The 72,089-nt window shown below is 38.5% G+C and overlaps 2 protein-coding genes across 2 annotated transcripts; both read right to left on the bottom strand.

Moving 5' to 3' along the window:
- Nucleotides 1–11,903: 11,903 nt before the first annotated feature.
- On the bottom strand, nt 11,904–12,539 carry LOC131997974 (tigger transposable element-derived protein 6-like). The gene has a single exon (XM_059369917.1). It carries the CDS (start codon nt 12,537–12,539, stop codon nt 11,904–11,906), a length of 636 nt encoding a protein of 211 aa, XP_059225900.1.
- A 19,013-nt stretch (nt 12,540–31,552) lies between these two features.
- Nucleotides 31,553–50,181, bottom strand: LOC106092350 (uncharacterized). Its single transcript, XM_013259184.2, has 2 exons — nt 49,901–50,181; nt 31,553–32,418 (listed from the first exon to the last, which is right to left on the bottom strand). Exons 1-2 carry the CDS (start codon nt 49,922–49,924, stop codon nt 31,762–31,764), a joined length of 681 nt encoding a protein of 226 aa, XP_013114638.2. The 5' UTR covers nt 49,925–50,181; the 3' UTR covers nt 31,553–31,761.
- Between the last annotated feature and the right edge of the window lie 21,908 nt (nt 50,182–72,089).

Below are 72,089 nucleotides of genomic sequence, written 5' to 3'. Positions count from 1 at the left end.
TAAAATAAAATAAAATAAAATAAAATAAAATAAAATAAAATAAAATAAAATAAAATAAAATAAAATAAAATAAAATAAAATAAAATAAAATAAAATAAAATGAAATGAAATGAAATGAAATAAAATAAAATATAATAAAATAAAACAAAAAAAAATAAAATATATAAAGACCACTTGCACACATTTTTGTAATTTGATTAAAAAAATTTTTATTATAAAATATATAGTAATTTTAATTTTTTTTTCACTTCGTGTCATTACGTGTCGTATCGGATCGATATACCCATGTTTTCCGAACTTAATCCTATAGCTGTGAATACAAGAAATTTCCATATTAAAGCTTCATCCTACTTGCGGCCCTTATTCAAATTCTTGCGGAATACTTCAATGTGAATGGTTTCAGACACCGGAAACAGCCTTTAATGCGTTCGCAACCATTTCCTTCACTTTTTAGTTCCTTTAGTTTTTTATGTTCGATTAGCCCTATTGTGACTTTTTCCGAAAAAGCCATAATTAGTGCCTTGGACACGTGTTAAGTTGTTGAAAGTCTAATGAATACCAACAGAATTTTTTGATAATAGAAATTCACTAGCCCTTTTTTCGCTAACGAATAATTCGCCCATAAAGGTAGGGCGAAAATTCGGGTTGGTTTGTGTTTTATGATAAAGCTTATCACTTCAGAAATTTTGATAAGAATTAGCCAATTGTGATAAGATAAAAAAGTTAGAGAAAGAGCGAGCGATACACAGTTGGGCAAGAAATTTTGGCTAATTGCATCCATGTCTTATGTACTGAAAATTTCGCTAGAATTGCGTTCCGTACTACTAGCTGAAAAATTTTAATTGTTGAACTACCCTAGGACATTAACTTAGAAACGCACATCTAAATTTAGAGCCGGGACCACTAACATTGTGGCATTGTATGCAAATCAACAATTTAACATTGCAGAGTTTCTGAAAACATGTACATATTCTTAAAGATATGGCTTTGGTATTAAATGCAGTCTTCACAAATTGTGTGGTATCCAATACGAACAAATTTTTTTGTCGGTCAAATGTTCATGCGGTATTGAATGTATGCTGGTCCCCCAAATGCCTAAGGTTGTCTCAGTCTCACGATAGGTCACATGACGATCTTGCTGTATCAGATGGTTGGAACAACAAGTGATTTAGGACGACTTTCACGAAATTTGAGTGAACTACGACCTCGGTTGAATTCACCATACCATCGATAAACACTGGTCCTTGATGGAGCTTCGTCGCCAAAAATTGAATTTAATTCATCGATGCACTGTTGTTGAGTTAATCCACGTCGTAAGTTGTAAAAATTAATCTCTCAAAAATGTTAACGGTTTAATTTAATTTTTTGGGCGAGATGAATCTTAGGTTAGTTGCTGTAAACAACACAATTAGCGCTCGTGTGTCAACACGTCCTCAGTACGTATAACCTCAAAAATGTCAAGCTTTACGTTAGAGCTGTCAGTTGGCAGATTGCATCACAAAGGTTGTCCAATCCCGAAATTCCCACAAATTTTGTAATTGAGGCTAAGAGGAATTTTCGTTTTCGTTGGTTCTACAGGTTATCTTTGCAAGGATTGTGAATTTTGTCTTCATTCGTTTAATGAAAATCAATGATTTCATCATTTGTTTCAACACAAATGCGTGTTGCATGTTTTTGCCTATAACAATGTCTAATTTCAATAATTGTATAATTGTTTGTCATTTCCTAAGCGAAATTTTCGTGTTTCAGTTTGTCGACAAATACAGTTTCACTATAAAGCACTTTTATTATAAACCTTATCACTTCAGAAATTTTGATAAGAAATAAAGTAACGAAATGTTCATTGCCATAAGAAATGCATGGGTATTTCATAAACGTCATTTCAGCTATGCTTGGTTAATTTTTATCATTTTTATACCCTCCACCATAGGATGGGGGTATACTAATTTCGTCATTCTGTTTGTAACTACTCGAAATATTCGTCTGAGACCCCATAAAGTATATATTCTTAATGGTCGCGACATTTTATGTCTATCTAACCATAGCCGTCCGTCTGTCCGTCCGTCCGTCTGTCTGTCGAAAGCACCCTAATTTCCGAAGGGGTAAAGCTAGCCGCTTGAAATTTTGCACAAATACGTCTTACTGGTCTAGGTCGGTTGGTATTGTAAATGGGCCATATCGCTCCATGTTTTCATATAGATGCCATATAAATTTTGCACGACGTGTTTTGTTACGATATCCAACAACTGTGCCAAGTATGGTTCAAATCGGTCCATAACCTGATGTAGCTGTCATATAAACCGATCTTGGGTCTTGACTTCTTGAGCCTCTAGAGGGCGCAATTCTTATCCGATTTGAATGCATTTTTGCACGAAGTATTTTGTTATGATATCCTACAACTGTGCCAAGTATGGTTCAAATCGGTTCATAACCTGATATAGCTGTCATATAAACAGATCTGGGGACTTGACTTCTTGAGCTTCTAAAGGGCGCAATTCCTATCCGATTTGGCTGAAATTCTGCATGACGTATTTCATTCTTACTTTCAACAACAGTGTCAAATAAGGTTCAAATCGGTGCATAACCTGACATAGCTGTCATATAAACCGATCTGGGATCTTGACTTCTTGAGCCTCTAGAGGTCTCAATTATTATCCGATTTGCCTGAAATTTTGTACGACGGATCCTCTCATGACCATCAATATACGTGTTAAGTATGGTCTGACTCGGTCTATAGCCCCATACAGCTCCCATATAAATCGATCTCTCTATTTTACTTCTTGAGCCCCCAAAGGGCGCAATTCTTATTCGAATTGGCTGGCATTTTACACAGGTCTCCAACATATAATTTAATTGTGGTCCAAAGCCGACCATATCGTGTTATCGCTCTAATAGCAGAGCAAATCTTTTCTTCTATCCTTTTTTGCCTAAGAAGAGATGCCGGGAAAAGAACTCGACAAATGCGATCCATGGTGAAGGGTATATAAGATTCGGCCCGGCCGAACTTAGCACGCTTTTACTTGTTAATACCCATATTGCCCAAAGAAGTGAAAGAAACCTGTTGGGGTTCTTCTCACATATCAATGAGTGCTTTCCTTACCCCAATTTTCAGAAACGCTCGGAGATGGGTGGTGCGATATAATCCAAATTTTGTATGCTCTCATATAGTACCTTAAAAATAAAAATTTGGTATACAAATTTCGGATGGGGTACCTAGGGGGGCTGCCCACCCTAAAACCTACCAAACATATATTTAGACCAATCACGGCAATATGGGACTCAAATGAAAGGTATTTAGGATAAGAAAACGTATCTGATATCCTGATAGGATAAGAAACGTATCTGATTGTCGGACCAAGTCCTAGGGGGGCCACCCCAAGCCCCAAAACACCCCTAAATCGGACATATCCACCCCATTCCCAAAACACCCCCCAAACAGGACTTTTTTACTGACCATGGGAATATGGGGCTTAAATAAAAGGTATTTGAATGTAGAATAAGAATATGATATCCAAATATGGGACAAAGGGGACAAATTTACGACCATAGCAATATGGGGCTCAAATGAAAAGTCTTTGGGAGTAAAGAACGAATTTGATATCAATATTCACGAAAAGTGTCTACCCCACCCCCACAATACCACCCAAATAGTAAATATTTTCTGACTATTGCAATATGAGGCTCAAATAAGAGGGTTTTTAAAGTGAAAAACGAATCCGACATATATTTTCAAGACCAACTCACTAAGTGGCCGCCCATCCCCCAAAACACCCCCCAAGCCGGTCATGTTTGCCGACTATGGAAATATGGGGCTCAAATTAATGGTATGTGGGAGTAGTATCAACATTAGGGGCCAACTGCCTAGAGGACGTCCCACCACCATTACAACCCCCAAATAGGACGTATTTGCTCAATTTGGGTCTTAAAGAGAGTCGAACTAAATATTCTAATATATAATTTTTTAACGTCGAATATATAATTTTAGAATATCTTGAATTTGATGCATATATTGTAACGATTGATCTATAAATCCGTTTGCCGGGTTTTGTGGGGAGCGGCCCTCGTAGGCACCCCACCTCAGATTCTTATACCAATTTTTGTTTTGGTGCTTTTGAAAATTATTGTTAAGGCCTGTCTTATAGTGGGAAAGTTAAAAAATAATACCACAAACAAACGCAACGAAATCATAACAAAGATAAATGCTGTATGATCAATTTTGACGACTCTGCCCCCTCTCTGTTCATTCTCCAAGTTAGAGAGGTTTAACCCCTATAACATTAAATCAAATCAAATTGCCATATTAAACGATTTCTGTGGTTAATAACTAATTTGTCAGTCTATATATTTGGTGCGGTTCCGATAGTTATTTCTATTAAACCAAAGTTTCGAAAAAAAAAGTGTTGCCCAGCAGCACGTAGCTTGGTCTTGTCTATCGATGAGCTAAAAATGGTTGCAATCTTAGCGTTAAGGTTTGCAACTTCTTCTATCACTCTGAACGTCATCACTTTTGGGGTATGGCGTCCTACATTTATTTGTGTCCACACACATTAATCAAATCACACTGTTAGGTCATTATGATTAATCGACTGTTTTGGGGTGAGGTGGTCCGCCAGATATATGAACAGAATGAAGATATCAGATTCGCAGTCCACAACCGTATACCTTTAATTTAACCCCATATTCTCATGATTGGTGTATACAGCTGTTTGGCGGATGGATCTGAATACCTTCCCATTTGAGTCCCATATTGTAACGATCGAACCACTTTTATTTTTGGACCGTACTTTTGGTGTAAGGGGGAGGGTTCACCCCCTTCCGATATCAACAAATTATAAAGCCTATACGTTTTTCCTGACCATATTCGTAATCTACTCCCTAACACCTTTCATTCGAGTCCCATATAGTCACTATTGTCCAATAAATGAATTTTTGGGAAGTTTTGGGATTGGGGCGGCCCCCCAATTACATGGACCCATTTTTGGTATAAAATTCGTATTCTACTTCTAACTACCTTTCATTTGAGTCCCATATTGTAACGATCAGTCCACTTTTGTTTTTGGGCCGTAATTTTTTTAGTAAGGGGGAGGTTCCGCCCCCCTTCCGATATCAACAAATTATAAAGCCTATATCTCCTTCCTGACCATATTCGTAATCTACTCCTGAACACCTTTCATTCGAGTCCCATATTGCCATTATTGTCTAATATATATAAATTTTTGGGGAGTTTTGGGGTCGGGGCGCCCCCCCCCCCCCCCCTTTCGTTGGATCCAACTTTTGATATCACATTTGTATTCTACTTGCGAATACCTTTCATTTGAGTTCCATACTGTCGCGATCGATCTACTTTTATTTTTGGATGGTACTTTTGGGATAAGGGGGAGGGTCCGACCCCCTTGCGATATCAAAAAATTATATGGCCTATTGCTATATAATAAATATATTTCATAATATTTAGAACAAGAAATTTTCATAAAGCGCAATTACATTTGTGTACCATTTTTGGGTAAATTTTTTACTACATTATACGATACGTTTTTTTTTTAGTGTATGGCCGTCCCAAAGGTTCCTTTATAGTGCAGAAAAGTGATGAAATAAGGAATAATTTGAGGTAAGTTTGAAAAAATCGTATGGGTCAAAAAGGTTAAAAGTTTGAAAAAATTTTTGTTTAATTTTTTTATGATTTTTTTTTTAAATTTTGTTAAATATACTTTTAAAATGTATTAAGTTCTGCAGAAAATCTCTTTGGGTGTTTCCAAATCCATTCATATGTTTAAAAGTTATAGCGGTTTAGAAATTATTCTTATAAAAAGTTTGAATTATGACACTGTGGCAACCCTGCATAGCACGGGCCTAAACTCATACTTTTACTTTTAATTTTTACATGTAGTCAAAATTATATGTAGTTGTGAACAAATACATGAACTTTTTTTAAGTGACTTTTTTTCAGAGAATGTCTCATATGTTGGTAGTATAAAATGCACTGCAGCCAAATAATTGAAATCAGGTTGGTGTCTTTTAGCAGAGTCTTGAAGAAATTCAGAAAGAATTTCTGAGTCGAACCCGTGACAGCATCAAACCCATAGTATTAGCACAGCGTAGAGCCCATGAATTTGCCCATGAACATTCAATCTCGGAACAGGGGCAAACTTCACACATATCAATGAGCGCTGTCCGATTCAAGTTTAAGCTCAATGGGCCCAATTGGAAATTTCGCAGACAAAAAGTCCATTTTTGAAGATATCAATCTTTATCAAGTGAAAACGGCCTTTTTTATTGTGTTCTCCTGTTTTGTTCTCCTATTCTTATGTTCAACGCTATCTTTTGTTAATGTCTAATTTGATGTAAAACCAATGTAATGCGTCTTTTTTGTTTTAGATGAAATGTTCAGTTGTAATGTTTTTATACCCTCCACCATTGGATGGGGGTATACTAATTTCGTCATTCTGTTTGTAATTCCTCGAAATATTCGTCTAAGACCCCCTAAAGTATATATATTCTTGATCGTCATGACATTTTAAGTCGATCCAGCCATGTCCGTCCGTCCGTCTGTTTGCCGAAAGCACGCAAACTTTCGAAGGAGTAAAGCTAGCCGCTTGAAATTTTGCCCTCATACTTCTTATCAGTGTTGGTTGGTTGGAATTGTAAATGAACCATATCGGCTAATGTTTTGATATAACCGCCATATAAACCGATCTTGGTTCTTGTCTTCTTGGGCCTCTAGAGGGCGCAATTCTTATTTGATTTGGCTGAAATTTTTGCACAGTGTGCTTTGGTATCACTTCCAACAACTTTGCTAAGTACGGTTTAAATCGGTTCATAACCTGATATAGCTGCGATATAAACCGATCTCCAGATAAGATTTCTTTAGCCTCTAGAGGGCGCATTTCTTATCCGATTTGGCTGAAATTTTGCCCACGTCGTTAAGGAATGACTTCCAACAACTGTGCTAAGTTTGATATAAATCAGTCCATAACCTGATATAGCCGCCATATAAACCGATCTCCCGATTAGATTTCTTGAACTTCTAGAGGGCGCAATTCTTATCCAATTTGGTTGAAATTTTGCATAGGTCATTTTGGTATGACTTTCAACAACTGTTCTAAGTGTGGTCTAAATCGGCTGCAATCCCGATTTAGCTGCCATATAAACGGATCTCCTAATTAGACTGTAATGTTTACTCGATTTGCCTGAAATTTTGGAGGTGTTATTTTTCTATTTTTCTATTCTTCTATTACTTCAAACAGCCATTACAAGTACGGTTCATATCGGTCAATAACGCGATGGCGCTCATGTATATATATGGAAAAAGTCATTACATTTTCCGGATTTTTTCCGCTTGAAACTATTGTCCCTAGTCCTCCCCGCCCCCCCAAAAAAAAAAAAAAAAAATAAAAAAACAAGAAATGTTGCATTGAAACATTATCATAAGGATAGCAGAAATTCCTTTGGACAGTTGCTATTCTCGCTCATTGATGTGGCATTAGAGAGAGATAGGGTGAGATAGAGAGAGCAGTCATTACAAACAAATACTTGATGTAAACGAGTTATTGTATTGATAACACAATTGATGTTGTACTTATTTCAAGTATTTGCCATAGGCAAAGATGGTAAAAATGGAAGAATGGAGCATACTATACGAACACTTTTTGTTGGCCCAAGACTCCAAATTGTGGGATGGGCTTATGCTCAAGCTAGTGATGTGCCGTGGTTTGTTCTGCCCTATTGTTTAGATAGCTACCTCGATTAAGCATTTCAAGTCACCACTCTCGTCTCAAGCGTGTGATGTTTTTAGTCGTTGATACAATAGCTATATAATTTTTTGATATCGGGAGGCAGACGGACCCTCCCCCTTAACCCAAAAATGAAAGTGGATCGATCGGGACAATATGGGATTCAAATGAAAGGTATTCAGGAGTAGAGTACGAATTTCACAATTAGGTCCAAGTAACTGGTCGCCCCAGCCATGATTTCTATGCATGGCTTGAGTCGAACAGGACTTATTGATATGTGAGAAGTCGGCCCCTGTTCTTTAATGCTCGACTGCCTTACTCTTCAATTCCTTTTATTTCATATTGTTCCGATCTGTCTACTTTTGATTTTGGGTGGTGTTTTTGGGGTAACTGAGAGGGTGTGCCCACCTTCCGAAATCGATAAATAATATAGCCTATGTTTCCTTCCAGACCAACCTACACAATATGCGAAAACTTCGGGAAAATCGTTTCTGCCGTTTTTGAGTCTATACGGAACAAACAAACAAAACGAGTCTCATATAGCCGGGATTGCCCAATGTGCCCATTTTGGACGTTTTTGGAGGGGTGGGGTGAACTCCTATACTTCGACCTGACTTTGTATGCCAAATTCGTTATCTCCTCACACACACTTATCATTTGACACCCATATTGTCCTTATCGGTCCACTTTTGATCTTGGGTGGCGTTTTTGGGGTAACGAGGAGGGTCCGCCCCCTACCGATATCAATAAATTATAAAGTATATTTCTCCTTCATGACCATATTCATAATCTACTTCTGAATAACTGAATAGTATATGTATATCGCTTGACTCACAGTATAACAATTTAAGTGCCTTTATCTAAATTCCATATGATCTTCATTGGACCACGAATTCGCTCGGAGGGTTTAATACCATTCCAAAAAAGTCTTTATTTCCGCCCGATATTCTCATGATGTCCGATTTGGAAGTATTTTCGGGGGTGAGGTGGTCCCCTAGACACTTGGGCCCGAAAAAATATCAGCATCGTGCTCTTGTCTCAAATATCATTTATTTAAACCCCATATTGCCATTGGTTTAAGTAGAGTTTTAGGATGAGGCGTCCCCAAACACTTGGCCCCATAATTGCTTATTAAATTAGTTTTCTTATCTCTAATACCTTTCATTTGAACAAAATACCTTTCATTTGAGCCACATTTGGATATTCGTATTCTTCTCCCAAATATCTTTATTTGACCCCTATACTGCGATGGTCAGTAAATAATTGTTGTTTGTTGTCGATTTTGAGAAAGGGCCCATACCCAGGCCCCAAAAACTATCAATATCGAGCTCCACTGTCTTAAAGACCTATTTGGTGGTTGTTATGATGGTGGGACGTCCCCTAGTCCACTCTCAAACACCTTTCATTTGAGCCCCATATTTCCATAGTCGGCAAACATGATCGATTTGGGGGTGTTTTGGGTGTTGGGGCGGCCACTCATTGCCTTGGCCTTGAAAGGCAATATTCTACTTTAAAATACCTCTTATTTGAGTTCCATATTACAATGATAAGCAAATACATCCTATATGGGTGGTGTTATAGGGGTGCGTTGGCCCCATAGACACTTTCCCGTATATTGATATCAAATTTGTGTTATACTCCCAAAGACCTTTCATTTGAGCCCCATATTGCTATGGTCGTGAGTTTGTCCTATTTGTTCTCTTTGGCGGGATGTTTTCGTGGAAATACTTGGTCCACCAAATACCAAAAACTTGGTCCCTCATTTGGATATCAGATTCGTATTCTACACTCAAATAGCTTTTATTTAAGCCCCATATTGCCATGGTCATGTTTTGGAGAAGGGGTGGACCCCCAGAAACTTGATCACACATTTGGATATCACATTCGTATTCTACTCGTAAATACCCTTCATTCGAGTCCCATATTGTCATGGTTGGTAAATATGTCCAATTTAGGGGTGGGGGCTTGGGGTGGTCCCCCTAGCACTTGGTCCGCCAATTGGATATCAGATACGTTTTCTTTTCGTAAATACCTTTCATTTGAGTCCCTTATTGTCGTGATTGGTCTAAAAATATGTTTGGTAGGTTTTAGGGTGGGGCAGTCCCCCAAGGTACCCCATCCGAAATTTGGATACCAATTTTTTTTTTAAGGATACTATATGAGAGGACACAAAATTTCGCTTTAATCGCACCACCCATCTCCGAGATCTGGCGTTTCTGAAAATTATGACAAGGGGGAGGGTCCGCCCTAACCCCCTTTTACTTTATATGAAACAAAAGTTTCCTTGGAGTATTTATTTTCGACAATTAAAGATCTTTTAGTGAAATACCATGCTAACTTGGCTAACAGTTTAACAAAATAAGTGCCTTTATCTGAATTCCTTACGATCTCTATTGGTCTACGAATTTAAATTTGGATGTACGGTGTATTCCATTCTTAAAATACAATACTTCATTTCAGCCCGATATTCTCATGATGTCTGATTTAGTGGTGTTTTCGGGAGAGAGGTGGTCCCCCAGATACTTGGCCCTGAAAAAATATCAGCATGGTGCTTGGTGCGTCCCCCAAACACATGGCCCCAAAATAGGTTATCAAATTCGTTTTCTAATCTCAAATATCTTTCATTTGAGCCACATATTGGCATGGTCGAAAAATTGTTTCCCTTTGGGGGTGTTTTGGGAATGCCCTAAATACATGGTCCTACATCTGGATATCAAATTTGTATTCTACTCCCAAATACCTTTAATTGAGCCTCATATTGCGATGGTCACAAAAAAATAGCTATTTGTGGGGTATTTTGGGAAAGGGATAGACCCCCAGAAATTTGGTCCCGAAAATGGGTATCAAAACCTTTTATTTAAACTTGACATCCACATGGTTGGTAAATATGCCCGATTTAGCGGGGCAGATATTGGTTTGCCCAAAAAGTAATTGCGGATTTTTCAAAAGAAAGTAAATGCATTTTTAATAAAACTTAGAATGAACTTTAGTCAAATATACTTTTTTACATTTTTTTCTAAAGCAAGATAAAAGTAACAGCTGATAACTAACAGAGGAAAGAATGCAATTACAGAGTCACAAGCTGTGAAAAAATTTTTCAACGCCGACTATATGAAAAATCCGCAATTACTTTTTGGGCAACCCAATATATCAGCAACGTGCTCTATTCTCATATACAGTAGACTCCGCTTTACTGGAACTAAAAATATCCATATTTTGTTTCAGTTATCCGATATTTTCTCTAAAACAAAGTTCGGATTATTGAAATTTATTTCAGTAAAGCAGTACATTACACCACAAAAAAAACTCTTAACTTTTTTCACATAAATTCCATATTTTTTTTAAGTATTTGTAGTTGAGTTAAAAAAAAATTATAAATAAAAGTATTTTATAAATGTAAAAATAAAAGTTTAAAACAGAAATTAAAAGAACTCTGTCCTCAAAAAAAAAAAATTATCATAAATTAACAATTCCGTCTCTCATTAATAAAAATAAAAAAAAAAATATATAAAAATTCAGTCTCACAATACAGGTTATATTAAAAATCAAACATTAGGTCCTTTAAAATAATCTTTAATTTGACTTTGAGTCATTTTTTTTTTTTTCATTTGCATGGGCTATTTTATTTACAAGCTCATTAAGCAAGTTGCGGGCTTCAAAATTATCGGAAAAAAAATCTTTCAATTGGCATATTAACTTATACGCCTCTGGAACAGTTGGTTTCGGAAAAGCCACATCCATTTCAATTTCTTCATTTTCTATAACAGCTTCACGACCAATTACTTGTTCAACTATTTCTTCTTCAGTCAAATCCTCGCAACACTCCAAATCGTTCTCTATTTCAATAAAGTTTTCCATTTCATTTCCGATTTCATTTTCTAATGTGTCAGAGCATTCAAGATGTAAAAGTTGCTTCGAAATAATAAGCTTTCTATAGATGCACTTGAATGACCTTATTATGCCTTGGTCCAATGGTTGAATAATTGACGTGGTGTTTGGAGGTAAATATTCAATTCTTATGTTTTTTTAATGTAACGTCATCGGATATTTTGTGACAGTCAGCATTGTCAATTAACAAAATAAAGTTTTTTTTCTGAAATTTTATGTCAATTTCTTTGATAATTTCTGTCCATAAAATACTTGTCATCCAAGCTTTCTTATTAGCGGAATAATTTACAGGCAAGTTCTTTCCTTTAAAGATTTACCAACACTGAAGACGTATTTATCACTTCTCGAAGAGTTTGTTATAAAAAGAAGTGTGATTCGGTATTTCGAAATTTTACTGCCTGATGGCTGATCGGACCTGTTTGCTAAACTTCCACCTGGTAGTGGTTTATATAAAAGAGCTGTTTCATCGGCATTATATATGTCATCTTCCGAGTAGTTTTTCAACAACTCGGGCAATATGTTTTTAATCCATTCACTTGCTGCAACAGTATTCGCTGAGTTTTTTTCTCCATGCAGCTTTTTAAAGTGAATGTTCTCTCTTTTCTTCCAACGCTCTAGCCACCCTATAGTTGGTACAAAATCTATATTCATAATATTAGCCAAGTCTTTTGCCTTTTGCATAATAATAGGCCCTGATATTGTTGCTTCCTTTGACCTCATATTTATAAACCAGAGATGTAAAGCTTCTTCCACTTGCTTATTTGAACCTCCTCTAATGCGTTTCAAAAGAATGTTCTTATTTTTTGTGGCAATGCTCGAAATTGAGCAAACCGTTGCTGCGCTACAATCAAACTGTTCGTAAATGATCTTTCTCGGCACTCCTGCTTTAATTTTCTCAATAATTTCAAGTTTCTTTTTCATAGTCAGGCACGTGTATTTTGAAGAATTTCTCTATTTAAAATGTACAATAATAATAAAATAAATAAATTTGTGGTAAATAATTAAACTTGTTTCCTATTTCTACCTTTGTTCCAGACATTTTATTTATTCCATTTTTATATCTGCAGTAAGCTTTATGCCAAAAAAATAGGACACACATACATTACGTCTGCTTCTGTTCGCATTTCAAAACCAACCAATATAACATAATATGTACAAACACACAATACAAAGGCATACACATTGTATACGTTTTGTTGTTAGAAGTTTATTCAGAATTTCTGTATATGTATTGTGTCAATTCATTTTTTAACGGATAAACATGCAAAATTTCTTCAGCCTGAAATTATGTATCGATTTCCAAAGAATGAAGTCTTTATTTGTTTTCACTAAAGCGAAGTAGGTTTTATGCAAAACGTAGATTTGAATGCACTTTTGTTTTTCAGTAATGCGATATTTTCAGTAAACAGATGTTTGACTAAAGCGAAGTAAATAAGACTAGATGAGGTGAAAATTAGTGCGGGGATTTGTGTCGTTTTCAGTAATCCGATATTTTTCAGTAAAGCGTGTTACGTCGACTGTATTTATGTATCATTTATTTGAACCCCATATTGCCATTGCCCTCAAAATTGGATATCAAATTCGTTTTCTAATCTCACTTAAACTCCTTATTGCAAAAGTCAGCAAATATGTCCGGTTTGGGGTATTGGCCCTAAAAACTATGAATATTTAGTTCCCCTCTCTTTAAGACCCAAATTGTCTTGGTGAGAAAATATGTCCTATTTGGGGGTTGTTATGGTGGTGGGACGTCCGCTAGACAGTTGGCCCCTAATGGTGATATCAGATACGTGGTCTACTCCCACATACCTTTAATTTGAGCCCCATATTTCCATAGGCGGCAAACATGACCGGCTTGGGGGGTGGTTTGGGGGATGGGCAGCTACTCAGTGAGTTGGCCTTGAAAATATACATCGGATTCGTGTTCCACTTTGAAAACCCTCTTATTTGAGCCTCATATTGCAATAGTCAGAAAATACTTACTATTTGGGTGGTGTTGTGGGGGTGCCGTGGCCCCGTAGACACTTTTCCCCAATATTAATATAAAATTCGTGCTTTACTCCCAGAGACCTTTAATTTGAGCCCCATATTGCTATGGTCGTAAAAAGGTCCCCTTTGGGGGATGTTTTTGGTGAGAGGCGGCCCCCAAACACTTGGTCCCATATTTGGATATCAGATTCGTATTCTACATTCAAATACCTTTTATTTAAGCCCCATATTCCCGTGGTCAGTCCTGTTTGGGTGGTGTTTTGGGAAAGGGGTGGACCCCGAGACACGTGGTCCCACATTTGGATATAAGATTCATATTATACTCGCAAATACCTTTCATTTGAGTCCCATGTTGCCATGGTCGGTAAATATGTCCGATTTAGGGGTGTTTTGGGGCTTGGGGTGGTGCCCCTAGCACTTGGTCCGCCAATTGGATATCAGATACGTTTTCTTATCGTAAATACCTTTCATTTCAATATGTTTGGTAGTTTTAGGGTGGGGCAGTCCTCCAAGGTACCCCATCCGAAATTTGGATACCAAATTTTTATTTTTAGGTTACTGTATGAAAGCACACAAAAATTTGGCTTAAATCGCACTACCCATCTCCGAGATTTGGCGTTTCTGAAAATTAGGGTAAGGGGGAGGGTCCGCCCCCTTCAGATACCGAAAAATTTAGTACCCTATTTTCACCACGGGGTCATTGTGCTCCATCTGTGAAATTTCAAGAAAATCGGTTCAGCCGTTTCTGACTCTATAAGGAACACATAAACATACAAACCTACAAACCTTCAAACAAACACAAATTCATTTTTATATATATATAGAAGATTGCGACTTTGGTCATTCATGCTTGTTTTGGGAGTTTTTGGGGTTGGAGAGGCCCCGTAGAAATCTTGGACCAAATTCTTATGACAAATTTGTACTCAACTTCCAAACACCTTTCATTTGATACCCATATTATCCCAATCGGTAAATATGTCCTGATGAGGAATTTTTGGGGGTGGGAGACGCCTCAGACACGAAGGAATAAATTTTTATATTATCTTTTCACTATAATCTTAAATACCTTTCATTTGATATCCAAATTGTCCCAATCAGTAAATATGTCTTGCTGGGCTGTTTTGGGGTGGGAAGGCCTCTCAGACACCAAAAATACCCACCACCATAGGATGAGGGTATACTAATCTAGTCTTTACGTTAATCACACCTCGAAATATTCGTAAGACCCCATTATATATATATATATATATATACTTGATCGTCTCGACGTTCTGAGTCGATCTAGCCATATCCGTCCGTCCGTCCGTCTGTCGAAATCACGATAGAGGTCGAACCCGTAAAGATAGCCGTTTGAAATTTTGCATAGAAATTTAATATCGGTGTGCGTCATTAGGGTCATATCGGTTCAGATTTAGATAAAGCTCCCATGTAAACCCATCTAACGATTACAATTCTTAAGCCCTTGGAAGCCGCAATTTTTGTCCGATTTGGCTGAAATTTTGCATGTGATGTTCCGTTATGTAGCTCCCATATAAATCGATCGCCCGATTTAACTTCTTGAGCCCTTACAAGCCGCAATTTGTGCCCGATTTGATTTCTTGAGCCCCTGGAAACCGCAATTTTTGTCCGATTTGGCTGAAATTTTGCATGCAGTGTTCTGTTATAACTTCCAATAACTTTGTCAAGTACGGTCCAAATAGGTGTATAACCTGATATAACTCCCATATAAACCGATCACCCGATTTGACTTCTTGAGCCCTTACAAGCCGCAATTTTTGTGTGATTTGGCTGAAATTTTGCATGTGGTGTTCTGTTATGACTTCCAATAACTTTGTCAAGTACGGTCCAAATAGGTGTATAACCTGATATAACTCCCATACAAACCGATAACCCGATTTGACTTCTTGAGCCCTTACAAGCCGCAATTCTGTTACGACTTCCAATAACTTTGTCAAGTACGTTTCAAATCGGTGTATAACCTGATATAGATCCCATATAAACCAATCGCCCGATTTGACTTCTTAGGCTTACATTTTTTGTCCGAATTGGCATAAATTTAGCATGTAGTCATTTGTTATGACTTCCAACAACTGTGCCAAATACGGCCAAAATCAGTCTGTTACCTGATATAGCTCCCATGTATGCCGGTCTCTCGATCATCTTTGTTCGGTTCCTAGAAGCTTTCATTTTTGCTGGTTTGACAGAAGTTTGGTATGTACCATAAAATTATGCCATGCCCTACAACTAAGTTTATTGTGTAAAAATTTTTAGCAGAATCCATGGTGGTGGCTTCCCAAGATTCGGCCCGGCCGAACTTAGCTCGATTTTACTTGTTTCAATATGACCTGCTTTCCCCACAATCTTTTCGCTTTGTGTACGGCTTAAATTCGATTAAGAACTTTTATCCTTCGTCTACTGTGTTTCTGATGTTTTCGCTTTCTTTTTTTTGCTGTTTCGTCCTTTTGAACTTATTATTGAAGTTATTTTCTTGTTATGCCATTTGCTACAACAACAATGACGGCAATAATAATAACTGAGGCAATAACAACAGAAGAATGTACCATTTATCTGCGAGTACCACCGCCACCACCGCCAATATCCTGTGAACATTGACAACATCTGTGGCCGAGAGCCCGAACTACCCACCGTCAAGGTAAGTGGTGGTGTAGCGGGTGAGGGCGACAAGCAACAAAAAGGACAAATAAAATCGTGGAAAATTGTCACAAACTCAATTTAGTTCCCATAATAAATAGAGTATAAAATGTATTTTGTTGTTAGCTTTTTTTCTTTCAATTTTTTCATAGAATGCGTTTTCTTTTTTGTTTTGTTGTTGTATGCTTTGTGGCCATTTTTCAGCTACGCTTCATCGTGTATCCCAAAAGTTTCGATTGGAAGTTTTCCGGCCAAAAATGGCAGTGGCAGTACACAATGGGATTGAAATGAAAACCAATGATCTTTTTAAGAAGTTTTCCTACGACTTTTGACTGTTGCAATTGTTTGTTTGTAATGACGTTAAGAAAGAAAAAAAAATGTTTGCATAATAGAATTAAATTCTTGACAACTTTTTTTTTATATAACCTCCACCATAGGGTGGGGGAATACTAATTTCGTCATTCCATTTGTAATACCTCAAAATATTCGCCTGAGACCCTTTTACATGGAGGTCAAGATGCGAAAATGCATTGCTGCATGCGCAAGGTCAAGTCATACCCTAGTCTATCAGTTGCCACCACCATGTGCTGGATCGCGTTATCATGGACGATGAGCTCCATGGGTCGAATAAATCACCTCAAGCTGTCTTTGAACACTCTTATAGTTCCCGATGTCTGGAAAATGGTAGGAGTGCTCCCGCTTCTGAAGCCTGGAAGGACCCGAGTTTGGGGGAGTCGTACAGACCGATCTGCCTTCTCTCACCAGTAGCAAAGACGCTCGAGGCATTACTCCTCCCGAGCCTCGTAGGAGAATTTCCATTCGCCGAGCATCAACATGGATTTCGAAGACTGCATAGCACAACAACAGCTTTGCATGCCATCAGCGCACACATTTGCCCTGGCTTTAATCAGCCCAGGCCATGTGATAGGACGGACCTCGTGGCACTGGATCTATCGAAGACATTCGACACGGTCAGCCATGCCAAATTATTTGAGGACATCGCCAATACGTCTCTCCAGCCAGGCCTGAAGCACTGGGTCGCGAATTATCTGTTTGGTCGCCAGTCATTTGTGAAATTTGGGGATAAGAAGTCGAAGCACTGTAGAGTGAAACAGCGAGTTCCCCAAGGTGGGGCGATATCTCCGGCACTGTTTAACCTCTACCTTTCCTGCATTCCACGCCCTTCAGACGGCATAGAGATCGTATCATATAAGGACAATTGTACGCTCATGGCATCAGGCCCCCCCACCCATTGTTGACATCTGCGATAGGTTGAACGTCTACCTCCACGAACTTGCCTCATATATCGCTGCCAGAAATCTGAAGATATCTGCCAACAAATCTTCAGCCACATTGTTCACTACAAATAAGCGTGAGGTGAATACTGAGCTGACTGTGATGGTCGATGGAGAAATGATTCCGACCCTCAAGTGTCCCAAAATGCTTGACGTCACATTTGACAGCTCTTACACATTCGCCCCACATGCCACAGCAATTTTCGATAAAGTCAAAAGTAGGTCCTCCGATCACTTGGAGTGCAGACAAAGAAACCTTGTTGACCACGTACAAAGCAATTGGCCGGTCTGTGGTAAGTTTGCAGCGCCAGTGTGTTCTCGTCAACTTTGTGACACGCAGTGGAATAATATTCAGATCTGTCAGAATGCCGCCCAGTTCTCATGTGGACCACCACCATCAGGATACAAGCTGTCTAAGCAATACCTTTTGGGCTATTATCGCAGAGACCATCCAAATCATCATCTTGTGGATAGATATCCACTGCCCAGAAGCCTTACGGTAGATCTAAAAAATTTAGAGCGTGAGGTTCAGTGCTACAAGAGAGAATCTCAAGATCAAGCGGCATATCAAGCAGGTCTAGACAACATTCATGCAGACACGGTAGCAGATGCGGTAAATGGCTACCGGGTGAATGTATTTCTTGGAGAACGACCGCCTCCCATTGCACCTTAAGAAGTTGACCTCCCCGGCAAACCAGAGTAGTTCTGGCTCAATTACGTTCCGGCAGATGCAGCCGCCTTAACTCCTACAGAGCAAGGATTGATGCCAACGTGCAAGATGTATGTCCCGATAGTAACAAGGCAACCTCACACTAAGATTCATCATCTCCAATGACAATGTGATTATTTAACTTCCTTGGAGTGTGTTTGACACCAACCACCTCGGGTATATAGGAAAATTCCATTTCGTCACAATCCGGTGAAAATTGGATAACTTAAGCACCCAAATTCGGCACGAACATTGAGTGGTCTGATATATATGTCACTATTCAATTTTTGGCAAATATATATCCAATTATAAACCGATCTGAACCATATTAAGGTCGGATATCGTGAGGTTCAGATAAACTCACTGTTTCAAATTTCAGCGAAATCTGGTAATAAATAAAGCTTTTATGGGCTTCAGTCCCCTTATCGGCAGATCGGTCTATATGACAGCTATATCTAAATATAGTCCGATCTGAACCATATTTAGGTCGGTTATCGAGGGCTTAAAATAACTCACTGTTTCAAATTTTAGCGCAATCGGTTAAAAAATAATGCCTTTATTGGCTTCAGACCCCTTATCGGCAGATCGGTCTATATGACAGCTATATCAAAATATAGCCCGATATGTGCCATATTTGGGTCGGATGTTGGGAGGCTTAAAACTGCGCACTATTCCAAATTTCAGCAAAATCGGATAAAAAATAAAACTTTTATGGCCTTTAGACCCTCTATCAGGAGATCGGTCTATATGGCAGCTATATCTAAATATAGTCTGATCTAATCCACATTTAGGTCAGATGTCGGGAGTCTTAAAATAACCCATTGTTTTAAATTTCAGCAAAATCGGGAAATAAATAAACCTTTTATGGCCTTCAGACCCTCTATCGGGAGATCGGTCTATATGGCAGCTATATCTAAATATGGACCAATCTAATCCACATTTAGGTCAGATGTCGGGAGTCTTAAAATACCCCATTGTTTTAAATTTCAGCAAAATCGGCTAATAAATAAACCTTTTATGGCCTTTAGACCCTCTATCGGGAGATCGGTCTATATGGCAGCTATATCTAAATATGGAACGATCTAATCCACATTTAGTTCAGATGTCGGGAGGCTTAAAATAATCCATTGTTGCAAATTTCAGCCAAATCGGGTAATAAAGAAAGCTTTTATGGTCTTCACACCCTTTATCGGGAGATCGGTCCATATGGTAGCTATATCTTATTATAGACCGATCTGAGCCATATTTGGGTCCGTTGTCGGGAAGCCTTAGTCTACTCACTGTTTTAAATTTCAGCAAAATCGGTTGAAATAAATAAAGTTTTTATGGGCATTAGACCCTTTATCGGAAATTCGGTCTATATAGCAGCTATATCCAAATATGGTCTGATTTGGCCCGTTCAAGAACTTAACCAGCGTGACGGACGGACAGACACACGGACATAAAATTTAATAAAATAAATAAATAAATAAATAAAATACATAAAATTTAGTTAAATCGTCTTAGAATTTTACCACGATCCGAAATATATATACCTTGTAGGGTCGGAAATTGATATTTCGATGTGTTGCAAACGGAATGACTAAATGAATATACCTAATATCCTACAGTAGTGGGTATAAAAAATCCTTTTTTTGGGTATTGGGCCTCCTATATCCATCATAAGTCAGTTCAGTTGGGTCGAGATTCAGGTCGCTATATGAGCAGAATTTTTGTTTCCCGGACCGCACATCAATATGGAATCCAGTCGAGTTCCAAGCTAATTTACCACTTTTCTTGTCGTGATGACTACGTCTCACAGTGGCGCAATTTGAGTTTTTTCGTGGCAAAAATATTGGGTTGCCCAAAAAGTAATTGCGGATTTTTCATATAGTCGGCGTTGACAAATTTTTTCACAGCTTGTGACTCTGTAATTGCATTCTTTCTTCTGTCAGTTATCAGCTGTTACTTTTAGCTTGCTTTAGAAAAAAGGGTAAAAAAAGTTTTATCTAAGTTTTATTAAAAATGCATTTACTTTCTTTTAAAAAATCCGCAATTACTTTTTGGGCAACCCAATAATATCTCCTGAACCAATTAAGATAACTGATCTAAAAGATAACTGTTCAGGCTAAGAATTGAATGATTGAAAAGGGTGCTACGACTTGTAGGTGCTTAGTTATAGCTCATCAAAGTCAGAATTTATGGAAAAATGCTAAATTAGTGGATTGAAAAAAAAATATTTTTGTAAAAAATCCGCAATTACTTTTTGGGCAACCCAATAATATCTCCTGAACCAATTAAGATAACTGATCTAAAAGATAACTATTCAGGCTATGAATTGAATGATTGAAAAGGGTGCTACGACTTGTAGGTGCTTAGTTATAGCTCATCAAAGTCAGAATTTATGGAAAAATGCTAATTTAGTGGATTGAAAAAAAAATATTTTTGTAAATATAATATTTTTCCCTTTTTTAAAGCTTCAATGTTTTAAAATTATTCACTAAAAAATAAAAATAAAAAATCAACTTTCCGTTAAATTTTTATCAGAATTCGTATATGAATGTATGGGTTGGCCAAAAAGTAATTGCGTATTTTTCATATAGTCGGCGTTGACAAATTTTTTCAACGGCTTGTGAATCTGTAATTGCATTCTTTCTTCTGTCAGTTATCAGCTGTTACTTTTAGCTTGCTTTAGAAAAAAAGTTTAAAAGTGCTAAATAGTAACATCATCTGTTATCTCTTCGTTCCCGAACTCGCAGACCAAAGTTGTCGCAGACCAAAGTTGTCGCAGACCAAAGTTCTGTCTCTAAGGAAGATTTTGACAAGTCCTAAAATATACCCTGGTATTTTAAACATACTTTGTAGGCCGTCTATCACGTCTTTACTACCTTAGGCTATAAAAAACGTTCTTCTCATCAAGGTATGTTTGGTCTGCTGTGTTGGGTTTTTCTTCGTGCACATAGAATCTCGTCGACAACATGATTTTCCTGGGCGGAAGCCGTGCTGTCTTGCGGGTAACCCTCCACACGGGTTTATAGCTTCTTTCAGTCAGGGTTTAATGCGTCTCTCGAGCAGTTTACCGGCTGTCCCAATCAGTCCATATAACAGCCATATAAACCGATCTCTCAATTTGACTTTCTGAGCCTGTGGAGGGCGTTATAATTACTCGATTAGCCTAAAATTTTGGAGGTGATATTTTTCTATGACTTCTAACAGCCATGAAAAGTACGGATGGGCCAATAATTTGATGTAGCTTCATGGTGAAGGTTACATAAGATTCAGCTCGGCCGAACTTAGCCCGCTTTTACTTTTTATACCCACCACCATAGCATGGGGGTATACTAATCTAGTCATTTCGTTTGTAACACCCCGAAATATTGATCTGCGACCCCATAAAGTATATATGGCCTGGAACGTCTTTACATTCTGTGTCGATCTAGCCATATTCGTCCGTCTGCGCGTGCGTCCGTCCGCCCGTCTCTCGAAATCACGATAGTGATCGAAGGCGTAAATCTAGCCACTTGAAATTTCGCACATATTCTTCTTATTGATGTAGGTCGTGTGTCGTGTGAAGGGTGTTTTGCTAAACAGGAAATTGAACTTCAAATCCAACATTTTGGAAAGGGAAAGAAAGGTCACTCTTGCCCATACACCTGCATGAGTGGCATTGTCAAAAGGTGGGGGCTTTGACAGCGCGTCATGCATTGGGTATATACTGCAGTTGTCATACCTATTATGCTACATGGTGTTGTAGTCTGGTGGACGGCGCTTAAAGAATCCACCTACTGCTCAATACTTAACCGGATCCAAAGGATGGCTTGTTTGTGCATCATAGCCGCACTGAGGACGACACCATCTGATGCACTGAATATAATGATGCATCTAATGCCTCTGAACATTGCGGCTACCCAAATTGCAGCGACCACTGCCGTGAGGTTAAGGGAGCTTACTCATTGGTCATGTGGAGGCTACGGACACTGTGCTATCCTTGATACAATATCCGATGTTCCAGTCAGTGTGGATTACATCCTACCTGAGCCGCTTTTTGATAAAAATTACTGTAACACTTTTTCTAAAAGAAGCGATTGGAACTACGATATCCCTTGTAACAGAAGTTACATAGATTTCTATATGGATGGTTCCAAACTAAACGACCAGGTGGGCTTTGGGGTGTACCCTAAAGGTCTAGAACTGGTCATATCGAAAAGGTTACCTTATCACTGCAGTGTATATCAAGCGGAGATCCTTGCTATTAAGGAAGTGGTGGAATGGCTAAGATATAATGTCATTACGACGATTGGCATAAATGTCTTTTCATCTTTCTGAACACAAAAACCGCCCTCGACTGTCGCAGATCTCTCAGGAAAGATGGCTGAACAGTTTAAGATTCACCTGTTCTGGGTGCCGGACCACAGAGATATCTCAGGGAATTCTAAAGCAGATGAGCTTGCGAGACTACGAACTACCTTACACACTCCAGAGACACTGGAATCTGTGGGTATGCCTCTAGTGACATGTAAGCTAAGTTTTCAAGACTAGTCCCGAAGGACAACAAATGATAGATGGTCCCAAAGAGGGGGCTGTAAGCAATGCAAAACTATGTAACCTAATCAAGACTTGAAGAGGTCTACCGCATTGCTGTCATTGGCTAGAACAGACGTCTCAGTCATTGTGTCCGTCATGACAGGTCACTGTTTAATTGGAAAACATCCTGACAGACTGAAGGTTGCCACCAACGACTTTTGCAGAAGCTGTAGGGACATCGAGGAAGAAGGGACTATAGAACACCTTCTGTGTGTGTGTCCCGCTCTAGCAGTTAGAAGGAGTTCCACTTAAGGTTCTCATTTCTTTGAGAACCTGTCTGATTTAGCGGATGTGAACATTCGCAAGTTATTGGGCTTTTTAAGTTATTGGGCTTTTCTTCTTTTCTTGTGGCATCACAATGGACGAAAACGTCTAAGTGAGTCTGATGGCAGACTGCCACTTAAACCTAACCTAGCGATATCCGTCCGTCTGTCCGTGCGTCCGTCTCTCGAAATCACGATAGCGGTCAAAGGCGTATAGCTGGCAGCTTGAAATTTTGCACAGATACTTCTTATTAAAGTAGGTCGTTGTAAATGGCCCATATCGGTTCAGATTTGCCAAATATGATCCTAATCGGTATTAAAACAGATATCGCCCCATATGAACCGATACCCAGATTTGACTTCTTGGGCCCCTAAAAGCTTCAACTTTCATCCAATTTGGCTGAAATTTTCGGCAAAGACTTGTGTTATGACTTCCAATATCCATGCCACGAATGATCCGAATCGTATATACCGATTTCGGATTTGCTTAACACAACTCAATGTACCAAATTTTGGCAAAATGGGACAATATATGCGCCTTTTATTGCCCCAAATCCTTAAATCGAGAGATCGGTCTATATGGCAGCTATATCCAAATCTAGACCAATCTGAGCCAAATTGCAGAAGGATGTCGAAGGCCCTAACAGAACTCACAGTCCCAAATTTCAGCAACATCGGATTATAAATGTGGCTTTTATGGGCCCAAGATCCTAAATCGGCGGATCGGTCTATATGGTGGCTATATCAAGATATAGTCCGATATAGTCCATCTTCGAACTTAACCTGCTTATGGTCAAGAAAAGAATCTGTGCAAAGTTTCAGCTCAATATCTCTATTTTTAAAGCCTGAAGCGTGATTTCACTAGACAGACAGACTGTCGGACATGGCTAGATCGTCTTAGATTTTTACTCTGATCAAGAATATATATACTTTATAGGGTCGGAAATGGATATTTCGATGTGTTGCAAACGGAATGACAAAATGAATATATCCTCATCCTTCGGTGGTGGGTATAAAAATAGAGATATTGAGCTGAAACTTTGCACAGATTCGATCCATGTCCATAGGCTGGTTAGGTTCGAAGATGGACTATATCTTGATATCTGACCGATTAAAGGTCTAACGCCCACAAGAGCCGCATCTATTATCCGATTGCTGAATTTTAAGACGGTTTGTTGTGTTACGCCCTTCGACATCCTATTTAAATTTGGCCCAGATCGGTCCAGAGTTGGACATAGCTGCCATATAAACCGATCTCTAGATTTAAGGTATAAAGCCCACAATCGCCTCATTTATTATCCGATTTTCCGAAAACTTGATACGATGAGTTAAGTTAGGTCCTTCGACATCCTTCTTCATTTGGGCCCACATCGGTCCAGATTTAGATATAGCTGCCACATAGATCGATCTCTCGATTTAAGGTTTTGGTCCCATAAATGGCAGATATATTATCCGATTTCGCTGAAATTTGACACAGTGACTTGAGTAAGGCTTTTCGACATCAGTGCCCTATATGGTTCAGATCGGTCCATATCTGAATATAGCTGCCAAAAAGATCAATATTTTGTTCTACAAAATTGAACAGTGTCTTGCATTTTTTGGACCACTTAATTTCCGTGCCGAAGTTGGTCCCAATTCGGACCACATTTCGATATAGCATGAATTATTCATTTTCTTCCGGACTATGAAGAATGGAGGTTTATATATTAACCCGAGGTGGTGGGTATGTAAAGTTTGGCCCGAACTTATTGCCTTTTTACTTGTTAAAAATTTTTTATTGGCTTGAAGTCATACAATCAACACATTTACGAATGAATCCCGGCATCGTTCATATGGATGCAGCGGGCGTGTAAGCATCGTAGGACCCGATTTTTGATGACTCGGCCACACATTTAAGCCGAAACGGTCGCTATTTTCCCTTCAACGTTCCCTCTGAGCTCTTCCAACATCGTCGGCTTGTTGGCGTAGACCAATGACTTGACGTAACTGCAAAAGTCTAGAGGTGACAAATCGCACCAAAGCGGCAACCAATCGACTGGTCTATTTCTTGAGATAGCACGCTCATCAAATTTACTCTTCAATAAATTCATTTAATGTGTGCTGTATGGCTTGTGGCCATTGAAATCACATGTCGTCCAGGTCCATATCTTGGAATTCTGGTCAATAATAATCTGTAGGCATGGTATTGGGTTGCCCAAGAAGTAATTGCGGATTTTTCATATAGTCGGCGTTGACAAATTTTTTCACAGCTTGTGACTCTGTAATTGCATTATTTCTTCTGTCAGTTATCAGCTGTTACTTTTAGCTTGCTTTAGAAAAAAAATGCATTGTCCATTCATGGTAACGTGTCGCCGGCAAGCAAACCAGGTCAAACAGTTATTTTTTGTAGATGAAGTGTTGATTCGTGAAGCACATGGGGATTTCCCCTTTACATATATTCTTGATCATCTTGACATTCCAAGTCGATTTAGGAAGGTTCATCCATCCGTCCGTTCGTTTGTGGAAATCGCGACAGAGGGTGCATGCGTACAGCTAGCCACTTAAAAGTTTGCACAAATACTTCTTATGAATGTAGATTAATGAGGATTGCATATGGGTCATATTGCTTTAGATTTAGATATATTGGGTTGCCCAAAAAGTAATTGCGGATTTTTTAAAAGAAAGTAAATGCATTTTTAAAAAAGCTTAGAATGAACTTTAATCAAATATACTTTTTCTACACTTGTTTTCTAAAGCAAAGTAACAACTGATAACTGACAGAAGAAAGAATGCAATTACAGAGTCACAAGCTGTGAAAAAATTTGTCAACGCCGACTATATGATAAATCCGCAATTACTTTTTGGGCAACCCAATAGTTTCCATGTAAAGTTGTCCTTCAACTTGACTTCTTGAGCCCTTTTTAGCTGTAATTACTATACGATTGCGATGAAATTTTGCATCGTTACAGCTTCCAATCGTTACATTTAGTATTGTCCAAATCCTTCAACAACCTAATTCAGCTTCCATATAAACCGATCTACCGATTTAACGCCTAGAAACCGCAATTGCTATCGAATTAAGCTAAAATTTTGCGCGTAGTTTTCTATTATAACTTCAAACAGTTGTAACAAGTATGGTCCGAATCGGCATATAACCTTCCATATAAAACAATCTCCAGATTTCACATCTTAAGCCCCTGGAAGCTTGAAATTTTTTTCCGTGTGTTCTGTTACGACTTTCAACATTCGTACGGACCAAATCGGTCTATAACCTGTTTACTTACATACTTTAATTGGCTATGACAGAAAATTTATTCCACTAGCCGAACGTAGATTAGCGTTCCCAGGTTCTCGATCTTCTGCGCTCATTCTAAAAACTCTGACAACATGTTTCGAGGTGTCTTCCACAACTGGATCTTTCCATCGGGCTTTTGGTTTTCCTGGTTTGCGTGTACCACCGTGTTTGCCTTCAAAAAACTTCTTTGCTGGAGCTTCTTCATCCATTCTGACAACATGACCTAGCCAACGCAGCCGTTGTATTTTGATGCGTCTAACTATGCTATCGTCGTCATACAACTCGTGGTTCATACCTCGCCTATATTCTCCGTTAACGCAAACTGGTCCATATATTTTACGAAGAATCTTTCTCTCAAATACTCCAAGCACTGCCTCATCTGCTTTCACAAGTACCCATGCTTCACAACCATATAACAGCACGGGTAGTATCAGTGTCTTGTTAAGTGTAATCTTCATCTGTCGAGAGGTGGCCTTGTTTCTAAACTGCTGACTTAGCCCAAAGTAGCATCTGTTTGCCAGTATTATTCTTCGCTTAATCTCAAAACTGGCGTCATTCGTTTCGTTGAGACTGGCTGTCTCAAAGTTGTGGTTCCCAAATTTCTCCATTTTCATTATCTGCTCGGTTGTGCAAGGCTTTTTGGGAGTTGAAACCATCCATTTCGTCTTATCTCCATTTACTGCCAGACCCATTTTCACTGACTCTCTTTCGATTCTTTCAAAGGCTGCAGTTACTACTTCCTATGATATCGATGTCGTCGGCATTGGTGTGTAGCATATATTCTCTTGTGATTAGTGTGCCATATCTATTCACATCTTCTCCAGCAGGATATTAAAGAGATCACACGATAGGCTGTCTCCTTGTCTGAAACCTCGTTTGGTATTAAATGGTTCGGAGAGATGCTTTCCTATTCTTACTGAGGAACGTGTATCAGCAAGTGTCATCCTGCAGAGTTTTATTAATTTTGCAGGGATACCAAACTCAGACATGGCTTGAAATACCTTTGAACGTAAAGGAGTATCGAAGGCGGCTTTGTAGTCAACAAAGAGATGGTAGGTGTTAATTTGTCCTTCTGGAGTCTTTTCCAGGATTTGGAGCAGTGTGAATATCTGGCCTAGGGTGGATTTACCAGGTCTAAATCCGCATTGATAGGGCCTAATTATCTCATTGACTTTAGGTTTTAAACTTTCACACAGTACGCTCGGGAGTATCTTGTATACGATGGGGAGGAGACTTATTCTTCTGTAGTTGGCACATTCCATCTTGTCTCCTTTCTTGTGTACGGGACATAGTGTGCTGAGGTTCCAATCCATCGGGTATGCATTCCACTAGACAGATTGCGCAGATAAGCTGATGCATACGCCTTCTCAGCGTGTCGCCTCCGGTCTTAAATAGTTTAGCGGGTAACCCGTCGGCTCCTGCTGCCTTGTTGTTCTTTAGTCGGGTTACCGATTACCCAGCCCATAAGCAAGTTTAACAATGCCTTTCAACTAAGTTAATTTTTGTTTAAACTTTCAGCTGAATCCATGGTGGTGGCTTCCAAAGATTCTGCTCCGCCGAACTAAGCACGCGTTTACTTGTTATTGTGGTTTTTGTTTTTAATTAATGAGGAATTATGTACTTGTCTTTTCCAACATTTCGAACATAAATTATTTAACAATGTACAAATAGATGTGCGTATGTATGTGCGCAAATTGGTATGTATTATGTAAGTATCGATGAACATCAACGAATTACTTAAATCGATAATAGATTGATGGGTTTTTGCACTTTTTGTTGATGTTACTGCTACCGCTATTGTTGTTGCCCTTGTAGTTGTTAATTTCAATTTCAATATTTCAAAGTAGTAGCTATGATGTCGTTGTATCATTGCTCATTACTTTCTGTTGTTTCGTTTAGGGTCCTCCCACTTTTTTTTTTTTAAGTGCGAAACAAAAAAATAAATTTAAATAAAATCAATTATTCATTGAGTACTTTAGTGGCGGATGGGCCAAAGGGGATAGATCACCATGGAAGCTGCACGAATGCCACGATGGTGTGTTCATATGTTGTCACTACGATTGTTTAAATACGTTTAATTGCTCTTAAAATAATACCTCCAATAACAGCAACTTCAACAATAATAAATTTCAATAAAACAAATATATAATTATGCAAGTTTCAGAAAAATCGGATAATAAATGTGGATTTTATGACCCTAAGGTTCTAAATCGGCGGAACGGTCTATATGGGGGCTATGTCAAGATATAGTCCGATATAGTTCTTCTTTGAACTTAACCTACTTATCGACAAAATAAGAATCTTTGCAAAGTTTCAGCTGAACATCTCTATTTTTAAAGACTGTAGCTTGATTTCAACTGACAAACTGACAGACATGGCTATGGCGTCTTACAGTTTTAAGCTGATCAAGAAAATGTATACTTTATAGGGTCGGAAATGGATATTTCGATGTGTTGCAATCGGATTGACAAAATGAATATACCCCCATCCTTCGGTGGTGGGTATACAAATGAAGAAGATTAACAACGGATTCCCCTATGTTAACGAGACTCGCACGCGATTTATGGACCATGATTTGATTTCGGAAAGGGCTTCACAACAATACCGAGAGCATGGAGTTGGCTTTGCATTTGCTGAAACACCTTGTCTCCAGGTTTACTCCGGTGGATGAGAGACTAGCCACAATGCGCATCCATCAACATTATTATCAGCCTTATTTGCGCCCTTGCCTCGACGGAAGAAAAGGGCAAACACACCAAGCATATTTTGATACGGGTTGCCCAAAAAGTAATTGCGGATTTTTTAAAAGAAAGTAAATGCATTTTTAATAAAACTTAGAATGAACTTTAATCAAATATACTTTTTTTACACTTTTTTTCTAAAGCAAGCTAAAAGTAACAGCTGATAACTGACAGAAGAAAGAATGCAATTACAGAGTCACAAGCTGTGAAAAAATTTGTCAACGCTGACTATATGAAAAATCCGCAATAACTTTTTGGGCAACCCAATATTTCTATGAACGCCTAGAAAGAGGATATGACCACCGCTCGGCCAATGATATTATAATCATACGTGCAACAGAAAATAATTTTTGAGAAAAAAAAATCTTAAAGTCATGGTGTATGTTTTGTACAGCCGGAAATGGATATATCGATATGTTGCAAATGGAATGACAAAATAATTAAACTCCCATAATTCGGTGGTTGGTATAATTACAATAGTGAACCGATTACATACTGTCCCTGTAACTTCACCTATTTAAGATATTCGAGCACTCTGCAAGGTGTAAAAACTCTTACAACTTATTGTATTGGGTTGCCCAAAAAGTAATTGCGGATTTTTTAAAAGAAAGTAAATGCATTTTTAATAAAACTTAGAATGAACTTTAATCAAATATACTTTTTTTACACTTTTTTTCTATAGCAAGCTAAAAGTAACAGCTGATAACTGACAGAAGAAAGAATGCAATAACAGAGTCACAAGCTGTGAAAAAATTTGTCAACGCCGACTATATGAAAAATCCGCAATTACTTATTGGGCAACCTAATATATAGTGAAAATAAATCATTGTCTAATATGTGGGTTGTTGACACAACTTTCCAGGTATATCTTATGACGTTTATACCTTAAAAACAACTAAGAGCGTGCTAAGTTCGGCCGGACCGAATCTTTTATACCCTTCACCATGGATCGCATATGTTGAGTTCTTTGTGCGGTATTTCTTTGTAGGCAAACAAAAAATATTTAATAAGAATAAGTATGCTATTGGAGCTATATCAAGTTATAGTCCGATTCGAACCATAAATGAATGCTGAACATTGTAGAAGTCATTGTGTAATATTTCAGTTCATTTGGATAATAATTGCGCCTTGTAGGGGCTCAAGAAGCAAAATCGGGAGATTGGTTTATTTGGGAGCTGTATCAAGCTATTGATCGTTTCAGACCATATTGGACACGTATGTTGAAGGTCATGAACAAAATTTCTGCCAAATCGGATGATGAATTGCGCCCTCTAGAGGCTCAAGAAGTCGTGATCCCAGATCGCTTTATGTGGCAGCTATATCAGGTTATGTGCCGATTTACGCCATACTTAGCATAGTTATTGGAAGTCATAACAAAACACTACGTGCAAAATATCTGTTAAATCGGACGAGAATTGCGCCCTCTAGAGGCTCAAGAAGTCAAGATCCCAGATGGGTTTATATGACAGCTATACCAGATTATGATCCGATTTGAACGATACTTAGCACAGTTGTTGAAAGTTGAAAGTTGAAAGAAAGATACCAAAACACCATGTGCAAAATTTCAGTCAAATCGGATGAGAGTTACGCCCTCTAGAGGCTCAAGAAGTCAAGACTCAAGATCGTCTGATATGGCAGCTTTATCAAAACATGAACCGATTTGGCCCATTTACAATCCCAACTGACCTACACTAATAAAAAGTATTTGTGCAAAATTTCAAGCGGGTAGCCTTACTTCTTCAAAAGTTAGCGTGCTTTCGACAGACGGACGGAGAGACGGACGGACGGACGGACGAACGGACAGACGGACGGACGTGGCTAGATCGACATAAAATGACATGACGATCAAGAATATTTATACTTTATGGGGTCTCAGACGCATATTTCGAGGTGTTTCAAACAGAATGTCGAAATAAGTATACCCCCATCCTATGGTGGAGGGTATAAAAATACTGTACCATGAAAAGCAATGAAATCATATTAACATATTGTGAAAACATGAATCATTTTGATAGAAAAAGTATTTTTTTGTTGAAGCAGGCTGTGATCAATAGACGGCATGAGTTATTACTCTTTGTGCATAATTTAAATATTTATGAATATTCTGGAATTTAGATAATGATGTTGTTAGCAAACTTTGTGTGAATCCTAACTGAAAAAAAAAAAACAAAAAATAACGAAAACAAAAGAAGCCTCTCCCACCACTTTTAAAGCTGCTATTCAAGTCTCAACCGCTTGTCTTTTGTCTCTTGGAAAGCTTGGTGTTTGATTTAAGGGTTCAATAATCGATTAAGCGCAAAAAAAAAAACGAAATCATAAATCAGCAATCAATGAGACAAACAGAATTTTTAAATATGAAAACAAACATCACGCACATCCCAAGCGAAATGGTCATAGAAACATTTTTCACAAATAGTCTTTTAAGAAATAAAAGAAAGAAAAAGCCAAATATTAATTGTTCCTCATTATATTTTATTGTTCGTTCGTTGCGGTATTTGGTACATGGAAAAATTAATTATACAAAAATACAGGGGTGGGCTAAAACCTAAGACAAATATAAATATTAAGAGACTACATAACTATATACAGCTTAAAATCAAATATAGAGGGACCATTTTTTCTAATCCTCCTTCATAGCATAAATTCGTTGCGTCGACAATCTATCTCTCTTCGTAGGCTGTCTCTATCACATGGGCATTCTCGAGTTTATTTTTTTGTATGTATTTCTTAAAGGCTTGCGGGGTGCTGAAACTCTTCAAAGGATATTTACCGAAGCGACCATTTGTCTTGGCCACGGCATAGAAGACTGGGTAGGCCCCGGGCGCTGTGTGGACGCGCATTGTCTTCGCCACTAAATTCCCTGACAAATCGTCCTGATTGTAAAGAAAATGTAAGTGTTTCTTTTTGGGCTGATGTTTAGGTTTTACAAACTTTTGAGGGGCCGGCAATCCTCTGGTGATGGGAGTATCGGCAGCCTCGCTCACTCCTGCACCACTTGGCTTACGCATATTCTGAGAATTGGCATATTTACGTTTTCCGCCTGCAAACGGTTTAATTGACTGAATTTTGTATAACGAAGAGTCTTCACTTTTTTTATTGGGATCCTCTTTAATGGGTGGCAAATCCAAGGGATTGACTCGAATGACTTTCTTTTGATCCATTTCCACTTCGTCGGGTATCACATCTTCCGATATGACCAAGAGTTTGGTTCCATCGCCGCTGTTGCCAGATGATGACGAGTGCTCAGCTTCTGCTATGGGTAAAGCCCATGACTTGTGATTTGCTATCCCTATGACTAGCGTCAACATTAGCAGTGGCTGTAACGAAATGGCAAGCAGAAGAGGGGAAGATAACAATAGTTAGTTGGTTGGTATATGAATCAATTAATCATGGCAAGATTAAGTACAGCGACCTATTTCCAAGAGTCAGTCATTGCAAACATAATTTTAGTGCTTAGCAAGTTTGTGTTGGCAAGAGATATGATCACTGGCTTTTCTCGTTTTGTGTTGTTTTGTATATCAAATTTTGTGAAAACCAATAAGGAAAGGCCAAATTCGAGCGAGGCCGACTATATAATACCCAATATCATCACCCAGTCTGCGTACTACATTTAATACATGGGACCTTTGTTGAAATCTAGTCAGATTTAAATTTTGCATACCTATTGACATATTGAAGGGAGCTATACCTAAATCTGATTAAATTTTAATGAAATTTTGCACAAGTATTTGGATGTCCATTAATATGTCTCGTGCTAAAATTTGTAAAGATCGGATCAAAATTGTGGCTTCTACAGCTTTAACCCTGCGGCGGCTGAGAAGGTCCCTGGGGTCCCTCCACCATAAGATGGGGGGTATACTAATTTCGTCATTCTGATTGTAACTACTCGAAATATTCGTCTGAGATCCCATAAAGTATATATATTCTTAATCGTCGTGAAATTTTATGTCGATCTAGCCATGTCCGTCCGTCCGTCCGTCTGTCTGTCGAAAACACGCTAACTTCCGAAGGAGTAAAGCTAGCCGCTTGCAATTTTGCACAAATACTTCTTATTAGTGTAGGTCGGTTGGTATTGTAAATGGGCCATATCGGTCCATGTTTTGATATAGCTGCCATATAAACCGATCTTGGGTCTTGACTTCTTGAGCCTCTAGAGTGCGCAATTCTTATCCGATTGGGATGAAATTTTGCACGAAGTGTTTTGTTATGATATCCAACAACTGTGCCACGTATGGTTCAAATCGGTTCATAACCTGATATAGCTGCCATATAAACCGATCTTGGGTCTAGACTTCTGGAGCCTCTAGAGTGCGCATTTCTTATCCGATTGGGATGAAATTTTGCATGAAGTGTTTTGTTATGATATCCAACAACTGTGCCACGTATGGTTCAAATCGGTTCATAACCTGATATAGCTGCCATATAAACCGATCTTGGGTCTTCACTTCTTGAGCCTCTAGAAGGCGCAATTCTTATCCGATTTGAATGAAATTTTGCACGACGTGTTTTGTTATGATGTCCAACAACTGTGCCAAGTATGGTTCAAATCGGTCCATAACCTGATATAGCTGCCATATAAACCGATCTTGGGTCTTGAGCCTCTAGAGGGCGCAATTTCTATCCGATTTGAATGAATTTTGAGACGTAGTATTTTGTTATGATATCCAACAACTGTGCAAAGTATGATTCAAATCGGTTCATAACCTGATATAGCTGTCATATAAACAGATCTGGGGACTTGACTTCTTGAGCTTCTAGAGGGCGCAATTCCTATCCGATTTGGCTGAAATTTCGAAAAACGTTTTTTATTGTTACTTTCAACCACTATGTCAAATAAAATACAAGTCGGTTCATAACTTGATATAGCTGCCATATAAACCGATCTGGGATCTTGACTTCTTGAGCCTCTAGAGCCTCTAGAGGTCGCAATTATTATCCGATTTGCCTGAAATTTTGTACGACGGATTCTTTCATGACCATCAACATACGTGTTTATTATGGTCTGAATCGGTCCATAGCCCGATACAGCTCCCATATAAATCGATCTCTTTATTTTGCTTTTTGAGCTCACAAAGAGCGCAATTCTTATTCGAATTGGCTGACATTTTACACAGGTCTCCAACATATAATTTAATTGTGGTCCAAAACGGATCATATCTTGATATCGCTCTAATAGCAGAGCAAATCTTTTCTTATATCCTGTTTTGCCTAAGAAGAGATGCCGGGAAAAGAACTCGACAAATGCGATCCATGGTGGAGGGTATATAAGATTCGGCCCGGCCGAACTTAGCAAGCTTTTACTTGTTAATTTTCAAACTTTAATTACTCCTTGATGGTCCTTAGGAAGGATATCGGACCCCACATGTATTCCAAAGAAAATTTTATCTAGAACCGTTTAAAAATTTCAAAGCGATCCGACCAAAAGTTTGGTTTCTATTGAGAGTTAAATGTGTTTAGTATGGGAACGTGTGAAAAGGTCCGCTGAAATTTCTGTACTGAAATCGTTAATTAATGCACTGTCTTTTGGCTTGTTTTCCGGGACCAGTAGGAACCACATATGATTCCTTTAACATATTCCGCTCGCTCATTACAAAAAAAAAAAAAAATAGCGTATTATATGATGTACATAATACGCGCATCAAATCAGAAAGGCAGGGAAGTGAACGCTGAATGGAATTTGGCGAATGCAGCTAACACAAAGGAGTTCAAGAAGGCCACCGTAGCGCAGAGGTTAGCATGAACGCCTATGACGCTGAACGCCTGGATTCGAATCCTGACTAGACTATCAGAAAAAATTTTCAACGGTGGATCTCCCCTTCTAATACTGGCAACATTTGTGAGGTACTATGCCATGTCATGGACTCGTCTTTTAAAAGGATGCCCCTTATCATTGAGCTTAAACTTGAATCGGACTGCACTCATTGATATGTGAGAAATTTGCCCCTGTTCCTTAGTGGAATGTTCATGGGCAAACATTGCAACTAACACAAAGTAATAGAAACCAATCAGTTTGAAGGAGTTCGATGCTTTTTTGGTTATTATTTTGTATGCTGGACTCACTAAATCGAATAGTGAACCTCTTGAAGCGTTAAGGGGCCCAACGCGATGTCCAATATAGAAAGCTGCATTATCATTAGATCGTATGAAGTGCATTAATCAATGCCTTAGATTCGACAGCAGCGACAACTCAACAGCAATACTTCGACTATTGATGATATTTGGCATATAGTGCAGTCTAACTTGGCAGCAGTGACCGTTGATGAGCAGTTATTCCCATACAGAGGCCGCACCTGCCATAAATGACCTATTACGGATGCTGACTGAGGAGGGATTTGAACCTGTCTGCTACGCACACGATGTTGTAATAGTTCTAAGAGGTAAGGATCCGAACGAGCTATGCAGAAGCGCCGAAAAGGTCTTGCATATGGCATATGACTGGGCAAGACCCAGAAGGCTTAATTTTAACCCAGAGAAGACTGAAATATGCCTATTCACGAGGAAGACGAAGGTGGGCCAATTTAACGCACCACGTTTCTTCAATGGGACGATTTCGATATCTGACAAGGTCAATACTAAGGTGTGAACTTGGACAGGAAACTGAATTGGAAGTGTCACATTCAGCAGCGTACTAAGAAGGCTCACAGATGTTGGGCACTATGTGGCCCGTCTACAGGCTCGAAATGGGGCCTGAATCCTAGGATAGTCCACTGGCTCTACAGGAGACCAATACTTACTTACGCCTCAGTAGTTTGGTGGACTGCTATGGAGAAAAAGAGCAACATAAACACCATATAACAGGTTCAGAAAATATGTTGTCTTGGCATAGGCGGAGCGATGAGGACCACGTCCACTATTGCACTGGAGACTAATCTAGATATCCGACCCATTGATACACAGATTAAGTGTGAGGCAGCCACTGCGGCTATGAGACTTAAGGCGATGGGAGAATGGATTGAGGATGGGAGCCGCTTATACCATCGCGGTGTAATCGAGGCGACGATAGGAAACCTGGAGGGAAGCGAAGAGGTTTCCGATCGGATACCTGAGATGAACCTTGAAGTCGAGTGCGAGACACTGCTTGCCATCGGCACAGACTTGGAATGACGAAACCCCAGCATTGCCTTCTGGAGAGGGCAGTGTGGGCCTGTGGACTGAGATCTGTTTTAGACTGCCTGGCCATAATATGTTCCTGCAGGCGGAGATCCTGGCGATCACGGAATGCCTGAGGTGGTGTGGTGCTAACGCGAGGACGTCGAGTATGAACATCTTTACCGACAGTAAAATTGCCATAAGGGCAATAATAACCAGGACGGTAAGGTCACGAACAGTCATGCAGTGTAAGAAATAGATTAACGCATTCTCTGAGGATGGCAAAATCTGCATCGTTTGGGTGCCGGACCATAACAGAGTAAGGGGAAATGGAAGGGCAGACGATTTGGCGGTGAAGACCAGAGGACTGCCGTCAATTAACTTGGTTAACCCGAAGTCTTTTAGGTCGACGCAGCCCGAGTTAAGGGCGTGGGCGACGAATTCGCATTCAACATTGTGGAAGAGCGAAACGATCGGTAGGGCGGCGAAAAACCTCTGGGGGGGGGGGGGGGATCTAGATGGTGAGAAGACGAGGCTATTACTGAAAGGAAGGAGGTCAGTATAGCGAGACACATAGGACTACGAGCTCATTTATGTATAATCGGTGCGGCAAGTGATAGCATGTGTAGGGTATGCGGGGAAGATGATGAGACGTTGGAACATTTCCTTTGTCCAGCTTTCGCGTCCAACAGATACCGGTACTTAGGTGGAGACACAATATCAGACATGAACCAACTTAGGGGAGTGATGTTGAAAACAATTAAGGATTTTGTAAGTAGCACGGAATTCCTAACATAAAATCTTCTTTTTAGAGGTTAATTTTTATACCCTCCACCACAAGATGGGGGTATACTTATTTCGTCATTCTGTTTGTAACACCTCGAAATATGCGTCTAAGACCCGATAAAGTATATATATTCTGGATCGTCATGACATTTTAAGTCGATATAGCAGTGTCCGTCCGTCTGCCGGTCAGTCTGTCAAAAGCTCGCTAACTTTCAAAAGAGTAAATCTAGCCGCTTGAAATTTTGCACAAATATTTACTTTTTTTTAGTGTAGGTCGGTTGGGTTTGTAAATGAGCAAAATCGGTCGATGTTTTGATATAGCTGACATATAAACCGATCTTGGGTCTTGACGTCTTGAGCCACTAGAGGGCGCAATTCTCGTTCGATATGACTGAAATTTTGAAATTCTGCACATGGTGTTTTGGTATCACTTCCAACAACTGTGCTAAGTATGGTTCGAATCGGTTCGTAACCTGGTATAGCTGCCATATAAACCGATCTGGGATCATGATTTCTTGAGCCTCTAGAGGGCGCAATTTTCATCCGATTTGGCAGAATTTTTGTACAACGGCTTCTTCTATGACCTACAACATATGTGTCCAATATAGTCTAAATCGATCTATTGCTTGATACAGCTCCGATTTTGCTTCTTGAGCCCCTACAAGGCGCAATTTTTTTCCAAATGGACTGAAATATTACACAATGACTTCAACAATGTTCAGCATTCAACTCATCTATTGTCCGAATAGGACTATAACCTCATACAGCTAAAATAGCATCACAGTTCTTTTTGATTATCCTCTGTCTGCCTAAAAAGAGATACCGCGCAAAGAACTTGACAAATGCTGTCCATGGTGGAGGGTATATAAGTTTCGGGTTATAAGGGAGCTATATCAGCTTATATGCCGATTTTGACCGTACTCGTTGTTGGAAGTCATAACAGAACACTATGTGAAAAATTGCAGCCAAATCGCATAAAAATTGCGGCTTCTAGGGTCTCAAGAAAGCAAATCGGGAGATTGGCAGAAATTTTTGTAAGGCTCTTCGACATCTTTCTGTAATTTGGCCCAGATTGGTCCAGATTTGGATATATCTGCCATATAGACCGTTCTCTTGATTTAAAATCTTGGCCCTCTAAAAGGCGCATTTATCATCCGATTACGGTGATATTTGAGACAGTGACTTATGTTTGTGACTTAAGCTTTGCTTCTGAGTTTATTTAAAAAGAAAATTATTCATGGTGGAGTTCAAGCGTCATAGTGTGATCATATTAAATTGGGCTAGAAAATGACAACCTGCTATTGTTGGCAAACTCATGCACCTTAAAGTGAGCAAAATGTTTGTGTATCGCATCATAAATCGTTAAAATGATACTGATAGCATTGCTTAGCGTTGTTCGGCATGCGCAGGTTCAATGAAATCCATGGGGCTACAGAATGAGGCAGACTATCTGCAGCCTATAAGCGTCGAAAGACCTCTGGGGATAAGCTAAGTAGAAGTTTTAGACCGCCCCCACCCCCAGAATTTCAAAAATTCGAAAGGCTTTTGGGCCCTCTTCCATCTCAAAAACTAGGCAGTCTTCGCTAATGCTGGAGCCTCGCTACTTTCACTGCGTGCCTAGAACTTGCATACACGCTGAAAACCTGTCACCAGACAAGGGTGGTATTTATACCCAAGCCCGGCAAGGCAAGTTATGTGACACCAAAGGCCTACTGGCTTATAGGTCTTACATCCGTTCTACACAAAACCATGGAACACATGACAAAGAGTAGTAAATCCAGCGAACTCCTCAATTACAAACAGCATGTCCATGTCAAGTGAAGGTCGGTGGAGACTACCCTGCACAAGGTTTGTTTATTTGCAACATCAAGTAGAACAAATAGAAGCAACCCTCTATTCCAAGACGTACGCATTGTGGGTATGCATTGACATCGAGGGGGCTTTTAACAATGTGAGGACCGATACATGGATCTAGTTCTAAGACCAGTACCGTGTTGCACCGGGGCAGGTGTAGATCAACGTAGCGCAGAGGTTACCATGTCCACCTACGACGCTCCACGCTTGGGTTCAACTCCTGGTGAGAACTTTAGAAAAAATGTTCAGAGGTACTTTGCCAAGTAAAAACTTCTCCCCAAAAAGGTGTCGCTCTGCGGCATGCAGTTCGGTCTCGGCTATAAAAAGGAGGCCCTTTATCATTGAGTTTCAACCTGAATTAAATTAAAAGCATCCACATTTTTCAAGCTTCAATGAAATCTTTACGCCATTGCTGGGTTGGATCGGGTCCTTAAAGACTGGATATACCCTATGCTAAGGAACAGGTGTAGGCCAACGTAGCGCAGAGGTTAGCATGTCCACCTACGGCGTTCAACGCCTGGGTTCAAATACTGGTGAGAACATCAAAAAAAATCTTCACAGGTACTTTGCCAAGTAAAAACATCTCCCCAAAGAGGTGTCTATTGAGCTTAAACCTTTACGCCATTATTCTTTTTACCATCTGAAAACACCTAAAAATGTTTGCTGTTTAGCAAAAAATTACTACAAAATTTCTTTCATTGTAATCATAATTTCCTAATCAAGACATGAAAGAAAACTACATCTAATTTTAAATGGATCAAAGTCATTCATTCATTCAAGATATGAATTAAATCTGTAATTGAGGACATCTGACAATTGGTATACAAGTCCCGCTGGCATCTCGTGCATAGCCCAAAACACAGTAACAGCCCATGGAACATTTGAAATTTACGATGGAACATGGTTGACCGAGGGTAGCACACTCCGTCTGGCATGCAGATCCACATTGGTAGAATTCGTTTTGTGGACAACTCGTAGCAGCCGCTGCTAAGTGAAGGCGAGGGGAGAAGCACATTTAAACGATTCAATAAAATGAAATAATAATCGAATTGTAGTCCAAAAGAAGAAAAAAAAAAAAAAAGACGACAACATCTATACCTCTAGCCTCTGCTACCAAAGTCCACAACATTAGACAGATTATAATGTGATTACGGTAACTAGTTTGGGACATTGTCATTCGTTATTAATTATTTTATACCACAACTGACTTCATAAGCAACGTGTCATCAGCTTTTATCTGTTTTCTATGACACTACGCTATTTGCAGAGAAAACAGTGGTAAATGTTTTAGAAGCATTGAAAAATTCCAAAAAAAAAAAAAACAATGGGAAGGTGAGAGACTACCATTGCATGGAGATCGTAGCTGATGGCAGTATGTAGTAAGGCCCTAATGCGGTAGAGCTCCAAACTTTTATGCATTAAATGAAAGCAACGGTTATTGGGGCTATATTTAGTTTTTGGGAAATTTATTTCGCTTTTTGAGGATTTATTTCGTTTTTTTTTTTGGGCCTTACATAATTTTAGCAAGTTCGGCTACGCTAAATCTTATATACCCTCCACCATGGATCGCGTACTTTGCACGATTTCTCCTTACAGACAGAAGCCAAAGGAAGATATTGGGAGATCACAATAAGAAATGCCCATGGATTCTTAAAAAATTGGATGAGAATTACTTTCTGTAGGTGCTTAAAATCTGAAATCGAGTGATCAGTTGTTATTGGAGCTAGAATATGTTATAGACCGATTGGGATTGAACTTCACATAGTTATTGGAAGTCATAGCGTAAGTCATTGTGCAAAATTTCATTATTTTGGTATCTAAATTGCGACCTTAAGAGGGTCAAGAGGGCAAATCAGGAGATCGGTTTACATGGGAGCTATAAACGGTTATGGACCGAGAACTCGTCTTGCATTATTGCAGCTAAGTCGGCCGAGAATTGCTACCTAAAAAGGCCCCAAATCAGGAGATCGGTTTACATGGGAGCTATAAACGGTTATGGACCGAGAACTCGTCTTGCATTATTGCAGCTAAATCGGCAGAGAATTGCTACCTAAAAAGCCCAAGAAATCAAATCGGGAGTTTGCTTTATATGGACGCTATATCTGGTTAGGGACCCCTTTATATCATACTTAAAGCATATGTTAAATCAAAGGCATTGTGCGAAATTTCAGCCAAAACGAATAAGAATTACGCCCTCTAGAAGCTCGAGCTATACTATCTGGAGAATGGCTTATATGGGAGCTATATCAAAACATGGACCGATTTGGCCCATTTTCATAAACCAACCAACCTTCATTATTAGAAAGTATTTGTACAAAACTTTGTACGGCTAGTTTTACTCATTCGAAAGTTAGTGCGTTATCGACAGAAACATATGGCTAGAATGACTTCCAAACTTTTTTATAAGTTTCGTTTTCTACTCTCAAGTACATGTTGAATCCCATATTGTCCCAATCGGTCTACACGACCGTTTGGTGGTGATTTTTGGGATGGGGTGGCCCCCCTGGGATTTGAAAACAAATTTTTATTCTAGTTTTGTATTCTACTTCCTATTACCTATCATTTGATATCCATATTACCACAATCGGAAAATATGTAGTTTTTGGGCGGTTGTTGGGGGTGGGGCGGGTTTGTACTCTACTCTTAGGTACCTTTTATTTGATATCCATATTGCCCCAAGCGGTAAACATATCTGTTTGGATGGGCTATGGGGTAGGGCGTCCTCCACGGTTATTTGACCTACAGTTGTATACGAATTTTGTGATTTTAAGTTACCATAGGTTAGTCTAGGTTGATAAGGGGGTGCAGATATAGACCCGCCCCAAGCTACTACGCACATACACCTAATCCAGTTGTCGACTTGTTGTGCGCTCTAAATACAAACAAGTAAAAGGGTGCTAAGTACCCACCCACCACCATGGATACCAAATAAATTTGGTTGAAGGGCAAAATTTTATTCTGCATACCAAACTTCGGTCAAACCAGCAAAATTAAAGCTTTTAGGAACCAAACAAGGATGATCGAGAAACCGGCTTACATGGGATCTATATCAGGTTATAGACTTATGTGGCACAAACACCACATGCTCAATTTCAGCCAAATCGGACGAAAATTGCAGCTTGTAAGGCACTCAAGAAGTCAAATCAGAAGATCGGTTTATATGGGAGCTATATCAGGTTATAGACCAATCCAGACCGTACTTAGCACAGTTGTAGAAGACTACGTGCAAAATGTCAACCAAATTGGACAAAAATTTCGGCTTGATCGGTTTATGTCGGAGCTATATCAGTTTATTGACCGATTTGGACCGTACTAGATATCGTTATTGAAAGTCATAAAATAACACCGCATGCAAAATTTTAGCCAAATCGGACAAAAAGTGAGGCTTCCACGGGCTCAAGAAGTCAAATCTGGAAATCGTTTTATATGAAAGCTATATCAGGTTATAGACCGATTTAGACCGTACTAGATACAGTTGTTGAAGGTCATAATAAAACACTACATGCTCCATTTCAGTCAAATCGGACAAAAATTGCGGCTTGTTAGGGCTCAAGAAGTCAAATCGGGAGATCGATTTATATGGGATCCATATGAGGTAATAGACTGATATGGACCGTATCTACCACAGTGCTTGGTAGTCATAACAAAACACCGCGTGCAAAATTTAAACCAAATCGGATGGAAATTAAGGCCTCCAGTGGCTCAAGAAATCAAATCGGGATATTGGTTTTTATGGAAGCTATATCAGGTTCTTGACCGATTTAAACCGTACTTGGCACAGTTGTTGGAAGTTACAACAGAACACTATTTGCAAAATTTCAGCATATCAAATGAAAATTGAGGCTTCCAGGAGCTCAAGAAGTCATATCGGTTTATATGGGAGCTATATCTAATCTATATCTATATCTCATTAGCAATCCCCCACGACCTACATTAATATTAAGTATCTCTGCAAAATTTCCAGCGGTTAGCTTTACGCGATCAACCGCTATCGTTTGACAGACGGACGGACAGGGCTAGTTCGGCTCAGAATGTCGAGACGATCAAGAATATATATACTTTATGGGGTCCTAAATCAATAGTAACCTTGAAAAACATAATCTAATTGTGGAATTCCGTGCTACTTGCAAAATCCTTAATTTGTTTTCTATGCCACACCCCTAAGTTGGTTCATATCTGGTATAGTGTACCCACATAAGTGCCGGTATCTGTTACACGCAAAAGTCGGGCCATGGCAAAGGAAATGCTCCAACATCTCATAATCTTCCCAGCATGCCCTACACATGCTATTAGCGATACCAATAGCTATACTGACCTCCTTTTTACTTCCTTTCAGTAATAGCCTCGTCTTCTCACGATCTGGATCCACCCATAGGGTGGACCGACCGTTTCGATGTTCAACAGTGTTGCATGCGCATTCGTCGCCCACGCCCTTAAATCGGACTGCGTCGACCCGAAAGGCTTCGCGTTAACCAAGTTTATTGACCGCAGTCCTCTGAGCTTCACCGCCAATTCAACTGCCCTTTCTTTTCCCTTACTCCGTTATGACCCGGCACCCAAACGATGCGGATTTCGCCATCCTCAGAGAAGGCGTTAATCTCATTCTAACACTGCTGGACTGTTCGTGACCTTGTCCTCTTGGTTGTTATTGGCAATTTTACTATACGTAAAGATATTCATACATGACGTCCTCGCGTTAGCACTACACCACTTCACGCATTCCGTGATCGCCCGGATCTCCGCCTGCAGATCTCAGTCCCTGGGTCCTCAATGTAGACCCCCAGGCCAACTCTGTCCTCTAGCTTTGATCCATCCATGTAACATGATCTTCCAAATGGCAATACTAGGGTTTCGTCAATCCAAGACTGTGCCGCTGGCAGCAGTGCACTCAACCTCATGGTTCATGTCAGGTATCCAATCGGAAACATCTTCACTTCCTTTCAGGAATCCGATTGGAAACCTATTCCCTTCCTTTCAGATTTCCTATCGTCGCCTCGATTATACCGCGATGCTATGAGCTTCTCCCATCCTCAATCCATTCTCCCATTGCCTTAAGTCTCTAGAATAGTCTCCAGTGCCCTAGTGGGCATGGTCCTCATCGCTTCGCCTACGCCAAGACAACATGTTCTCTGAACCTGTTGTATGATGCTTATGTTGAACTTTTTCTCTATAGCAGTCCACCAAACTACTGAGGCGTAAGTAAGTATTGGTCTAATCACGCTCCTGTAGAGCCAGTGGACTATTCTCGGATTCAGACCCAATTTCGAGCGTACGGCCCTTCTACATAGTGCCCAACATCTGTGAGCCTCAGTACGCTCCAAGATCTGCAACACTACTAAGGAGAAGAGCTAGACCCTTTAATAAGCATACCGATTGACTCGGAATCACTTTCGGATTTTATTTAGCCATATCCGTCCGTCCGTCTGTTCGTATGTGAGTCCAAGTATTGTACAGGTCTCATTTGTTGTCTGATTTCTATAAAATTTTGGATCTGGATCATATTTGATTGAGGTTCCGAGAACTCTTATACAAGTCACAGTTTCAACGAAATCGGGCAACAAATCCGCTTTTTATGGGATTAAGACACTATATTGGATGATCGGTCGATGAAGCTATATCTAATATCTGGTAGCTATAACTAAAATGAAGTAAAAAGGTGTTAAGTTCGGCCCGGCCGAACTTTAGATACCCACCAACTCGGGGATATATGCAAACCACCTTTCGTCATAATCCGGTAAAAAATGCATAATTTATGCTCCCATAGCAGTTATATTGAAATATGGTCCGATTTCGACCAAATTCGGCACGGACATTGAGTGGTCCAAGTCATTGTTCAATTTTGTAGATGAAAATATTGGCTTTTTGGTAGCTATAACCAAATATAGACCGATCTGAACTATATAGACCGATCTGAACTATATATATAAAGCACGGATGTCGAAAAGCCTAAAATAAGTCACTGAGTCAAATTTCATCGAAATCAAATTATAATTGGACCTTTTAGGGGACAAAAACTTGAAATGGAGAGATCGCCCAATATGGCAGCTATATCCAAATCTGGACCTGGAAGGCCCTAGCACACATCACTGTCCCAAATTTCGGCGAAATCGGACAATTAATGCGTCTTTTATGGCCCCATAACCTTAAATCGAGAGATCGATCTATATGGCAGTTATACCCAAATTTGAATTGCTCTGGGCCAAATTGCAGAGAGATGCCGAGGGGCCTCACACAACTCACTGTCCCAAATTTTGGCAAAATCGGGCTATAAATGCGCCGTTTGTGGGTCAAAGACCTTAAATCGAGAGATTTGTCTATATGGAGGCTATATTAATATATAGTCCCATAAAGCCTATCTTCGAACTTTAGCTGCTTATGTACAAAAAAGAATTATGTGCAAAGTTTCAGCTCAATATCTCTATTTTTAAAGACTGTAGCGTGATTTCTACAGACAGACGGGCGGACATGGCTAGATCGTTTTAGATTTTTACGACGAACAAGAATATATACTTTATAGGGTCGAAAATTGATACTTGGATATGTTGCACACGGAATGAATAATTGAATATTCCCCCATCCTTCGATGGTGTGTATAATGGAGTGATCTGAGCTATATCCTGGTTAGATCACGGGAGGCTTAATACTAGTCACTGTATCAAATTCCAACAAAATCGGGTAATAAATGCAACTTTTAATGGCTTAAGACCCTTAATCGGCAGATGGGTGTATATGACAGCTATATCTAAATTAAGACCGATCTGAACCATATTTCAGTTGGATATCGGGAGCTTTTAATCAACTAACTTTTTCAAATTTCATCGAAATCGGTTAATAATTGTGGCTTTTTTGGGCTTAATACTCTAATCGGCTATATCTAAATATAGTCCGATCTGGACCATATTTGGGTCGTATGCCGGGAGGCGTAAAACAAACCTAAATCGGCAGATCGGTCCATATGCCAGCTATATCCGAATAAAGACCCATCTGAACCATATTTGAGTTGGATATTGGGAGGCTTTAGTCAAAACACAAATTTCAGCGAAATCAGGTAGTAATTGACGCTTCTACGAGCTTAAGACCCTAAATCGCCAGATCGGTCTATATGGGAACTATATTCAAATAAAGTCCGATTTGGCCCATTCAAGAACTTAACATGCGTATGGAAGAAATACGAGCCTGAGCAAAACTTCAAAAAAATGAGTAGAGACTTTAAATGATTTTATATAAAGCGCAGAGGTTAGCATGTCCGCCTATGAGGCTGAACGCATGGGTTCGAATCCTGTCGAGACCATTAAAAAAAAAAATTTCAGCGGTGGCTTTCCCCTTATAATGCTGGCAACATTTGTGAGGTACTATGCCATGTAAAACTTCTCTTCAAAGAGGTGTCGCACTGCGGCACGCCGTTCGGACTCGGCTATAAAAAGGAGGCCCCCACTCATTGATAGGTGAGAAGTTTGCCCCTGTTCCTTAGTAGAATGTTCATGGGCAAAATTTGTATTTGCTTTTGCAATATAATAAAACAATAAAAAACCTGGGCCTAGTATCATACTGCCATGTTTGTTTGTTTTTAAAATATCGAATAAGCGTTTTACTCCATTAATTAAGCTTTGCCTTTTAACGTTTATGGCATAAAGTTTTTCGTATTTTTCAAAACAGATTTTTGGAAAATATTTGCAGATGTTTAAATATTTAAATTTTAGAAGTTTTGAAATATTTAATTGTTTAAATTGTGTGTTTGGGAGAATTTCATTAAAATTGCCAATTTATAAAAAAGATTGCATTATGGTTTTATCCTCAGAGAAGTCATGTCTTTCGAGAAAATTTCATTATAATTGTTATACCCTCCACCCTAGGATGGGGGTATACTAATTTCGTCATTCTGTTTGTAACTCCTCGAAATATTCGCCTAAGTATATATATTCTGGAACGTCATGACATTTTAAGTCGATTTAGCCATGTCCGTCCGTCTTTCTGTCGAAATCACGCTAACTTTCGAAGTAGTAAAGCTAGCCGCTTGAAATTTTGCACAAATACTTCTTCTTAGTGTAGATCAGTTGGGATTGTAAATGGGCCATATCGGTCCATGTTTTGATGTAGCTGCCATATAAACCGATCTTGGATCTTGACTTCTTGAGCCACTAGAGGGCGCAACTCATATTCGATTTGGCTGAAATTTTGCATGACGTGTTTTGTTATAACTGTCAACAACTGTCCATAACCTGACATAGCTGCCACATAAACCTATCTGTTATCTTGATTTCTTGAGCCTCTAGAGGGTGAATTTATTATCCGATTTGGCTGAAATTTTGTACAATGGCTTCAACATACATGTCAAATATGGTCTGAAACGGTCTACAGCCTGATAGGGCTGCCATGTTAACCAATCTCCCTATTTTACTTCTTGAGCCCGTTAAAGGATTCAATTATTACTCGAATTGGCTGAAATTTCACACAATGACTTCTACTGTGGTCTCCAACATTATGGTCCGAATCTTAACTTGATGTAGCTCTAATAGCGTAGCTATTATTTTCTTTTATCCTTTGTTGGTCTGAGATGCCGGGAAAAGAACTCGACAAATGCGATCCATGGTGGAGGGTATATAAGATTCGGCCCGGCCGCACGTGGCACGCTTTTACTTGTTATACCCACCACCATAGGATAGGGGGAATACTCATTTAGTCTTTCCGTTTGCAACACATCAAAATATCAATTCTGACCCTACAAAGTATATATATTTCGGATCGTCGTAAAATTCTAAGACTAAGATTAACGACGTCCGTGGACCTTATTTGGATATAGCTGCTATATAGGCCGATTTTCCGGTAAAGGGTCTAATGCTCAAAATGCTTTATTTTTTAACCGATTTCGGTGATATTTGAAACAGTGAGTAGTTTAAGCCCTCCCGACATCTGACCCGAATATGGTCCATATCTTCCGATATATTTATTTATAGCTGCCAAATAGACCGATCTCCCTATTAAGGGTCTGAAGCCCATAAAAGCTTTATTTATTACCCGATTTCGCTGAAATTTTAAACAGACAAGTTATCTTAAGCTTTTTGATATCTGACCTAAGTATGGATCAAATCGGACTATATTTAGGTATAGCTGCTATTTAGACCGATCTCCTGATAACCGATTTCGCTGAAATTTAAAACATTGAGTAGTTTCACGACTCCCCACATAGGACCCAAATATGGTTCAGATCGGACTCTATTTAGATATAGCTGCCATATAGACCGATTTGCCGATAAAGGGTCTGAAGCCCATAAAATCTTTATTTTACGTTAGGTCCCTCGACATTCTTGTTCAATTTGGCTCGGATCGGATAGGGCATAGTTTTATGGTTTTTTAGGCAAAGTTTTTCACAGATGTCCCGATTTGACTTCTTCAGCCTCTGCAAGCCACAATTTTGTCCGATTTGGCTGGTCCACATAGGACCCAAATATGGTTCAGATCGGACTATATTTGGATATGGCTGCCATATAGACCGATCTCCCGATAAAGGGTCTGAAGCCCATAAAATCTTTATTTTATGTTAGGTCCCTCGACATTCTTGTTCAATTTGTCTCGGATCGGATAGGGCATAATTTTATGGTTTTTTGGGCAAAGTTGTTAGACAGATGTCCCGATTTTCCTTCTTCAGCCTCTGCAAGCCACAATTTTGTCCGATTTGGCTGAAATTTTGCACATAGTCTTCTCTTATGATTTCCAATAACTGTACCAAGTACGGTCCTAATCGGTCAATAACCTGATATAGCTCCCACATTAACCGATCTCCCGATTTGACTTCCTGATCCCCTGGAAGCCGCAATTTTTGTCCGATTTGACTGAAATTTTGAACATGGTGTTCTGTTATGATTTCCAATAACTGTACCAAATACGGTCCTAATCGGTCAATAACCTGATATAGCTCCCATATATACCGATCTCCCGATTTGACTTTCTGAGCCCCTGGAAGCCGCAATTTTCGTTCGATTTAGCTGAAAGTGTGAACATGGTGTTCTGTTATGACTTACAACACCTGTGCCAAGTACGGTCTGGATCGGTCAAGGACCTGATGTAGCTCCTATAGAAACCGATCTCCCGATTTGACTTTCTGAGCCCCTGGAAGCCGCAATTTTCGTTCGATTTTGAAATTTTGAACATAGAGTTCTGTTAAGACTTCCAACAATTGTGCCATGTACGGTTCGAATCGGTTAAGAACCTGATATCGCTCCCATATTAGCCGATCTCCAGATTTGACTTCCTGACCCCATGGAAGCCGCAATCTTTTGTCTGTTTTGGCTGAAATTTTGAACATAGTTTTCTTTAAGGACTTCCAACAACTGTACGGTTTAAATCTGTGTATAACCCGATATAGATCTCATATAATCCGATCTCCCGATTTGATTTCTTGAGCCCCTGGAAGGCGCAATTGTCATCCGATTTGGCTGGAATTTTGTACATGGCGTTTTGTCGGGACTTCCAACAACTGTGCCAAATGCGGTTGAAATCGGTCTGTAACCCGATATAGCTTCCATATAAACCGATCTCCCTATTTGACGTCTTAAGCCCTGACAAGTCGCGATTTTTTTCCGATTTGGCTGAAATTGTGCATGAAGTGTTCTGTTGTGACTCTCAACAACTGCGCCTAGTACGGTCCAATTCGGTCTATAACTAGATATATGGCCCCCATATTTTAACAGATGCCATGGTGGGGGGTTTCCAGTATTCGGCCCGTCCTAACTTAGCACTCTTCTACTTGTTAAAATTCCTTTTGTTCGAAATTTCTATTAACCAGTTAAAAAATTTACAATGATGATCAAACAGCGGTGAAACAACTTTTGCGACGCACTGTTCGTTCTTCAAGTACATTTGAGATAAGATTAATTACATATTTGCTGGACAAAACACAGTGTTTGAAATTGAAATCTAGTCGCGCATGCGCTCACACACACACATACGTTGAATCTGTCAGCATCAAAAATAATGAGACTTAATTATCGTGTTATTACAATGTTCGGATTTTATTCAGATAGTTTGTATTGTAGTATGTCCGTATGTTTTAGCAACTTCTAATGAGCTCACCAGTAATTTTCGAAAGCTTAACATGGCTTAGGAAATTAGTTTTAAGAATAGTTTATGTTAGTTTTTATGTTGGTTCGACAATTTTTTGAGGAAGTAGAACTTTTTTGCTTTTATTCGTTTTTTGTTTTTTTTCGGAAAAATTCGGCGTTTGTTTTATATTGCACTTGAATTATTTTCCTTGAGTTTTGTTTTTTTCTTCCGGTCCCATCCAGCACCAGCATCCAACGTTTATAGAGAAATGTTAACTGACGACTGATCGGATTGCGAGTGACTGAATAAAGTTTTATGCGCCTTGCCGTTTTGATCTGAGGAACGTCGCCGCTGTGTCGTGTGTTGTTGTTGACGATGACAAATAAAAAGATTTTTGTCGAAGATCTTTATTTTTTTTTTTTTTTGTTTTGTGGGTATTTCACCACAATTTTTGTTAAGTTCCTTAAGTTTCTTAGGTTTTTGTGGCTTGATTTTTTATTGTTGGCCCAGCGATGGTATTTTGGGCGAATAGTCTTCTTCTTCCCAATTGAAAGCCAAACATCATTAGAAATTGCCCATTATATTCGCCACTTCCAAATGGAGTGTAGCAACAACGTTACCAGTGAAACAAAAACAAAAACAACAATATATATATAGAAGAAAACACTTCAAAATTATAGAAAACTAAAGATGAATTATCTAAAGATTGTTTGTTAGATTTTTTGAAGAAGTTAACAACCACAATAACAACTGAATTCCTAAAATGGAAAAGAATTTACCAATTGTGGGCCGTCATGATGTAAAATTTTGTGAATGTGAACATTTCATTGTTCTAAATTGTTGTTAGATTTTTTTTTTATGGTTGTCTTGTTCACATTACAAATGGGTCATTGCGTTCTTTTTTTGGCGTCTAATAACCACTTTTGCTTTTTTCCCAACCAACTCGTTTTGTACGTCATTTCAACACCTTTTTGTTGTTCGAAATCAAACAATCATTGGAACATCATTAATTATCGTAGTGCATGGATTTCTTAATTCACGATTCTGTTGGGAGGAAATTTTGAAATGGAAATTATATTTTCATTGAATATTTTTAATTGCTTTAAGCAAAAAACGAAGAAATTCATAGAAATTGAAAAAAAAAATGCTTGCAGCCTTTGTTTTTGAAACACAATTGCACTAAATACAGTTGAACCTCGATTGTCTGGCTCGAGCTTAGCACGGAAAATCGAAAAACACGGTGAATAGAGTTTTGTTTTATGTCAACAATTATGTATTTATATAGATTTCTTTCAATACCATGCAGAATTCTATGATGTTATAAACATACATCGGTATATATGGAGAGCGTTTTGAAAATAAATATACCATATGTTATATATAACTAGCCGAAATGGGCCCGCTCCACTGCGCCATCTTTAACTCTCAAATATCTTTTTTGGGGTGGGGACACCTCGCCCTGAATGCGGGTTTTCGAATTCGTGCCATTGTAGCCTATGACGCTGAATACGTTCGAATCCTTGCGAGAACATCGTACAATGCGTTGTTTATCCCCTCTTAAAGTTGGCGAAAGGTACAATGACATGCATGGTCATTTAAAGAATTTTACCCAAAGTGGTGTCGCACTGCGGGACGCCGTTCGGACTCGGCTAAGAAAAGGCTCTTTATCACTCATTGATGTGTGAGAAGATTGCCACTGCCCGATTCCTAGTGTTTTTAAAAATTAGGGTAATGAGAAGTGCTTTTTAGGTGAAGGATGGCACCTCAGATATTCCGACTCAAATATGGATGTCAAATTCGTGTTGCACCTCCAAATCCCTTTAATTTGAGCCCCATATTGTCATGACCGGGTACTATGAACCGTTTGGAGGTTGTTTGGGGCTGAGGCGGCCACCGGCACTTTGCACCGAAAATAGATATCAAATTCGTTCTTTATTCCCAAAGGTAATGACGTTCAGTTTAGCGGATATGAAATTCGTTTTCAAATACCTTTCATTTGAGTTTCTTTTTTTTTAATGGGATATTCATAATCTACTACCTAATACCTTTCGGCTAATATGCCCATTTGGGGTTGGGAGACCTCCCATTACTTGGACCTAATGTTTTATGCCATATTTGTAATCTACTGCCTATTACTTTTCATTTGAATCCCATATTGACATGAACTTCGAATATATCTGTTTATAGGAGTTTTGGGGTTACGGTGGCCGGCTGGGTACAGCTATATCAGGTTATGGACCGATTTGAACCATACTTGGCACAGTTGTTGGATATCATAACAAAACACGTCGTGCCAAAATTCATTCAAATCGGATAAAAATTGCGCTCTCTAGAGGCTCAAGAAGTCAAGACACAAGATCGGTTTATATGGCAGCTATATCAGGTTATGGAGCGATTTGAACCATAATTGGCACAGTTGTTGGATATCATAACAAAACACGTCGTGCCAAAATTCATTCAAATCGGATAAAAATTGCGCTCTCTAGAGGCTCAAGGTAGTCAAGACCCATGATCGGTTTATATGACAGCTATATCAGGTTATGGACCGATTTGAACCATACTTGGCATAGTTGTTGGATATCATAATAAAATACGTCGTGCAAAATTTTATTCCAATCGGATAATAATTGCGCACTCTAGAGGCTCAAGAAGTCAAGACCCAAGATCGGTTTATATGGCAGCTATATCAAAACATTGACCGATATGGCCTATTTACAATACCAACCGACCTACACTAATAAGAAGTATTTGTGCAAAATTTCAAGCGGCTAGCTTTACTCCTTCGGAAGTTAGCGTGCTTTCGACAGAGAGACGGACGGACGGACGGACAGACGGACGGACGGACAGACGGACGGACATGGCTAGATCGACATAAAATGTCGCGACGATCAAGAATATATATACTTTATGGGGTCACAGACGAATATTTCGAGTAGTTACAATCAGAATGACGAAATTAGTATACCCCCCATCTTATGGTGGAGGGTATAAAAATTGTATAGCCTATGTTTCCTTACAGACATACGTACACAATCTATGAAAATTTTAAGAAAATCGTTTAAGCCAAGTATCACATAGTCATAATGGGTCTAATGGCGTTTATGAGGGGTGACGTCACCCCCTATGCTTTGATCAGATTTTGTATGCCAAAACCTTTCATTTGAGCCCCATATTGAAATGAACGTTCAATATGTTTGTTTGGGGGAGTTTTGGGGTTGGGGCGGCCCGATGGGTACTTGGACTCATATTTTAACACCATATTCGTAATCTACTCTCCAATACCATTCTTTTGATACCTATATTGTCCCGATCGGTCCACTTTTGATTTTAGGTTGTGTTTTTGGCATAAGGGGGACAATCTTGTGATATATATGATGAACAAAAGTGCCCTCTTAGTTGCTCCATTAAATGTTATTGAGAAACGGATCGATGTTGTAACTATAGACCCCATTTTACGCTGTATGCAAACAAAAATTCCTTGCTTTTTGATAATCGAGCTTAGTTTTAAATGTATTTAACTTAAAACCAGCTGAAAAATTCTTTTGCAAGGAAATAACAGTGAATAACACAAACAACATTTCATTCTTCATAAATGTTTATATTCATTTATTCTTTAGCGTTATTGATCCGCAAGGGTGAATCGAATTCCAATAAAAAATAACATTTCCCAAATTTCATGATCATGATCGCAATTTCCCTATGTAACTCATAAAAATTCATAAATTACAATCAATCAATGAACAGCTAGTTGGGTAGTTACATTGATTGCCACTATTTTGCTATGCTATGTAATGATAATATCAGTTTTCGAAGTCTGCTTCCTAACCTGGTGGAATTAATTGGCTAAAGGTGTTTTTGTTTTTGAAGTGGATCTTCTGCCTTTGGGTTTAAATTACAAAAGTGTAAAACATAAATAATGATTACTTCACTGACCGGCTGGATTGAGGAATTTTTCAATTGGTCTCTAAAAACAATAAACAAAGCTATGATAACACCGATGAAAGCTATAAATTTATCATAATACGAGTACTGTGCTGTAAAAAAAAACTTAAGGTTATTACAACTATAATACCCTTTACCATAGTAGTGGTGTAATGGAGTATAATACGTCAGCAAATAGAGAACAGTGAGTTAAGACGTTATATGGAAAAATTAAGCTGTGGTTATTTTAAACCACATGGATAGCACATCATTAAATTAATGTAATTTACTGTTCACTTCTCATACATATTGGCTTTATATCAAATACAAATTTTTTCATAACAATGTTCATATTGAGCAATGTTCGAAATGGAGTTAAATCCACAGCATGTCTTCCTTAATGATGAATCGAATTTTTCCAAATAGGAAGAATTCAGTTCTAAAGATCATGAAAAGTGCTTATCTTCTTCTTGCGGATTGCGGATTTTTTAAAAGAAAGTAAATGCATTTTTAATAAAACTTAGAATGAACTTTAATCAAATATATAATTGCCATTTTGTTCGATAACCTTTTGCCATCTTCCTGGCAAATTTAGTATTCCACGCTCATAGAACTTCTAACCTTTATCTGCAAAAAACTGAACCAAGTGCGATTTTATAGCCTCATCATTGCCGAAAGTTTTACCATTTAAGGAGTTCTGCAAAGATCGAAATAAATGGTAGTCTGATGGTGCAAGGTCAGGGCTATATGGTGGATGCATCAAAAGTTCCCAGCCAAGCTCACTCAGTTTTTGGCGATTGACCAAAGATGTGTGCGGTCTGGCGTTGTCCTGGTGGAATATGACACCTTTACGATTGGCCAATTCTGGTCGCTTCTCCTTGATGGCTGTATTCAATTTGTCCAATTGTTGACAGTAAACATTCGAATTATTCGTTTGGTTCCTTGGAAGCAGCTCAAAATATACCACACCCTTCCAATCCCACCAAACAGACAGCATAACCTTATTTTGGTGGATATCAGCCTTTGAAGTGGTTTGAGCTGGTTCACCATGCTTGGACCATGATCGTTTTCGACTAACGTTGTTGTAAACAATCCATTTTTCATCTCCAGTTATGATTCGTTTTAAAAACGGATCGAATTCATTGCGTTCAAGGTGCATATCACAAGCGTTGATTCGGTATGTTAAATTAATTTCTTTCAATACATGTGGTACCCATATTAAAATTGACGCCAAACAAACAAATGTAAACAAAATTTCGCGCACTTTTTTTTCTAAAGCAAGCTAAAAGTAACAGCTGATAACTGACAGAAGAAAGAATGCAATTACAGAGTCACAAGCCGTTGAAAAAATTTGTCAACGCCGACTATATTACTACTATATTACCGACAATTACTTTTTGGGCAACCCAATATATATATACACCAATCACGACAATATGGGACTCAAATGAAAGATATTAGATTAGATTGGAAAACGTATCTGATATCCAATTGTCGGACCAAGTGTTGGGGGACCATCCCAACCCCCAAAACACCCCTAAATCGGACATATATACCGACCAATGCAATATGGCTCTCAAATGAAATATATTTGCGAGTAAAATACGTATCTGATATCCAAATGTGGGACCAAGTTTCTGGGGGTGCACCCCTTCCCCAAAACACCCCCCAAACAGGACTTATTTACTGATTATCGCAATATGGGGCTTAAATAAAAGGTATTTATTTGAGTGTAGAATACGAATCTGGTATCCAGATGTGGGACCAAGTGTTTGGGGGCCGCCCATCCCCAAGAACAACCCCAAAAAGGACAAATATTCGACCATAGCAATATGGGACTCAAATGAAAGGTCTTTGAAAGTAAAGCAAGAATCTGATATCAACATTCGGGAAAAGTGACTATGGCGCCACCCCACCCCCATAACACCACCCATTACAATTTGAGGCTCAAATAAGAGGTTTTTTTTAGAGTAGAACACGAATCTGATATATATTTTCAAAGTCAAATCACTGAGTGGCCGCCCCTTCCAACAAGACACCCCCCAAACCGAACATGTTTGCCGACTATGGAAAAATGGGGCTCAATGACAATTTGGGTCTTAAAGAGAGTGGAGCTCGGTATTGATAGATTTCAGGTCCCATACCTATTAAATGATAGGTATTTGAGATTAGAAAACGAATTTGATATCCCATTTTTATACCAATGGCTATGTGGGGTTAAAATAAATGATATTTGAGAGTATTTCCCGATGCTTATAATTTTTAGGGCTAGGAGCTTCTGGGTGTCAAATGACAAGCATTGGGGAGTAGAACGCAAAATTTATACCCACTTTCGGGATCAATTTTCTGGAGGTCTACCTCTTTCCCATATGGGGCTCAAATAAAGCTATTTCGGAGTATAATACGAATCTGCTTTCCAAATGTGTGACCATGTATTTGTGGCACCGCCTCTTCCTCAAAGAGTACAAATTTACCGACCATGGTAATATGGGGCTTAAATGAAAGGTATTTGAGATTGGAAAACTAATTTCATAGCCATATTGTTGGAACCACGTGTTTTGGGACGCTTCATCCCATAAACTCCCCCTTAAACCAATGGCAATATGAGGTTTAAGTATATGGTATTTCTGGGGAACTGACATATATTTACCGACCATGCCTTTATCTGAATTCCATATGATCTTCACTGGACCACGAATTCGCTCGGAGGGTTTAATGCCATTCTAAAAAGATTTTATTTCCGCCCGATATTCTCATGATGTCCGATTTGGAAGTGTTGTCGGGGGTGAGATGGTCCTCAAGACACTTGGGTCCATTTCTTTAAACCCCATATTGCCATTGTTTTAAGTAGAGTTTATAGGATGAGGCGTCCCCCAAACACTTGGCCCCATAATTGGTTATCAAATTAGTTTTCTAATCCCAAATACCTTTCATTTGAGCCAAATATTGGCATGGTCGGCGAATTTTTACCATTTGGGGAAAGAGTGGTGCTCCAAATGCATGGTCCCACATTTGAATATTCGTATTCTACTCCCAAATACCTTTATTTGACCCCCATATTGCGATGGTCAGTAAATAATTGCTGTTTGTTGTCTATTTTGGGAAAGGGTTTGTGGGTATGGGCCCCAAAAACTGTCAATATCGAGCTCCACTCTCTTAAAGACCTATTTGGTTGTTGCTACGGTGGTGGGACGCCCTCTAAACAGTTTGTTCCGAATGTTGATATCAGATTCGTGGTCTACTCTCAAACACCTTTCATTTAAGCCCCATATTTCCTTGGTCGGCTAACATGACCGGTTTGGAGGTGTTTTGGGTGATGGCGCTGCCATTCATTGACTTGGCCTTGAAAGTATATATCATATTCTACTTTAAAATATTTCTTATTTGAGCCGCATATTACAATGGTAAGCAAATACATCCTATATGGGTGGTGTTATAGGCTAGGGTTGGCCCCATACACACTTTCCCGAATATTGATAACAAATTTGTGATCTACTCCCAAAGACCTTTCATTTGAAACCCATATTGCTATGGTCGTAAATTTGTCCTCTTTGGCGGGATGTTTTTGGAGAAATACCAAATACTTGGTCCCACATTTGGATATCAGATTCGTATTCTACACTCAAATAGCTTTTATTTAATATTGGGGGGTGTTTAGTGGAAGGGGTGGACCCCCAGAAACTTGGTTTCACACTTGGATATCACATTCGTATTCTACTCGTGAATACCTTTCATTTGAGTCCAATATTGCCATGGTTGGTAAATATGTCCGATTTAGGGGTTTTTTGGGGGTTGGAGTTGATCTGACAATTGGATATCAGATACGTTTTCTAATCTTAAATACCTTTCATTTGAGTCCCATATTGTCGTGATTGGTGTATATATATATATATATATTTGGTAGGTTTTGTTCCTTAATAGAACGTTCATGGGAAATTTTTGTGTTTGTTTGTCAGTTTGTTTATCAGTTTGTTTTTGTGTTCCTTATAGACTCAAAAACGGCTTAACCGATTTACTTAAAATTTTCACAGATGGTCCATAATAAACCCGTGGAGAAATTAGGGTACTACATTTTTTGATATCTGAAGGGGTGGGGGGCCCTCCCCTTACCCTTATTTTCAGAAACGCCTGATCTCGAAGATGGGTGGTGTAATTTAAGCGAAATAATGTGTTCTCTCTTATAGTAACCTAAACACAAAAATTTTGTATCCAAATTTTGGAAGGCGGCAGCTATATCTAAATATAGTCCGATCTAAACCACACTTCAAAGAAAAAGGGTAGGGGTCTACCAGAACTCGCTGTGCCAAATTTCATCAAAATCGAATGAAAAATGGCCAGTTTATGCCCCAAGACTTAAAGTCTGGAGATCGGTCTATATAGCGGCTATATATATAACTAAACTCCGATTTTATGAGATCAGAAGATCAGATTTATATACAAAGAATACGAAACCATCAAAAATTGTTTGGATAATGTTTTTATACCCAAGATATCTGCAAAATTATAAATACCCAAAAATGGTATTTATTGGGTATTTACCCGGTAGAAACCCATCTCTACTTATTATTAATTAAATAGGTATTCTTCTTCTCTCAATCTAATGGTACTACAATGAAATAATTAATTTTTGGCTGCCACCATTACATAATCTACATTCATTATTCTAATATATTCCCTTGGTTTCTTTTACAGATTATTCAAATGTATGTTGACAAAAAACCGAACGAGGTAAGTTCACTAAAGAAATTACTTTATTAGAAACCAGATTCTCCAAGTCTAGCCATATCAATTCTACAATAGGAACTTAATGCTGTTCTCTTTGAGATTAAATCTCAAATGCAAATTTCTGTTTTATGGTGGTCCGTCAGTAGGGCTGACAAAATTTCTTGCTATTTAACGGATATATACAAGGTTAACTGAAACAAGAGGAAATCATTTGAGCGTTACGATCTGCCAAAAATATAGGTAGCGATGGGCCACATCTGAGAAAAGAAGAAAAGAAAAACAAAATTCTATGCTTAAGTGAAAGCTGTTAGGATACTTACTTACTTTAATTGGCTATGACAGAACGTTCCCCGATCTTCTGTGCCCATTCTAAAATTTCTGACACCAAGTTTCAAGGTGTCCCCCACCACTTGATCTTTCCATCGGGCTTTTGTTCATCCAAAATTGAATGGAGCTTCCTCATCCATTCTGACAACATGACTTAGCCAACTCAGCCGTTGTATTTTGAAACGTCTAACTATGCTATCGTCGTCATACAGTTCATACAGCTCGTGGTTCATATAACGCCTATATTCCCCATTAAAGCAAACTGGTCCATATATTTTACGAAGAATATTTCTCTCAAGTACTGCTTGATCTGCTTTCGAAAGCACCAATGCCTCAGAACCATATAACAACACGTTCTCTTGTGAGTGGTGAACCACATTTATTCATATCTGCATCTAATCTTCTCAAGCAGGATATTAAACATATCACACGATAAGCTGTTTCCCTGTCCGAAACATCGTTTGGTATTAAATGGTTCGGAGGGATTCTTTTTTATTCTTACTGAGGAACTTGAATCAGCAAGTGTTATAATGCAGGCATACCCAACTCATACATGACTTGAAATACCATTGAACGTAAAGAGTTATCGAAAGCGACTTTGTAGTCAACAAAGACATGGTAGTTGTTAATTTGTCCTTCTCGGTCCATTTCCAGGATTTGGCGCTGTGTGAATATCTGGTATAGGGTGGATTTAACGGGTCTAAAACTGCATTGATAGGACCCAATTATCTCATTGACTTTAAGTTTTAATCTTTCATACAGTGCGCTCGGAGTATCTTGGATGTAATGGGGAGTACTTATTTCTCTGTAGTTGGAACATTCGGTCTTATCTCCTTTCTTCTGTACTGGACATAGTATGCTGAGATTCTAATCATTCGGTAAGCGTTCTTCGAGCCAGATTGTACCGATAACAAGCTGATGCATATGCCTTATCACCGTGTCGCCTCCGGTCTTAAATAGTTCAGCGGGTAAACCGTCGGCATCTGCTGCCTTGTTGGTCTTCAGTCAGGTCACTGCTACTTGGACCTCATTCTGACTAGGAGGTAAACATTCTATACCATCATCATTGAGTGGTTCCATCGTCTGACACTAGCAGTTGGATACAATGGTCTTTCTATACTCTCAGCACGCTATCTCTGTCAGTTACCAGATGTCCTTCTTTGTCTCTGCAGGTGGATGTGCCTGCACCAAAGCCATCGGTTTGATGTTTTATTCTTTGGTAGAATTTCCGGACTTCATTCTGACTCCTGTACATCTCAATTCGCTCACAATCACGACTTTCCATTTCCTTTTTCTTTCTGCGGAAAAGACTTATCTCCTCTCGCAGATGAAGAGGTATAGGAATTTTCTTCCGATACCTCTCCTTCATCTGCGAGAGGAGAAAAGACGCGTTGCTAATGATTGCAGGGTTACTCTATATGCCGCATTCTTGACTTCAATGGCATCTCGACACTCTTGGTCGTACCATGGGTTTCGTGGGGGAGGCTTCCGGTTTCCAAGTACGGATTTCGCGGCATTTTCCTTGGAGTGGGCAATGGTTTGCCACTGCGCCATTGCGCATTGCACTTATAATGCCCTGTATTACACAAACTTATAATGCCCTGTATCACAGTGCTGGCGTAGGGTATAAATGGTGAATACACAAATTTTATATGTAACGTAGAGTTTAGGAATAGTGATAATGTGCAAATTTGCCCATGAACTTTCCATTAAGGAAATGGGGCAAACTTTGCACATATCAATTAATGCTGTCCGATTCAATTTTAAACTCAATGATAAGGAACCTCCTTTTTATAGCCGATTTTGAACGGCGTGTCGCAGAGCGACACCTCTTTGGAGAGACATTTTTACAGGGCAAAGTACCTCACAAATGTCGCCAGCATTAGGAGTAGAATAGTGGTAATGTACAGAACATTATAAAGAAACTTTCTAATAGAGAGCAAACCATCACATCCTCTGAACCATTATGCTCCCACCTTGTAGTTCATTTTGACTTAACTTGATTCTTTATATAATTGTGGCATCATTAAACCCCTCTCCTCATCTGAGTCATCACTTCAATCAAGCATGGCACATTAGTAAAGTGAATTCTCTCAAAAATCGTTCATGATTATCGTTAATAATTCTGATACGTAAATTATACATTGTCAAGTAGATAAACAAAACTATAAACTATGAGACAAGCAAAAACGAAAAATAAATCAAAATAAAAACAAAAGTGTAAACCTCACCAATCATAAAAATAGCGCCTTAGATCTTCGGGCAAATCCCCCTGTCATTCACAAAAACATAATGAGAAAGAATACAAATTTATGAAATCCGCTTAAAATAACTTCTTAATACCCAACAAGATAGGGGGAGGAGGAGATGGCATATTAAAAAACTAATGTACACACAACAAAAGTGAAGAATTAATTCACCTCCATTTCAATTTTATATTGTTTAGTTAATTTGCAAAGAGTGATAATTAAGACTTCTCACTTGATTGGTCATGGTGAGCTTTTGAAGGTACGGGAAAAGACCATACAAAAACGCTTTTAGATAAAAGCTCTTAGTTGTGTTTGGATTTTGATAAAAACTCATGGCAGCTTTTCATTTTTTCGATTATATTTCAATAGAAACACTCCATCGTCATATCATTTGATAGGACCTATAAAACAAGTGTAGCAGTCATGAAGAATAGTTGAAAATTTAACGAATAAAAGTGCGTTTATTTCAACGGACTACCTATGATTCTGTCAAAAACACACACTATCTAACTCCACTGCCGTTGAAGAATTTCCATTTGATAAGCATGGGTTTTGTGAATTGCAACTGTTTTACATACCATCCTTGTATATTTTAGCCAGCGTCTAAACCTGGTCAAGCCGTGTCACGCTTTTTGAAGAGGTATCAAACGCTTCCCTCCAGCCAGTTGTGAAACATTGAGCAGTGAAAAGTGTGGTCGCCAGTCGTTTGTAGAAATTTGGGATTTGAAATCGTAGCTCTGTAAAGTTTAACGCACTCCCTGTTAAATATGACACTAAATATGACACGCACTCCCTGGAATATGACACAGTGTCTTGTATTAAGCCTCCTGTCATCCGAACTGTATATGGTCTAGGACAGGCTATACTTGGATATATCTCCGTTGTAGACCGATATTCCTATTTAGGAGCTTCATCCCAAGAAAAACTCATTTTTTTGCCCGAATCTGCTGAAACTGTGACTTGTATTAAGGCCAAAACAGAATGAGCGCTTTGGGCTTTAGTTTTGAGTGTCGCGTTGCAAAAATGCAACTCTGTACATAAAATCCACAAAAGCAATACGGAAATGTTAAAAAATTTTAAACAAGGATTTTGGTTGTCAAAGCTAAAAATTGTTTAACCTTTGTGAGTTACTTTTTTAGCATTTGTAGGCCGAGTGGCATTTTCCTCAACGCGCTCATTTTACTACTTGCATATTATTATGGATATGGTAGTGGAGTTGTTATAAATTAGGTTGGCTAATATATCCATGATGTTGGGTATCCATGGGTTCTCTTCTCAGCCAAAGTGTTAACCATCAAATAAAATATTTTGAAAATTGAAACATACACTCAACGAAATTTGTTATTCAAACTAGAAAAACTGTTTGATTAAACGACAGTTTTCGGTGTTATCGCAAAGATTAGCTTCTGCTATTTCCACCAACAAAATCTGCTAAAATATTGAACAAGTATTATTGCTGAATAGGTAAAAAGATTGTTGCCACGATAACAAATAAGTTAGTAAGCATTGGGAGCGCGTATATTTTGCATTTCATTTCATTTTACTTTATTATATTTTATTTCATTATTTTATTTTATTTTATTTTATTTTATTTTATTTTATTTTATTTTATTTTATTTTATTTTATTTTATTTCACTTTATTTTATTTTATTTTATTTTATTTTATTTTATTTCATTTCATTTTATTTTATTTTATTTTATTTTATTTTATTTTATTTTATTTTATTTTATTTTATTTTATTTTATTTTATTTTATTTTATTTTATTTTATTTTATTTTATTTTATTTTATTTTATTTTATTTTATTTTATTTTATTTTATTTTATTTTATTTTATTTTATTTTATTTTATTTTATTTTATTTTATTTTATTTTATTTTATTTTATTTTATTTTATTTTATTTTATTTTATTTTATTTTATTTTATTTTATTTTATTTTATTTTATTTTATTTTATTTTATTTTATTTTATTTTGTTTTATTTTATTTTATTTTATTTGAGCTTCTGGATTAGCTCACACTGGCAACCGCCGCAAACCAACCCCTTTACTCGGATATCTATTTCTAGATAGAGTCCTGAATGACTCGGGGTTTAACCAACTATAGAGAGCTCAGTGTAGAGGGGTCTAACCACTTTTTACGTCTTCTCCACACCATCGCGGGGTAGTGGCACAACAGATGCTTGACCGTCTCCAACTTTTCATCTTCCCAACAGGCCTTGCTAAAACCCTCATCGTCCCGAACCCATTTCTATATCAGCGACGTGACATTGCAATGACTGGTCAGGACTGCCACCAACAATCCAAGGTCGCGCTTTCCCAGCTCAAGGGCTGTCGATGCTCTCGTTTCGGAGAACTTCCTGCTCTTGACTACCCTGCTTCTCCCAGCGCCAGCCCACGCCAAGTCTGCGAATTCACCATCTCAAGCAATTCAAAATGGTCATGGTGATTTGGCGTGAATAGATTAAATGCCGGATGATACTCACAATTTTTTCATATCCACCCAGGATATCGTATAGACCGATCTCTCTCATAGCTGCCGTCGCAAATCCTCTCCTGGTCAGCTTGAGTTCATCAATACGGATTCCATAAGATGCGCAGCAAAACAACAACACTCTTCGAATGCACCTGCCAATAATTGTTCTCTTGATCCTTGACCTATCAAATGCATTTGATATTCAATGAATGTCAGTGAGTCTGATCTCCTGATCTCAACTAAATAGTGAATGATAAACTACATGTGCTGTCGACAGTCTCACGTAGACTTTACGAACGCGAAGTCAAGGCCCCGCAGTGATATATGGGGAGTTTTTGGGAGTGTTCTCTCTCCAATACTCTTGAGACCTCTACATCTTCAAACTCCCCCTCCTGGGTTATATCATATGCGAATGACTGCTCTTAAAAAGCAATCTCCAGATTTTACTTCTTGAGCCCCTGGAAGCCGTAACTTTCATACGATTTGGCTGAAATTTTGCATTTGATGTTCCGTTAGAACTTCCAAAAACTGTGTCAACTACGGAAATACGGCTGAATTGGTCAAGAATCTGATATAGCTCCAGTATAAACCGATCTCACGATTTGACTTCTTGAGCCTCTGGAAGCCGCAAGTACGATCCAAATCGGTCTATAACCTGGTATAGCTCCCATATAAACCCATCTTCCGATTTGACTTCTTGACACCCTGGAAGCCACATTTTACGTCCGATTTGGCATTTTTGCATATAGTGTTCTTTTATGACTTCCAACTACAGTGCTAAGTAAAGTTCAAATCGGTCTGTAACCTGGTATAGCTCCCACATAAACCGATCGCCCGATTTGATTTCTTGAGCCCTTACAAGCCGCAATTGTTGTCCGATTTGGTTGAAATTGAGCATTTAGTGATTTGTTATGACTTTCAACAACTGTGTCAAGTCCGGTCCAAATCGGTTTACAACCTGATATAGCTCCCATATAAACCGATCTCCCGATTTGACTGCTTGAGCCCTTACAAGCCGCAATTGTTGTCCGATTTGGTTGAAATTGAGCATTTAGTGATTTGTTATGACTCAAACAACTGTGATATGTATGGTCCAAATCGGTCTGTAACCTGGTATAGGTCCCATATAAACCGATCGTCCGATTTGACTTCTTGACACCCTGGAAGCCACATTTTACGTCCGATTTGGATGAAATTTTGCATGTAGTGTTCCGTAATGACTTCCAACAGCTGTTTTAAGTACAGTTCAAATCGGTCAATAACCTGATATAGCTCCCATATTAACCGATCGCCCGATTTGACTTCCGGAGCCTTTACAAGCCGCAGTTTTTGTCCGATTTGGCTGAAATTTTGCATGTAGTCTTTTGTAATGACTTTCAAAAACTGAGCCAAGTACGGCCAAACCTGATATACCGGTCGGTAAACCGGTCTATCGATCATCCTTGTTCGATCATTGTGCTCTTTGCACAATGGCTTGCATGTGTGGCGAAACTTACATCCCTCATAAGCCACAGACAATGAAATATGTTTCTTGGCCCTATACCAAATAGTCTAGACTTCTACACTTCGTTTAGGTGGCCCTGTACCATGGAAATCTACAACGTTCCATAGTAGCACCATTTTATACTTGTCTATAATTTATTATTTACCTTCCTTGCCGTTCCTGAGAGACGTATGACATCTAATTAACTGAAAACTATAAAATATATTTAATTTCCCTTGAATTAATAGGCCTCCCTCCCTCTTTTTTCAACTTTATATTAACCATCTACTACACGAACAAAACGCCAACAATAGCCACCAATACCCATACCCATAAAGTTTTAAAACAAAAAAGAAAAGAAATTCCCTTTAAAATTAGATGACTTATTGATGAAACATTCTTTTGAATAATTTTTTTCACCTTATGCATTGTTTGTGCTACGAAGAGAAATTCCCCATGCTCTGTGAGAATTTGCATAATTAGTCGTTTATTATTAACTTCAAAATATAGACAAAAACACACACATGTCGAATAAAACGCCGGCAGACGGATTGACGAATAGACGGACAAGCAGACTTAATAGAAATTGTTTTGAAAAAATCTTTTAAATCGCAGTTGCTTTAAGCAGGCGCACCATCATCTCGTCCACCTTTCTCGCCGGCTATATGTTTTTAGGTTGTTTTGTTAGTTTTTCGATTGTTTGTTGCTAATTTATGAATTATGGCCAAATGATGATAATGATGATGCGGCTTCCATCACATGCGTTTCTTTAATGGTTCATTAACATCATGAAAACGTTTAGCATGGCATGGAGGCAAAATTGTCAGACCGGCAACAGTGGAACAGATGTGATTTTTGTCTGTGTTTTCAAAACAAAGCCTAAACGTAACGAATGCGGATTTTGAGAAGAATCGCTAGGTAAACGGGTTTGAAGCGGTTCTAACACCATACACACACTCATCACACCAATAGCCAATCGTCTGTTTGTCCGTTTATTGCACGGTTATGTTCTTGACCCAATTTTTTTTTTTTTTTTTAAGAATTTATTATCAAATATTGCGTACCGAAATTCTGGCCTTAATAACGGCCAAACCAGCTTGAAGTCGTCGTTCGAGTCTTTTCTTGTCATTTAAGTAGAAAAGGAAAGAAATCATATTTTTGGAGCTGGAAATAAATGAGTTTTTATAAATGCAAGTTGAATAAACGGAAGTATGACACATTAGACCGTCCTAACCTATAAGGGAAAAATTTCTTTATGCAAATAGTGAAACATATACCCTCCATTTTTTCCCTTTGGTCCTAATAAGCGAAATACGAAATATCATGATGATCGGCTAACGATTACATGTGCCGCAACTCTGTCCAAAATTGGGAAAAGTGCATTTTAGGTATCCATTGGAGGATTTTGCGTCTTAGAATTTAATTTGAGCAGACAGTAAACAAGTAAAACCATGCTAAGTTCGGCCGGGCCGAATCTTGGGAACCCACCTCCAGGGTTCTTGAAAATCTAGATGTAAATAAATCCCCGGGCCCGAATGACACATCAACTTCTCTCCAAAGAGATGTCACACTGCGGTATGCCGTTCAGACTCGGCTATAAAAGGGAGACCACTTTTCATTTAGCTCAAACTTGAATAGGACTGCGCTCATTGATATGTGAGAAGCTTGCGCTTGTTTCTTAGTGGAATGTTCATGGGCAAAATTTGCAATATCCTAAACTGGACAAATTCCTATGAAATGCATCAGTCATCAGAAAAGTTATAAGAGAAACCTTCGTGTCAAATTTTGTGAAGATCGCTTTCAAAAATTAGAAATTTTTTGATTATTATTCAATATTGGACGAAAATATGCAAGGGAGCTATATCTAAATCTGAACCGATTTTTATTAAATTGAACATCAATACCGGGAGTCGTAAGAGAATACTTTGTGGCAATTTTCGTGTGAATCGGTTAACAAATGATCAAATTATTGCAATATTAGTCCAAATCGGACGAACATATTGTCCCCTAACTACCAAAAAGATGTAAGGCTGGGGACAAACTGTGCATCCCACTGGTTTATCCGTCTCTTCCTCATTTGTTAGTCCGACACAGTTGGTAAAAAGGGCTCAATTAACACGATGCAATTACTAAAATTTTCAAACGATTTACACAACATTTGGTACAGAATGTTTTAATAGCCATCCAGAAGTCTCTGCTAAATTTCATCAAAATAGATTCCGATTTTTATGAAGCTCCTATATAAAGACACCATTGTGATTTCTATCATTTAAATGTAGTGACTGCATTTTATACCAACAACATTATTTCAGCATACATTTGTTCTGAAACTTTGCAGAATTAGATTGGTGATTTCCATACAATTGTGATTGTCTTTGTACATCGACAATTTTGAAAAACAACAACTTTGGTTGAAAAAACTACTACGGAAATTGTTAATTTTCCTGCAACAATTTATTTTGAATCTCAAAGACCCAAAGTACAAATTTGTTGTTGAAAGGCACTCATTGCAAGCCAACATATAACAACAACAACAATATATCCATAAGCACGACAAATACTAGCCTGCCTCACGTACTATGCTTTGAGTGGTGGTGTTTTCATTTTCTTTGTTCGGCCGGGATTTTCTCTGTTACAGTCTTTGCTATTACTCTTAAAAATAAATTTTAATAATTTTGGTGCCGCAGAGGATTGAACCCATGATCTTGTTTACAAATACGAAATTCATATTTTTCTATGGCGAATTCAAATCCAAAATAAGTTTAATGAAAACAAGTAAAAGCGTGCTAAGTTCGGCCGGGCCGAATCTTATATACCCTCCACCATGGATCGCATTTGTCGAGTTCTTTTACCGGCATCTCTTCTTAGGCAAAAAAAGGATATAAGAAAAGATTTGCTCTGCTATTAGAGTGATATTAGGATATGGGTCGGTTTGGACCACAATCAAATTATATTTATGTTGGAGACCTGTGTAAAATGACAGCCAATTCGAAAAGGAATTGCGCCCTTTGGGGTCTCAAGAAGTAAAATAGAGAGAGCGATTTATATGGGAGCTGTATCGGGCTATAGACCGATTAAGACCATAATAAACACGTATGTTGATGGTCATGAGAGGATCCGTCGTGCAAAATTTCAGGCAAATCGGATAATAATTGCGACCTCTAGAGGCTCAAGAAGTCAAGATCCCAGATCGGTTTATATGGCAGCTAAATCAGGTTATGAACCGACTTGTACTTTATTTGACATAGTTGTTGAAAGTAACAACAAAAAACGTCTTGCGAAATTTCAGCCAAATCGGATAGGAATTGCGCCCTTTAGAAGCTCAAGAAGCCAAGTCCCCAGATCTGTTTATGTGACAGCTATATCAGGTTATGAACCGATTTGAACCATATTTGGCACAGTTGTTGGATACCATAACAAAATACTACGTGCCAAAATTCATTCAAATTGGATAAAAATTGCCCCCTCTAGAGGCTCAAGAAGTCAAGACCCAAGATCGGTTTATATGACAGCTATATAAGGTTATGGACCGATTTAAACCATACTTGGCACAGTTGTTGGATATCATAACAGAACTCGTCGTGCGCAATTTCATTCCAATCGGATAAGAATTGCGCACTCTAGAGGTTCAAGAAGTCAAGACCCAAGATCGGTTTATATGGCAGCTATATCAGGTTGTGAACCGATTTGAACCATACTTGGCACAGTTGTTGGATATCATAGCGAAACACGTCGTGCAAAATTGCATCCCAATCGGATAAGAATTGCGCACTCTAGAGGCTCAAGAAGTCAAGACCCAAGATCGGTTTATATGGCAGCTATATCAAAACATGGACCGATATGGCCCATTAACAATACCAACCGACCTACACTAATAAGAAGTATTTGTGCAAAATTTCAAGCGGCGGCGGTCTAGATCGACATAAAATTTCACGACGATCAAGAATATATATACTTTATGGGGTCTCAGACGAATATTTCGAGTAGTTACAATCAGAATGACGAAATTAGTATACCCCCCATCTTATGGTGGAGGGTATAAAAATAAAAATTTTTTTGAAGGACCGAGAGACTAGAACCTATGTTTGCAAGTCATGAATGGCATGGGAGTTTAGTGCGCTACATGGTATAACGCCTATTTTAACAACAACCACAACTAAAGAATTTGTTGAAAGTTCATAAAATTTCAATAATTTTGTCTGTCAAATCTCTTGTAGAGACTTACTTACGTACTTCAACATATAAAGTCCTTGATACAATACTAAAATTTGTTGAGAATTGAAAGTTTCGCATACAAATTTGGTAGTTGGATTTTTCCAAGATTTATTTTTTTCTGTGTAGTTTACACCCCAGTTCAATTCAACAACAAAATTTGTCAGCGTTTATTCCCACACTTGGGCTCTCACCTGCCGATAACGTGTTGTGATACATTGATATTTCCTAATACTCGAAGTTAGTGGTGTTAGTCAGATACTCCAACCAAACCCAAAATATAGCTTTGTACCGACATTTGTTAAACAATAATTTCTTTATCTTATGATAAGCTGAGATGATAAGCTTTATGAAACGAGTTGATATGCTTTTTAAACGTTGATATGAACGTTGAACAGTCAGAAATTAGGCTAACCCATGTCAAATATTTTGTGATTGGTCATTCCTAACTGGTGTATTAGCGTAGTTATTTGCATAACATGATAATCGATCTCTAGTTCAAATAAAAATAAAAGTTTGCATGGGCCGTTTGACTGTCGTGTTAGTCAAACAATTGTGTGCACAAAATAAATGATTTATCCGCTTTGAGCGTGTGATTATCGTTGATGAATGCTTAGAGCCCACCCGTGGGTTAAAAATTAAATGTTTTATTCAATATTTGAATTTTAAATATGGTAAAATGCTTAGGCAGAATAACAAGTCAATAAACTGTTTTTGCCATAATTAAAAACACCAAAAAAAAAAAAAAACAGTAAGGAAAGGCAAAAGTCGGGCGGTGCCGACTATATAATACCCTACACCACCTAGTGCATGTAGTACTTTTTATATGTAGAACTTATCTCAAAATCTAGTCAGACTTTAATTTGGATACCAATTGAAATGGCAATTTAGAACCTTGTAAGATTTTCCTACCATAGGATGGCCACATCTTTAAAAGGCCATATGGGATAAAAGATTGTATGGGAGTTATATCGAGACCTGTGTCAATTTTAAGGACACATACTAGGACGTCAAATAGAGCATCTCACGCCCTGGATTGTAGAGATGTGACCAAAATTGTGGTTTTTACTGCCTTAAAAGTCCATATCGGATGAAATATACACATTGGAGCTGTATCTAAAGGACTGATTTCAATGAAATTTTGCGCACGTATTGGAACGTCAATTTAAACGTCTCATATAAAATCGGGCAAAAATTGTGGATTCTACAGCCTTAAAAGGCCATATCGGATGAAAGATATATATGGTAACTGTATCTAAATCTAAACCGATTTTTATGAAATTTTGCACTCATATGAAGACGTCATATAAAGCACCTCATGCAAAATTTTGTAAAGATCGGACCAAAATTGTGGCTTCTACAGCCTTAAAAAGCCAAATCGGATGAACCATATATATGGGAGCTATATCCAAATCTGAACCGATTTTTATGAAATTTTCCAGATATATTAAGTGCAGTAACAAAACAATCCGTGTCAAAATTTTGTGCAGATCAGTTGAAAATTGAAGCTACTACGGCCATTTAAGTGCAAATCGGGCGATACATATATATGGGAGCTATATGTAAATCTGGACCGATTTTTATGAAATTTTGCACACATATGGAGACATCAAATAAAACACCCCACTCCAAATTTTGTAAAGATAGGTAAAAAAATGTGGCTTCTACAGCCTGAAACGGCCATATCGGATGAAAGACATATAGGGGAGCTATATCTAAATATGAACCGATTTCCATGAAATTGTCCACACATTTTAGGGCGTCAAATAAAACACCTCGTATAAAATATTTTAAAGATCGGACTAAAACTGTGGCTTCTACAGCCATAAAAGTCCATGCCGGATTAAAGATATATATGGGAGCTATATCTAAATCTGAACCGATTTTTATAAAGTTTTGCACACATATGTAGACCTCAAATTAAATATCCAATGCCAAATTTTGCGAAGATCGGACAAAAATTGTGGCTTCTACAGCATCAAAAAGCCATATCGGATGAAAGATATATATGGGAGCTATATCTAAATCTGAACCGATTTTTTTCAAAATCAATAGCATTTGTCCTTGGGCCAACAAAGTGACATTTGCAAATTTTCGTGACAATCGGATAACAAATACGACCTGCACTTTGATTACAAGAATACATGGACTCACAGACGGTCAGACCGACTGACGGGCATAGCTAAATCGAATCAGAAAGTGATTCTGAGTCGATCGGTATACTTATCAATGGGTCTAGCTCTTCTCCTTCTTAGCGTTGCAAACAAATGCACAAATCTATAATATCCTTTACCACAGTGGTGGTGCAGGGTATAAAAAAAAAAACAAGTAAAAACGTGCTAAGTTCGGCCGGGCCGAATCTTATATACCCTCAACCATGGATCGCATTTGTCGAGTTCTTTTCCCGGCATCTCTTCTTAGGCAAAAAAAGGATATAAGTAAAGATTTGCTCTGCTATTAGAGCGATATCAAGATATGGTCCGGTTTGGACCACAATTATATTTTATGTTGGAGACCTGTGTAAAATGTCAGCCAATTCGAATTCGAATTGCGCCCTTTGGGGGCTCAAGAAGTAAAATAGAGAGATCGATTTATATGGGAGCTCTATCGGGCTATAGTCCGATTCAGACCATAATAAACACGTATGTTGATGGTCATGAGAGGATCCGTCGTAACAAAATTTCAGGCAAATCGGATAATAATTGCGACCTTTAGAGGCTCAAGAAGTCAAGATCCCAGATCGGTTTATATGGCAGCTATAACAGGTTATGAACCGATTTTAACCTTATTTGACACAGTTGTTGAAAGTAAGAATAAAATACGTCAT

The sequence above is a fragment of the Stomoxys calcitrans genome, chromosome 5, assembly GCF_963082655.1.
Source record: "Stomoxys calcitrans chromosome 5, idStoCalc2.1, whole genome shotgun sequence".
Lineage (NCBI taxonomy): Eukaryota > Metazoa > Arthropoda > Insecta > Diptera > Muscidae > Stomoxys > Stomoxys calcitrans.
This window is presented reverse-complemented; position numbering and strand designations above follow the sequence as displayed.

Coding starts and splice junctions, on each gene's coding strand:
- LOC106092350 (XM_013259184.2), bottom strand. CDS start 49,924: ATGTTAAGCTTTCGAAAATTACTG. Junction 32,419..49,900: donor TAAGCTTTCGAAAATTACTG/GTGAGCTCATTA, acceptor ATTTCGTTACAG/CCACTGCTAATGTTGACGCT.
- LOC131997974 (XM_059369917.1), bottom strand. CDS start 12,539: ATGAAAAAGAAACTTGAAATTATTGAGAAAATTAAAGCAGGAGTGCCG.